This window comes from Nicotiana tabacum, chromosome 22 (assembly GCF_000715075.1).
Source record: "Nicotiana tabacum cultivar K326 chromosome 22, ASM71507v2, whole genome shotgun sequence".
In the NCBI taxonomy this organism is placed as follows: Eukaryota; Viridiplantae; Streptophyta; class Magnoliopsida; order Solanales; family Solanaceae; genus Nicotiana; species Nicotiana tabacum.
The window spans coordinates 138,505,658-138,577,746 of NC_134101.1; the positions used below are offsets into that span (position 1 = coordinate 138,505,658).

General features: G+C 36.8%; 2 protein-coding genes across 2 annotated transcripts; both read right to left on the bottom strand.

The window, feature by feature from the left end:
* Positions 1-31,189: 31,189 nt before the first annotated feature.
* Positions 31,190-36,519, bottom strand: LOC107807764 (rho GDP-dissociation inhibitor 1). The gene is made up of 5 exons (XM_016632204.2): positions 36,157-36,519; positions 33,661-33,724; positions 33,335-33,556; positions 32,114-32,238; positions 31,190-31,492 (listed from the first exon to the last, which is right to left on the bottom strand). Exons 1-5 carry the CDS (start codon positions 36,355-36,357, stop codon positions 31,424-31,426), a joined length of 681 nt encoding a protein of 226 aa, XP_016487690.1. The 5' UTR covers positions 36,358-36,519; the 3' UTR covers positions 31,190-31,423.
* A 14,978-nt stretch (positions 36,520-51,497) lies between these two features.
* On the bottom strand, positions 51,498-51,952 carry LOC142176075 (uncharacterized). The gene is made up of 2 exons (XM_075243140.1): positions 51,776-51,952; positions 51,498-51,728 (listed from the first exon to the last, which is right to left on the bottom strand). The coding sequence occupies exons 1-2, from the start codon at positions 51,950-51,952 to the stop codon at positions 51,498-51,500; spliced, it is 408 nt and encodes a 135-aa protein (XP_075099241.1).
* Between the last annotated feature and the right edge of the window lie 20,137 nt (positions 51,953-72,089).

Below are 72,089 nucleotides of genomic sequence, written 5' to 3' on the forward strand. Positions count from 1 at the left end.
GCGGCTCATGACTAGTGACTCCGAGATCGGGCAGTGTTTGATGTTTTGCATATTTTTCCACTTGTTTTGAAATGTTTAAATGGAAGATTTATGATAATATCTGATTAGTAAATGAATAAAGAAAAAGACCTTTTATGTTATAAATGTCGAATAGGCTAACCTAGTACTGCGGTAAGCGCCATCACGGCCCGGGTGGTTTGGGATCGTGACACTAATTGTATAAGGCTAAGCACTGCCTTTTCCTTGCATAAGATTGAAATCTGTCTCTACTACGCCATCTAAGACCTAGCCTATCCTCTATTCACCTAGGGTTAAGTACTGTCCTAATTTACACAAGACTAAGCCTTGTCTTGTCTCATTTCGCATATGATCAAGCATCATATCTTTACATTTCATGGGCTGAAACATCGCCAGTTTGTCCAAAGGCGTCATAGTTCGAAGGCATCATCCTCATAGCCGGGAGACACCATTCCATGGCCTGAGGATCTCTCAAAAGTGCACATCATTATTCAAAGGCGCCATAGTCCATATGCACCATCCTCATGGCCCGAGGACATCATTTCATGGCCCGCAAATCCCTTATCACATAATTCATGGCCCAGGACGGCATGGTCTAAGGACATCATCCTCACCATCCAAAGACAACCTTCATGGTCCAAAGGGAATTTGCATCATGTCTAAATTCTCACAATAACCCGCAAATATTCGTATGCGCCGCATTTTAAGTTTTGCAGGTAATCCAGGAGGTAACCATTTTACCAACGGGAGCAATCTTCGCTCTAGTTTCCGTTCATAATGTTCACATCCTGCAATTTTTTTAAACATAACTGACCACCATCGATTACCTGTCTTTCACTCTATGAACGTTCAGATATTTGTTCAGCGATATATCCACAATATTTCAAATTCACATTCATGACTTCGCATAAATTTATCCAACACTATCCTACCCAGAAGAACCCTTTCCGAAACATATGACCATTCTTATAACTCCATTGGTTTCGCTCACCGTTGGATCCAGAACTACACACGGCCTGATTCCCGTAACACCAGGGATATGTAGGCAATTCAGGAACCAGGGTTCGGCCCCCAGTTTTTCCAAATCACATCATCCCTCATTCAATCCGGCCAAAATTGGTCATCATTTTTCTTTACCCAACAACTCTTTCATCATTCCCGGGTAAAGAGGGGTAGCTGTTGATACCCAATTTTGCCCTCATATTTTTCAAATAAGTATAAATACTTTCAAACATCATTTTGCATCATTATTTAGTTTACAAATCTATAAAAAGCATTTGCTATAGTTTTTTTAGAGCTTTAAAATTGATTTTCTTGTATTTAAATTGCATAAATATTTAGTAATTATTCTTTTAAATTATTTGTGATGACTTAATCATCCAAAATTACTATTTTGTATCCTCATATATGTCTCATAATATTTTCACTTCATTTCTATATAATTACATTAGTATTTTTAAAGCTATTTGCACAATTTTGCAATAATAGCCTATATTCATATACAAATGCTCCTTATTTATGTTATTTGTGCCAAAATAGCATTTTATATTTTTTATAATGCTAAAGAATTATTTTAAATTATTTTACTACATAAAAAATATTTTTATTCGTTTGCTAAGTATTTTTATAAATTATTTTAATAAATTATGTGTGTTTAAAAGGCTGGCCCAATTTTAAACCAATTTTTTTGGGACCAAATTTTAGCCTAATAACCCCAGAGTCCAAAACTAAACAACCCTTCTACCCAACCCGGTTGATACTCGTTTCAGACCCGCCCTGCCTTCTTTTAAAATCATGGTCGTTGGTCTTAAGAGATCAACAACCCACGATTAACCCCCACCCTCACTTTTAGTTAGTCCCCCACCTAAACCCTAGAGACTCACTCTTCTCTTTACAACCGCCTCTACACTCTCTTGAACCTTCCCCCTTCTTTTCCAAACCCTAGTATCCGTTGCATGATTCTCAACCTCTCCAAATCCGGCTCTAAAATGGAATCAATCGTTGATTCACTTACCTTGTTGGTCTACTATCACTACTGGTCATGCATTCGTGATGTTACTTAGGTGCTTGCCTAAGTTTGGCAAGTGAGATCTTCTGAGATCGGACTTAAGTGGCTTGAACTTTTGATTTTGAGCACTATTTCGTCTATATACACTCAGTACCATGCTATGTGAGTCCGATTCAGTGAGATCTTTGTCGATTTATGTTCTCCCTCTTGAACTAGGGTTTACCCTTTTTCTCTCCTAAATTTATCTAAATTGATTTTGCATGCTTTCTTTCCTTATTTTAGGTTTGATTTACTTTGTTTCCTTGTTTATTCGTCCAATTTTACTACTATATAAACCCCTCCCCATTCCCCTTTGAGATAGACCTTAATCGATACACTTTCACTAAAATTTTGAGCTTTGTTCTATGATTCCCCCATTCTCTTGTTCTGTACTTCATTTTTTGTCGACTGAAAGCCAAGGCCACTGAGATTCTATTATTCGAACTTTCTCTTGGTGTGAGCATTGCTCGTAGTCTGTTGAAGCTCTTGGGAACTTTGACGCATTGAGATACTGGCTTATTGTGGAATTTTTTTTCTTTGTTGTTGTCCGTCTAACTGGTAAGTCTCTTGACCTTTTGCAATTTCATTTTTATGTATCTCTGGTTTGCTTGTGTTCTCACTTCTAAAATCTATGGTTTAATGTGTTTCGGGGGCTACTTTTATGCACAACTTTGTTAGCTTTACACTAGTTTTAAGTCTCTTTGGCATTTAACTTCCCCTAATGTTGCTAGTTCTGAGATTGTCCATGTCTAACTTGGATAATCTGACCCTCCTAAGCTTATTTAGCCAGTGTATTGGTGTCTGAATGTCCATGAATATGCTTACCTACTTTGTCTCGAATCTCTGTAATGAAGGCCTTACATTTGTAATAAATTGTATTAAGACCTTCATTGTTAACTATGACTTGCTTCTCTGCTATTGTATCACTCAGCATGCTCACTTGATCTCATACCCCTTTAATGATGGTTTGAAATTTTAGAATAGTTATCTCAACTTGTTTTCCCTGCCATGTTTGAACTGTTTTGTTTCATGACTCCCTGGCATAACTTAGGGCTTCCCTAGTTAATTATTCTACTGGTCAATACTTGAATGCCTACGTTTGCCATTTGACATGAGTTTATTTTCACTCTGTTCTGAATCTATGCAATGATTACCTTGAATATGTAATGTGTTCTAATCTGTGACCTTGCTTCCCTGTTGATATGTCCCCCAGCATGTCTTTGGCTCACTTAATTCCCTATTCCTTCAGTGATTACTTGACTTGTCACAATGTGTGTTCCCCTATCATGTCTAAATAATGTTGTTCCCTGATGAGAGTTAACATGTCTGTCTTATGACACTAGGATGTATACTTGGAATAATTAAGACCTTCAGGCTTCAAATCTCTAAGTTAGTGCCTTACTTAAACTTGTTGGTATTATGCACCTGTGTGTTATAACTTCTGTCAATCTTGCAAACTTGTTTCTCCCCTAACTCTTTCAATATATGGCTATTTATGTGTTACTTTTCTAAGTGTTGAAATCCTGTTGAACCTCCTTCTAAGTCCTATGACCTGTTTGATTAGCTGCTCTGTATGCTCAACTTTGCTATGCCTACTTTAATCTATAATTGCATTTCCTCAACTTCTGTCCCTTAATCATTGTCCATTCTCTCCCATTTGTTACCTATGCTATTCTGAACCTATCATTCTAGGCCGGCTGAAAGTCAAGGCCACCAAGATTCTTGCTACTGACCTCCCTAGTGTGAGCACTGCTCGGGGTCCATTTGAGACTCTTGTGAACTCTGGCATACTTGGGTTTGGGGTCTTTTAGCCACTTTCTATACTACTGCGACCTGAACTAACCCACTCAATTCCTTCTTCCTATTGTCTAATGAACATGTAAGCTGGTAGGTACAAGTGATGTGATACCTAGGTAATGTGGTTAATTTATGGTTGTATGAGCTCTTCTAGGGATTCTGGTTTGTGCTTGATGAATAGGATTCCTTGTTTGAAATTTGGGTATGCTATGTTGAAGGCCCATACAGTGGTGGGTATTTCTTTTAGGCTTGTTGTAGGCCTATTGTCATTATTTGTATAATATTTGCAATCATTATTGGGCATGTAATAACTTTGTAATGAACAATTGGGGTGTTAGTAAAACCAGGGAATGGGTAAATTCAGATATTTGTGTGCAATGGTAGAAAACATACCTATAGGATTCAATGATTTACTTATTATATATGCCGTTTAATTTATATATACACTATAGAAATCATGTCATTAAGAGAAGCACACACTCACACTACTTGTCTACTAGCAAAGCATGATCTCAAATGCTTCAGTTATCCCTGTTGCTACATGTTATTAGAAAACATGTCCATAGGAAATAAATATCATTGAAATTCCCTTCAATTTTCATCGTTGGAGCATATCCCCTAGAAATCATGTCTATAGGATTTTAATCATCTCATTTGCTACTGTACCACATTATTCACCTAGAAAACATGCCTATAAGGTTAAAGTATAACAATAAAATCGGTTCCAAGTGCTAATCATTAGAGATCCTGTCTATAGGATGACACTATTCGCCTTAATAATTGTTAATGTTGCACCTCTCAATACTGTTTATAGTTCACTTAGGCCACTATCAAAAGCATGAGTAATTCTGGGTTTCTCCCAATGGATTTCACCATCTTTACTGCGTAAGTCACTTAGACTCAACATCTATAGGATTAATAATCAGAGATCTGCAATTTCAATAATCAATATGCGACAACTGTACAATCCTGTCTATGAGCAGCACTTTGCATCTAAAACTGCTTGTATGTGTTAACTCAAAGTCACATAGAAATCGTGTATATAGGGTGTAAGGTTCTTAATTCTGAAATAGCCTAACTTGAAACTTGTTTCGCGTGCATTTGTTGCTTAAGTGTGGAGGCCAACTTGAGCTCTTAATTGCCCATATTTGAAGTCCAATAAGTGCTTTGTATGTCGCCTAGTTTTAACATTTTTGAGCAATCTAAGTAAAGTCTAGAACCACCCAAATAGAGGTCCAAAAACTCCTGGACCATAGGCATGGGACGAGTAGTGCAAATATAGGGTACGATTTATAATTAAATTAGATCGCTTTTAGGTAAACAACTTTAACATAGTAATTGGGTAGCAGGAGATGATAGTCTGTGCCCGCTGAATAATATGAGTAACTCCCTACCTTAAGGGAGTTGCGAAGTATTACTTATATTGCACGGGGTGATCCTTTAGGCTAAAAAACTTATGACCCCCTTTTCTTTATATACTTACAATTTACTATTAGAATTAAATAGTTGTATCCCTATATTAGTACTAAGATCTGTACTAATCATGTTGTAATAAAATTCACTGAGCTTTAAACTCCCTTTGTTTATTTGATCACTTAGCTTAATTATAATCCATATAATTTTAAGTTCAGCCGGAACCCACAGTTGTGGACCTCGAAGAGTGCCTAACACCTTCTCTTTGAGGTAATTTGAGCCTTTACCCGATCTTTGGTGGCGTTGACTAGTCAAACAGAGTTATCTGCATAATAGGTGCCCTAACGAACCTCAAAAATCGTTAGGTGGAAACTCTTCTTCTTTTAGCACTCTATCTCCCATTCTAAAAGGAGTTATCACGATGTCGAAACCTGCTTTCGCGAGAAAACGGGTCGCGACATCAATCTCCAAAATGGTGGTGAGGGGCATTTCATTTTTCTTTGAGATTCCATCGGCCCTTTGGCATTTATCACATCTTTTCACAAGATCACTTGCATCCTTGTAAAGAGTGGGCCAATAGAAACCATAACTAATCACTTTGGTTGTCGTTCTCACTCTACCATGATGACCGCCATAAGGCGAAAAGTGACAAGCCCCAGGAATTTTACCTTGCTCTTCTTCCGGTACACATCTTCTAATCACCCCATCCGTACAAATCTAGAAAAGGTATGGTTCATCCCAATTATAATCTTGACAATCCCATTTGAGCTTCTTCCTTTAGTTTGAAGAGAACTCACACGAGATGATGCCACACACAAGGAAATTTGCTAGATCCGCGAACTATGGCACCTCTTTCATTGAAATGGCCAAGAGTTGCTCATCGGGGAAGCAGTCATTGATTTCAAGGCCATCATCTGACCTCCCCTCCTCCTCCAAATGAGACAAGTGGTCCGCCACTTGATTTTCACTCCCGTTTCGATCTTGGATGTCAATATCAAACTCTTGCAACAAAAGCACTCATCTCATCAACCGAGCTTTGGAATCTTTCTTGCTCATAAGATAATGAAGTGCAACATGATCTGTGTTGACAATCACTTTTGCACCCATTAAGTATGGGCGAGACTTCTCAATGGAAAACACAATGGCAAGGAGCTCTTTCTCCGTAACAATATAGTTAACTTGGGCACTATTCATGGTCTTACTAGCATAGTAGACCAGATGAAAAATCTTGTTGATGTGTTGCCCCAAAGGAGCCCTCACTGCTACATCACTAACATCGCATATGAGTTTAAAAGGGATACTCCAATTTAGAGTAGTGATGATGGGAGTAGTAGTCAACTTGAACTTTAGCAATTCAAAATTCTTATGCAATCCTCATCGAAGTTAAACTTAGCATCCTTCTCGAGAAGCTTGCACAACAGGTTCACCACTTTAGAAAAATCTTGGATGTAGCGACGGTAAACCCCGCGTGACCTAAGAAACTCCACACGCCCTTTACCAAAGTTGGAGGTGGAAGTTTAGAAATCACCTCAATATTTGCCTTGTAAACTTCAATTCCATTCTTTGAGATCTTGTGGCCAAGGACAATGCTTTCCTCGACCATGAAATGACATTTCTCCCAATTTAGCATCAAATTTTTTTCTTCACATCTTGCCAATACTTTATCCAAGTTTGCGAGACAATTATCAAAATAATTCCCGACCACCGAGAATTCATCCATGAAAACTTCAAGTTAATCCTACACCATGTCCGTGAAAATAGCCATCATACACCTCTGAAATGTCATCGGTGCATTGCACAAACCAAATGGCATCCGCTTGAAGGCAAAAGTACCATAGAGACATGTAAATGTTGTTTTCTTTTGATCCTCTAGAGCAATACGAATTTGGTTGTAGCCGGAATACCCATCAAGGAAGCAAAAGAAAGCACGATCGGCTAATCTATCAAGCATTTGATCTAGGAAGGAAAGTAGAAAATGATTCTTCCTTGTGACTTTGTTGAGCTTACGATAGTCCATATACACTTTCCAACTGGTCACTGTTCTTGTAGGAATCAACTCATTCTTGTCATTGGTGACCACCGTCATGCCCCCCTTCTTGGGACACATTGAATCGGAGAAGTCCACGAACTATCGGAGATGAGGTAGACAACCCTGACATCCAACCACTTGATGATTTTCTTTTTGACAACCTCTTGTATAACCTCATTGAGTCTCCTTTGATGTTCAATATATGGTTGGTCACCTTCCTCCATGTTAATCTTGTGCATGCAAAATGCGGGGCTTATCCCCCGAATATTCGCTAATGTCCATCCAATAGCCTTTTTCCTCTTTTGTAGCACCGCTAATATAGAATCTACTTGCATGTTAGTCAAACAAGAGGAAAGAATAACTGGTAAAGTAGAAGAAGGGACAAGAAATTCATACCAAAGATGTGGAGGCAATGGCTTCAACTCCATGGTAGGAGGCTCTTCAATTGATTGCTTTGTTGGAGGAGTTGTCCTATTTTCAATATCCAAGGACAATTTTCGGGGTTCATAGGTGTACGACCCCATTCCTTTCAAAGAGTTCACACATTCCGCGAAGCCATCCATCTCGTCATCATCAAAGTTGAGCAAGACGGCCTCCAACATATCACCATCATTAATCACCGCACTTGTTTCATCCACAATAACATCGGTCACCAAGTCCACAAAAAAGCACACCTCATTACTATTGGGTTGCCTCATGGACTTACACATATAGAAAACTACTTTCTCATCACCAACCCGGAAAGTAAGTTCTCTGGCCTCAACATCACAAAGAGCCTTCCCCGTAGACATGAAAGGCCTTCCAAGAATAATCGGCACCTCATAATCAACCTTATAATCTAGAATGACAAAATCCGCTGGAAAAATGAATTTATCAACACGAACCAAAATATCCTCAATCACTCCCAAAGGTCCCTTCATAGTACGATCGGCCAGTTTCAATCTCATAGAGGTGGGTCATGGTTGCCCAATTCCCAATGTCTTGAAAATCGAATAGGGCATCAAATTGATACTTTCCCCAAGATCACAAAGAGCTTTAGCAAACTCAGTACTTCCAATTGTATAAGGGATCATGAAAGCATTGGTATCCTCCAACTTGAGAGCCATTTAATGAACAATTGCACTCACTTGATGAGTGACTTTGATAATTTCAAAATTCATAGACCATTTTTTTGTCACAGAATCCTTCATGAACTTTGCATAATCGGGCATTTTCTCTAAGGTGTCAACTAATGGCACATTGATTGAGAGATTCTTCATCATTTGAATAAATTCTTGAATTGGTTTTCACCATTTTGCTTTGTAAGTATTTGAGGGTATGGAGGTGGAGGCTTCGTCAATAGTGCCTTAGCCTTTTGCGCTACTAGTTTCGGCATGTCAATAATGTGATCCCTAGATGTGTTCACCTCCTCTTGAGTCTTTTCCACACTATTATCAATATCAATCCGAACCTCATCATTAGATTGCTCTACATTGTTTGGGATCTTCTCTTCTTGTACCACTTGCTCTTCATCCACAATTTGCCTTTGACTTGAGGTAGGTGCATTCCCACCTTTTCCACTTCTTGTAGTAATGTCCATGGCGTGCCAAGTGTTGTTACCACCCTTTGGGTTTACCACCGTGTCACTTGGTAGTGTCCCCTTAGGACGAGTATTTAGAGCTTGAGAGATTTGCCCCATTTGAACTACTAAGTTGCGGATTGAAGTGTTGTGTGAGGTAAGTTGGGCATCCGAATTAGCATCCTTTTCCATCATTTGTTTGAACATATTCTCAATACGCCCTGTTTATTGTTGGAAGAACTTGGACCATGGGAAGGATAAGGAGGCGGGTTGCTTGGTTGTTGATACATTGGGGGCCTTTGAAAACCCAATCCCCAGTTGCCTTGATTATTGCTCCATCCGTCTGGATTGTTACCTCCCCATGTTCCTTGATTATTACCCCTCCAATTACCTTGATTATTTCCACCACTCCAATTACCTTGATTATTGCCACCACTCCAATTTCCTTAATTGTTGTTGTTATGCCAATTCCCTTGATTGTTTCCACCACTCCAATTAACTTGATTGCTTTGGGGTCGCCATTATTGTTGATTCGGGCCTTTGGAGTTGTTTCTTTTCCCTTGAAAGTTGTTCACATATTGCACCTCCTCCTCTTTTTCATTTTAAGATTCATCTTGGTCAAACCTACTATCCTCTTGCACATAATTCTCAACTTGATTTTGCACTTGCGGACCCTTGATCCTTCTTTTGTTCACCATCATGTTCACTCCCTCCATGGCATTGACTTGCTTAGGATTTTGCACTTGTTGAAGTTGAGCCTTTACTAATTGATTCATGTTAGTGGTCAATTCGTCAATGGCTTGTCCATGGTCATGCAACTATTTATGGAGGTGAATCACATTCGGATCACCTTGTGGAACATTAGTCCAGGATTGCCATACCGATGATGTGTCCGCCATTTCATCCAAAATCTCGCAAGCCTCCGCATAAGGCATGGTCATAAAATTTCCACCGGCAAGTTGATTCACCACACATTAGTTGGTCATGTTAATCCCATGATAAAAAGTTTGAATCATATTCTCCATCATATCGTTGTTGGGACATTCTTTGATCGTTGTTCTATACTGCTCCCATATCTCATGTAGCGGTTTATTGGGCTCTTGTTTGAATGCTAGAATCTCATCTCTAACTGTAGCCATATACCTGGGAGAGAATAACTTAGCAATAAATTTCTCCGCCAACTCATCCCAAGTACGAATGGAATGGTTCGACAATCATTCCAACCAATCTAAGGCTTTCCCTCGTAGAGAGAAGGGAAAAATCCTTAGCCTTAATGCCTCATCGGAGACATTTGTTTGTTTTCTCCCCCAACAAGTGTCCACAAACCCTTTCAAGTGTTTATACGCATTTTGACTTGGAGCCCCAGTGAAGAAACCTCGTTGCTCTAAAGTGAGCATCACATTGGTGATTTGGAAGTTACCCGTCCTAATACGGGGAGGGACTATTGCACTTGCATACCCTTCATTGGGCAACACTTGTTGTGGAGCTTCTCGTGGTGGAGGTAGGGGTGGAACTGGAACATTGTCATGAGGCATCCAGCCTCTTCTATTGACTTGAGGTTCAAGAGGAACCTCTTCAACTTGGTCATACTCAACGTCCATATCCCCCAAAGGCTTGTTTTCGAGTTCATTGTTGTCCGCCACCATAATTGTACCTAAAATTGATTCACACAAATTAGTAACATGGAAGGAAAAGAAGATAATCCAATAGTCGTATGCAATAATAAAACCCAACTAAGAGTCGGGGTCGAATCTGCAGGGAGCTAAGATGGGAGTTAGGAGTTTATATTAAGAATGAGCAAGTGAAGTATCTAAATTGCACTTCCACAATGAGGTTTTTGGTGTCTATATCTAATATTAATCTAATGATTGCAAATTAAAGACAGGAGACTAGAGACAGTTGTTTTTGAGAGTTTTCCAAATATGTAAAAGGCCTAGGGTTGTGACCATGACGTAGGTGTTTGCCTAATGGGATACAGACTTTTATCCTTGTTTTTTTGACTGGGTGTATTATAACTCACAACTCTACGTTACACACTCAATACCTCTCAGTCAGAGAGTGGTTTTGCCCAATTTGGCTTTCTCAAGACCAAATGGGTATTAACCAAAACAGTTGATAAGAGCTCAAGTCGGGTTGCTACTATCTCTAGGTTGAACCCTTTAATTGGGTTAATCAATCTCTCAATTGACCCAATTCCTTGTTAGCTAAGTTATCCTAGACTAGGTCCCTCTTTCTCAAGTAGAGACTAAGTTAAATTGGCATGAATCAATGTTTACAACCATTCATTCTATAAATAAAACATGAACTCAGCTAAATAATAAACACCCAACCATAAACAAGCATAAAATTAATCATCGATAAGGTATACACTCTACGGTTGGGTCACAACCCTAGTAAAAATCTAGCTACTCATAGTGGGTGCTGAAGCAAATAATGAAGAAAAGATAATAAAACTCATATTGGAAGATTAAATAGAGAAATCTAATGTTACATCACCAAAATAAGCTAAAAGTTCCTAATGAGGCAAAGAAAAATGGCTACAGTACTTTGGATATTAAAAAACTTGACCTAATTTTGTGAAACTCGTCTATTTATACAAAGCTAGAAATTTCAGGCAAAAATGCCCCTCGGGAGGTTCTGCGGCCGCACAATTCTGTGTGCGGTCCGTAGATTTCTTCATCTGTCAGGAACTGGAGGTCTGTGGCCGCACATTTTTGAACTGCGACCATGAGGCAACTCTTCTGCAGTCCGTAGAATTTGGACTGCAGCCGCAAGGCATTCTTATGCAGCCATACAATTCTTGTGCGGTCCGCAATTCATAAAGGCTCTGGACCTGATCTTTTTGCACACTCTCTGATCTTCGACTCTTAGCTTATCTTTGCGATAGCACAATTCATGTGCAATTTGCAATTCGCGCATATGTCTGATAGATTTCCCTTCTTTGTTTGCGGCCGCAGATGGAAATCCACGAACTGCAATTTCTTCTGCGGACCGCACACTCATGAGCCTTTCATTGCCTTGTGCCTCGCACTACTCATTTTTTATTCGGATTTCATCTCGGGAGATCAATTTCCATCAGTCCTACAATTTTACACAATTTTATTAGTTTCGAGAACACAATTCAATGCTTTTAGACTAAAACAAAAGCTAAAAGGCACTAATAAGCAGTCAAAATACCCACTTATTAATCTCCTTCAGGCTAGGGAGGTTGATGAGGAGGATGGGGCTGAGACATCCCAGGATGTCAGCAGTGCCCCGAAGGAGGCACCTAGTGTGATAGATATTACCGAGCTGCCTTCGTTCATCAACTCTATGTTCGATGAAGCCCGAACGGTGAAAGCGTGGTCCAATGGTGGGGCCCATGGAGTGGACGATATCCTCCGCTCTTTTTTCGAGGGTGTGGACTCGACCACTCTGGAAGACTCCTCCGGGTTGGGTGACTTGGAGGTGCCGAGGAAAGACCCTCCTTCAGAAGCTGGCGGGCTAACTTCGAGCCCAAAACTGATCAATAGGTTCCCCGCCCCGAGTGCGGATCTCGGCCTCAAGAGGTCGATAACTATCACCGTCCCGAAGGATGCTCAAGTTCTTTCTGGCCCCGTTAGAGTGGAGATCTATCTCCGATACCTGGTAACCGAAGAAGACCAGGCGAGAATGAAGGAGGTGGATGTGCCATGCTTGTTCAACGAAGCACAGCAGGTGCTGAGCCGGTTAAGGTGTCATTACGCTTTTTCATTTTCTGACTAAGTTTGTAATATCCCTCATGTCTTCTATCTCTTATCTTTTTGTAGGCTTTGGTTCTTCACCATGAAATTTTTCTCAAGGTATCAGGCTGAGGTTAACCAGCTCGAGGCCGAGGTTATAGAGCTCACTGAGAAGAGGTACTCATATAAGCTTCTCAACAAGCAACACAAGAAGCTCTCAAGAGCCATTAAGCCTAGTTGGATGTGGCTCAGAAGGAGCATGCTATCCTGGTAGAACAGGTAAAGAAATTTGAAGTTAGTGATGACGAGTTAGACATGGAGACTAACGGCCAAACCTCGCAGGTTCAGCAAAAGATCGACAAGATTGACCAACTTCGAGCCAAGATGAACGAGGTCAAGGCCATGGCTGAAGGGTGGAAAGAAAAAATGGACCGATTGGTTTCAGAGAATGAGACTGCCTGGGAGCAGCTGGCATCGTCAGAGGTCCAAATCTGAGTGGCAAAAGAGAAAGACGAAACTCGAGCTCAACAAATCAAAAACATCCAGTCTCAATTGGGCTCGACCATTGCTGAACGGTATGCTCTTGGAAGGAGCTTAAATCAGCAGGGTCTATGTCAGAAATAATTAGAGCCGATGATGAAGAGATGGTATCCCAGTACAGGTCCAATGCCGAGGTAGCCCAAGACCGTCTGAAAGCTACTATTGAGTCTCACGAGGAGGTCCATGCCCGGGGTAGGTTTCGATTTGTCTGTCGAGATTGAAGATACTAAATGGCTCGAAACCAAGGCCAAAAATTTGGCAAACCCTGAGGATAAGGAAGGCTCTGAAGGCTATGGTGATCCCGAGGATGGAGAAGACCTCGATGGCCCTGGTGACGAGGTAGGCTCCGGTGGAGATCAGGCTTAGGTGCCTTATAGATTTTTCTTCTGTTTTTGTATTTTTGTTCATTCTGTTGAGGGCGTTTGGCCTTTGTAAAGATCTCTAATGGAATATATATCAGGATTTTTCCCTTTGGCAATTTTCGAGTTTGTTTCTTTTGGTTTCTTCTTTATGTTGCAAAGATTTCAAATGCCCTAGCACGAAATAAAGCACGGTAACAAGGTTTTGTTTGGAGATTTGAACAAGGCTCGTTCTCGATATAACTTTTTTTGAAACTCGTGAGGGCTTGGTATGACCAAAAGCTTTCCCCAAGTGCTTTCTTAAATGTTTTTAAATTATAGTTTTACCGAGGGTAGCCTTTAAAGCGGTTTGAATATTTGAAGGCCTTATGTTTTGATAACGGGCTTCGGACGTCTCCGAGCTATTTTTAGGGTGGTCGTAGCCTTTCAAATTTGGGCACTGCCTAATAGGCTTTTGTGCATCCGGGATTCGATAACCTAAGCCATCCATGTTTATTTTGGACGATAGTCCCCGAATGGAGGTGATCTCTTGGATCCGGATAGAGACAGCCATTGGGCTCAATATACTTAAGGAACAAAATGTAATACTCTTAAGGGACAAAATATGTACCTGCAAGGCAGAAACTTTCTTTCATTCCTGTGCGCAATATACAAGATTGTGAGTGTGTACAAGCTTCGTGTTATGGCTTAAGTGGTCTATGCGGTCACGATTCATTTAACTGTTTGACCCTTACAATAAATCCTATCCATCAAACCCAGAATGTTCAGGCACAGAGTTTCCTTTCTTGCTAAAATCATTACCCGAGGGTAATGGCCCGAGTAATTGAGGTTGATCGTTAAGAGGGCTCGAATACTGTTAATGTGGCCCTCGATTCTGGTTCATAACCGGTCTTTGATTCTAAGTTAGTTAGCACGATCCATTTTTGCCTCGTTAAAAACCTTGCTGGAAAACCCAATTGGGACACAATCGGTTCAAGGGAAAAAGAGTGCAACGCGTGCTTTCAGGCCTAATAGCTGCATCATTCTTTGGCTGTTTCCTGCAAGTGTTAGTCCAATTCGTAATATATATAAAGAAAATAATGAATGGGGTCGTATCTTAGCAGTAGTATCGTTTTAAGTGGGTTACGTTCCAGTTGTTCGGTAGTCACTCCCCGCTTCCTGCCTCGTACTTGTATGAACCTTTGCCGGTAATCTTGATAACTCGATATGGACCTTTCTAATTTGGTCCCACCTTCCCTTCATTTGGGTTTCGAGTATTCAACGTCACCTTTCTTAACACCAAGTCCCTGACATTGAAGTGTCGGAGGTTGGCTCTCTAGTTGTGATATCTTTCGATCTGATGCTTCTGGGCGGCCATCCGTAAGAGGGAGGCTTCGTGCCTTTCATCCAACAGTTCCAAGCCTGTGTTCATGGCCTCACCATTTGAATTATTGTCCAATTCTCCTACTTCGACCAGTATTAGCACTTCGGCACCATAGACCAACGAGAAGGGGGTGGTCCCGTTACTGGATTTTGAGGTCGTACGATATGCCCATAGTATTTCGGGCAAAATTTCATTCCATTTTCCTTTGGTGTCGGTCAATATCTTCTTGAGGTTTTGGAGTATGTCTTGTTAGTATACTCTGGTTGCCCTTTCCCACTAGGGTGATAGGGTCTTGATAGGATCCTTTTGATATTATGGTCCTCGAAATATTTGCTTAACTTACTGCAGATAAATTTCTTCCCGTTGTCGCATACAATCTCAACCGGCATTCCGAACCTGCATATTATGTGGTCCCAAATAAAATTAATAACTTCTTTCTCCCTGACTTTCTCAAATGCCAGGGCTTTAACTCATTTAGAAAAATAGTCAGTCATAAATAATATAAATTGAGCCTTGCCCATAGCAGGAGGCCGACAATGTCCATTCCCTATTTCATGAATTGCCAAGGTGACAAGACTGAATGTAGTAACTCCCCGGGCTGGTGGATCATCAGTGCGTGCCTCTGACATTCATCGCACTTTCGTACGAACTCCTTCACATATTTCTCCATGTTGATCTAGTAGTAGCCGGCTCTGATTGTCTTAAGAACCAGCAATTTGGCACCTGAATGATTCCCGTAGGTGCCCTTGTGAACTTCCATCAACACATATTCGGTATCTCCCGGTCCTAGACATATGTCAAGTGGTCCATCAAACGTTCTCCTGAATAAGGTGTTATCTTCAGATAGGCTGAAGCTTGCCGCCTTCGTGCGTAGAGCTCTTGATTCTTCAGGGTCCGAGGGCAACTTCCCGGTCTTCAGGTAATCTATATTCTTGTTTCTCCAATCCCAGGTTAAGCTTGTCGAGTTTATCTCGGTATGGACCTCTTCTACTACCAATTTCATGAGTTGTACGACCATTCCCAAGCTGAATTCAACGTCATCAACTGACAATCCCAAGTTAGCTAGAGCATCAGTGTCGTTGTTTTGATCTCGGGGTATATGTTGCAGGGTCCACTCCTTGAATAGATGCAGTGTTACCTACAGTTTATCCATGTATCTTCGGATTCATTCCTATTTTACTTCGAACACCCCATTGACCTTATTCACCACCAGGAGGAAATCACACTTAGCTTCGATCACTTCGAGCCCCAGGCTTTTAGCCAGTTCGAGACCTGCAATCATGGCCTTATACTTGGCCTCATTGTTAGTCAATTTTATAGGTCTAATAGATTGCCTAACTACATTAGCCGTTGGTAGCTTAAACACAATGCCAAGTCCGGACCCTTTTGTGTTCGAGGTACCGTCCGTAAAGAGGGTCTAGATCCTTGAGAAAGTCCCCGAGTTCAACAACAATTCCCTTTCGACTTCCAGTACTAGGGCGTGCTTGAAGTCGGCCACGAATTCTACCAAAATTTAGGATTTGATGGCAGCTCGGGATCGATATTCGATATCGCACCCGCTGATTTCCACGGCCCATTTGGCCAATCGTCCCGAGAGCTCAGGTTTATGCATTATTTTTCTCAAGGGGTAGGTAGTTACTACACATATGGGGGACACTGAAAATATGGCTTTAACTTTCTAGAGGCGCTTAACAAAGCGAGCGCCAAATTTTCTAGGTAAGGATACATAGTTTTGGCCTTGCCTAGAGTCCTGCTAACATAGTAGATAGGAAATTGCGTACCTTCCTCCTCCCGGACCAGGACTCCATTTACCACTATTTAGGATACCACTAAGTATAGGTACAACTGCTCGTCTGCCTTCGGAGTATGAAGCAAAGGCGGGCACGAAAGGTATCGCTTGAGTTCTTCCAAGGCTTGTTGGCACTCTAGGGTCCATGAGAAGTTATTCGTCTTCAATAATGAGAAGAACTGATGGCTCTTGTTAGAGGACCTTGAAATGAATCGTCCCAAGGCGGCTATACCCCCAGATAGCCTTTGGACGGCTTTGACATTGTCCACTACGGTGACGTCCTCAATGACCTTGATCTTGTCGGGACTGATCTCGATTCCCCGATTGGACACCATGAATCCGAGGAACTTTTCGGACCCGACTCTGAATGAGCATTTCTACAGGTTCAGCTTTATATTATATTTCTTCAATATGCTAAAGGTTTCCTGCAAATGTTTCAAATGGTCCTCTGCTCGCAGGGACCTAACTAACATGTTGTTAATGTAACCCTCCATTGATTTTCCTATTTGTTCTTCGAACATCCGATTTACTAGGCATTGCTAAGTGCCACCAGCATTTTTTAGTCCGAATGGCATTGCGTTATAACAGTAGGATGTCGTATTTAGTGATGAAGGAAGTTTTTTCTTGGTCGTCCGGGCCCATCCAGGTTTGGTTGTACCCGGAGTAGGCGTCGAGAAAGCTGAGTATCTCGTGGCCGGTCGTTGCATCGATCATGCGATCAATGTTAGGCAAAAGGAAAGAGTCTTTGGGGCATGCCTTGTTTAAGTCTTTATAGTCTACGCACATTCTCAATTTATTTCCCTTTTTAGGCACTACCAATACGTTTACTAACCAATCCGGGTACTTAACTTCCCGAATGGAGCCTATTTTAAGAAGGTTGGATACCTTATATTTGATGAAATCATGCTTGACTTCAGAATGTGGCATCCTCTTCTATGTAACTAAGTGAAACTTCGGATCCAAGCTCAGCTTGTGAGTAGTTACTTCTAGTAGGATCCCTGTCATGTCAAGATAAGACCAAGAGAAGCAATCTATGTTAGTTATAAGGAATTCAATGAGTTTATTCCTGATCCCGGGAATTAGTCTCGTGCCAAGGTATACCTTTCGATCGGGCAAATACTCGATCAACTTGACTTGCTCCAGCTCCTCAAATGTTGACTTGGTCGCATCGGAATCATCGAGGGCTATGAAAGACCTAGGGACTCCGCAGTCATTTTCTTCGTCTGTCTTCCCCTTCTCTGATTTGGTTGGGGACAGTGTCGATGATTGCTATTTGGTTTCTCCCATGGTGATTGAACCTGAACCCTTTGATGTTGAAAGCGCGGATATCGGGACCACCTCATCAACTACGAACATTTCTTTTGCAACCGGTTGTTCTCCATAAATTGTTTTGATCCCGTTCGGTGTAGAAAATTTCAACGCTTGATGTAGCGTCGAGGGTACTGCCCTCATGTTGTGAATCCATGGCCTTTAAAATAAAGCATTGTACCTCATATCTTCTTCAATCACGTAGAATTTTATGTCGCGAACGGTCCCAGCAGTGTTTACCAGTAAGGTTATCTCCCCTTTAGTGGTCTCGCAAGCCATGTTGAACCCGTTTAAGACTCGACTGCAGGAACGATTGGTCTTGTAGGCCGAGCTACTCCACGACCCTCGATCTGATGATATTGGTCGAGCTACCTGGATCAATTAATACACGCTTAATTCGAGATTTATTTATGAGTATAGATATTACCAATGCATCATTGTGTGGTTGCACGATGCCTTCAGCATCCTCGTCATTGAAAAATATGGTTCCTTCTTGCATGTAATCTTGAGTCCATTTTTTCCTTGTGATGGACACTTTGGTGTGCTTTAACATCGGCCCATAGGGGACATCGACTCCACCGATGATCATTTTAATGACGTGCTGAGGTTCCTCCTGATCGACCTGCTTATTGGAGTCCCTATTCTTGAAATGTTTTTTGGCTTGATTGCTTAGGAACTCTCGGAGGTGTCCTTGTTGAATAACCGGGCCACTTCCACTCTCAGGTTGTCGACAATCTTCAGTTCTATGGCCATGAGTGCCATGATATTTACACATTAGGTTGGGGTCCCTTTGGGCAGGATTGGATGGTAAAGGTCGAGGCCACTTGGTGTCTTTGATGCGTCCGATGGTAGATATGATGGCAAAAACATCAAAGAAGTTGTACTCCGATAACCTTGGCGCTTCTTTAGGCCCAATGGGTATGTCAAAACCGCTTTTGCTCATGAGTCGCCGATTATTTTGACCTCGATCGTTTCTCCTTTCACTTCTCACAAGGTTTCGTCCAAACCCATTACCTCTTCGGTCTCTATTGTATGGTTGATACCGGTCTCTAGTTGATCTTGGTTCACTATCAATGTCTCTTTTGGATCTGTCACTAGATTTGACAAGATAAACAGACCCGGAAGGGGCCCCAAGCTGATCATCTTCAAACCTGATTTTTTATTGGTACCGCTTATGGACGTCGGCCCAAGTTACCGCTGGATATTCTTTTAGATTTTGCTTCAACTGCTATGAAGCCAACGAGCTTTGAGTATTGAGTCATTGGGCGAAGGCTTGAACGGCCCAATCGTCCGCAACTGGGGGCAGGTCCACTTGTTCCATTTGAAATCGGGATACGAATTCCTTGAGTATCTCATTATCTTTTTGCTTCACTTTGCAAAGATCTGACTTTCTGGTTTTGACCTTGATGGCTCCAACGTGCGCTTTTACAAAGCATCTACAGGCACAGCAAATGAGTAAATAGAATTAGAGGGTAAGTTGTGATACCATATCATGGCTCCTTTTGACAAGGTCTCTCCGAATTTCTTCAGCAGTACAGATTCGATTTCATTATCCTCTAAGTCATTCCCTTTGATGGCGCATGTGTACGAGGTCACATGTTTATTTGTCGTTCCATTATACTTCAGAATTTTGGGCATACAGAACTTATTATGGATCGGCTTTGGAGCTGCGCTTGGGGGGAAAGGCTTTTGGACAAACTTCTTGGAATCTAGTCCCTTCAGTATCGGTGGTGCACCTGGGATTTAGTCGACCCTAGAGTTGTAGGTCTCCACCTTTTTGTCGTTAGCTTCGATTTTCTTTTCTCCCAATTCTACTCATTTCGTTAATTCCTTGAGCATCTTTATTATCTCGGGGTTGGTCCTGGATTCGGCTTCACTCGACCTTTCTGTGACTGGTTCATTTCTGCGGATATTTTCCCAGGATGGTTTGAGCTCAACTCTACTAGGAGCGCGGCTTTGGTTCTGCAACTGGGCTATCGCTGTCTGTTGAGCCTATAGCATTTCGAAGATCACCAGCAAGTTGATCCCATCGCCTTCACCACCGTGCATATCCCTGGCTATCGACCTGCATCCCCCGTGAATGATGTTCTCCGGGTCGGTGGGCAAGTTACGTCGATGGCCACATGGGAGTTAGCATCGATTGGATCTATGATCGGGACCCAATTGGGTTTAACAGGGTGAACCTCGTTGATGTGCACTATATTATTGTTCTAGCCGTGGTGGCTGGATTCAGCATCAACGTTTAGGTGAACAGACTAAGAGTTTGACATCTTTAAGCCTTCCTGAAATTAAGACCTCAAAGAACAAGAGTAAAGCAGAGTTTGTTGTGGAAATTTGTATCAAATATCCACTATTATCCTTAGCCCCACGGTAGGCGCCACTGTTTATCCTAAAAAACGGACAATAATTAAATTTGTATGTGGTTTTAAGGATACGCGGATTAATTCAATACAAATGATAAATTGCGTAAGATTAAACAGATAAAAGATGTAGTAAATTATCAAACCGCTTGAGGAGGAGGATTCCGGACATTGCAACAGCCTCAATGAAATATCCACCCTCGATCCGGACTCACAATGACCAAGCACTAATGAACAGGAATAATAACTTTGAATAATAGAGAAAATAATAGTGTATTGTCTTGGTATGTGTGTGTACAATATCATCAATGAATAATCGGCCTCTCCTTTATATAGTAGGGGAATTTTAGTCTAAGTACAATTCTATAAAAGGTAAAAATCTTCTGCTTAACTAATCAGCGGTTCTCTATCGATACGTGTTGAGATTCACGCCTTGATATCCGGTCGGTCGCGGATATCACAGCCTTCTATTGGTCGTGCCCGATCGTCAGGTAATGTTCTTCGAGGCCTTCGGGGTTCGAACTGAACCTGGGGGCCATAGCCCCGATATTCCCGAGGGCATTCATTTCACCCTTGTCTCGATTTCGGTTCCTTGCCTCGATTTTGGTTCCTTGCCTTTACGTTCCTTGCTTCGTTTACTTCATCGGAAATCGAGACGTATCATGAGCTCGGTTTTACTCGTATATAAATACATTGATGCAAAGAAAAAATAACATCTATTTGGAATATATATATATATATATATATATATATATATATATATATATATAAACAGAATTACAAGTCCTAAACTACCATGAACACAATGGTTGATTGCAACCGGAATGTTGGTATACCTCTAGGTCTGGCAAAAATGGTCCAAACATATTTAACCCGCTCAACCCATTCAGCATTTAATGGGTTGGGCATAAGAATTTTCCTGATGGGCTGGTTTGGGCAGAACCCATCCTAACCCATTAAATAAATCAGCCCAAAGCTGACTCGTCAAATGGCCCAAAGCTGACCTGTCAAACTGCCCGTACTGAGTGAGAATATGTACTTTTTTTAAAAGTGGACAGCTACTAGCCAATAAATTGATTTTTCTCTCTTTTCTTCCTAATCTTACACTAGGCCCTTTTTTTTTAGTTCCACAAATTTTATATATTTGAACTTTTTCATTACATAACTTTTATGGAAATAAGTCATTATTTTATAACATACTAGTAGTTTCTTAGCAAATTCTAAAAGTTTTGCCTAAAATAAGTTTTTGCTTCCTGTGTATAAAATTCTATTTGTAATTAAACTTCACTAACCAACCAATTAAATACATCGAGTTTTATTTGTAATTACATTCAATATCCTTAACTTCTAAATAAAAAAATTAAAGTACACTTCTAACTGTGATATATAAAGAAGCAAACAAATCTATTTATACCAATTGATGAAGGAAATAGAAAAAGAATTACAAATGTAGTAAATTTATGAGAAAATGCTTACCGTGAATATCTTTATTACTTTGAATCACCTTTGATTTTTCCTTTTATATCCAGAAAGTACAATAAATTAACTCTATTTGGAAAAGCATGAGTGAAAACATTTGCAATTAAAGAAAAGCATCTTGATATTTTAAGTTTCTCAAAAATATGCAAAAGATGGTTCAAATTGAGTGGGTTGGGTTATGACTCATTGTTTAGTCCATCTTGACCCAACCCATCTTAACGCAAATAAATTTTCGGCAGGGCTGGGCAATGACCCATTTATTGCTTCAGACCGTCTTGACCCGCCCAAATTCAACTCAACCACCCATTTGCCGCCCCTAGTATCTCCAATGCTAGCTCTCAGCTTTCGTAACAGTTCAGTTCCAAAATTTGGACGCAAGGTGCAAAAGTGTAGTATAAGTACAACCGACCACATATACTCAGTAAATATCAAGACTAACCACAATAAAATAGTGGCGAATTTTAATCAAAGATACTCACTTTATATAACATGTGCAACTCATAAGTATGTACAGTAACAGAGATATAACCAAGAAAAACCAAGGAAATAGCAGATATCATTAATAAAGGTGCGAAATCTAAAAAAAAGGTAATAAGGATGTTTTTCTAAATAACCATAACAAAGCATACACAATTACACCAAATTCGAATACAAAGGAGATTTGCACCAAGCAGTATTAACTCGAATATTTTTACATGAATGTAAAGTGCCAATGCATGTTATTGACCCAGTTTCACATCAATTTCCAAATAACATTTATACAAATGTTCCTATATGAGTATAAAATGTCTATGCATGATGAAGACTCAACATATATACATCAATCTAACACCCTTGTAGTGTCCAAGAATCCACTAATAAGTGTCATGCATATATAAAATGCAATATGCATATGCATATGCATATGTAAAATGCAATATGCATATGTCGTATGCATGTAACAGAAGCATCAACTATCATATTTAGAAGATATACACAGAAAGCAAAGTTAAAAAAAATAAAATAAAGAAATGGGTTATTAAGGACATGTATGATGGAACTAAGACTCAGATGAGGACAGTGGGAGAGGACTCAGAGTATTTTCTAGTTATGATGGGGTTGCACCAAGGGTCAGCCCTCAACCCTTTTTTATTTGCCCTGGTGATCGACGCACTGACACGCCATATTCAAGGGGAGGTGTTGTAGTGCATAATATTTGCAGATGACATTGTACTGATTAACGAGATTGAGATGTAAGGCGGTGTTAACGAGAGGTTAGAAGTTTGGAGGCAGACCCTGGAGTCTAAAGGTTTCAAGTTGAGGAGTACCAGAACAGAATATTTGGAGTGCAAGTTTAGTGGTATAACTCAGGTAGTGGACGAAGAAGTGAGGCTTGATTCACATCCCTATGAGAGAAATTTTCAAGCACCTTGGGTCAACTATACAAGGGAACTGGGAGATTGATGAGAATGTCATACATCGTAATAGAACGGGATGGATGAAATAGAGGCTCACTTCCGATATTTTGTGCGATAAGAATGTGCCACCAAAACTTAAAATTATGTTCTATAGAATGGTGGTCAGACCGACTATGTTTTATGAGACTGAGTGTCGGTTAGTCAAGAACTCACATGTCCAAAAGATGAAGGTGGCTGAAATGAGATGTTGAGATGGATGTGTGTGCATACCAAGTTAGATGAATTAGAAATGAGGCTATTCGGGACAAGCTGGGTGTGGCCCCGATTGAGGCCAAGATGCGGAAAGTGAGACTTTGATGGTTCGGGCATGTGAATAGAATAAGCACAGATGTCCCAGTGAGGAGGTGAGAGATTGGTCTTGGAGGGCGCAATAAAAGGTAAGGTAGACCGAAGAAGTATTGAAAAGAGGTGATTAGGCAAGACATGGCGATGCTCTATCTTACTGAAGACATAATCTAAGATAGAAAAGTGTGGAGGTTAAGAATTAAGGTAGAGGGTTAGGTAGTCGAGCATTGTCCGTGCGTGTTCTAGTAGCTTTAATGCATTACTTAGTGTTATTCTTGTGTTTTCTTATTCTTTAGATTTCTATTATTACTTGTTAGTTTCTTTCACTTCCATAATCACGTTGCAAACACCTATTTTAAAACTTTGTCCTTGAGGAGATGGTACAATACCCCGAAAAACTCACAATTCGAAACACTTATAATTCGAATTTAGTGGCTTCAATGGAGAGACCTTTATGGTCCATTACAAATGTTTTTTTAGTTATATCTCTTTACAAAAAATTAAGAAAATATACGAAATTTTTGTAGGATCATTTTCCTTCATCATAACTTTTAGAGTATTATTATTCAACTAAATTTTTTTTTACTGTTAACCACGTAAGAAGCAAAAACCTTATCGAAGTTTTGGAGTTCCTCAGAAAATAGCATCAAGATATCATTTTTGATATGACAATATTAGTAATAGTGTTTTATTAAAGATAAAAAATTGGAAAAAATAAAGAGAAACTTTCAAAAACTACTATGTTTTAGTGGTTATTAGCTAGTTGTAGCTATCATTTACTGTATTACTTCCTATAGTTATATTTTTTAGAGTGTATTCGATGTATTTAAGCTAAAGTATTCATGAATACAATAGCATTTCTAAGCATGAATAAGGGGATTACAGCTAGACAGATTTTTGTATTCGAGTATATTCGACTGTATTCATGGCGTGAAACATGGGATTACAGTTGGACAGATTATTGTATTCGACTGTATTCACGGTGTGAAACAAGGGATTACACTGTTTTTAAAACGGAAAGTGAATCAATTAACATAATAGACTCCTAATATAACTCAACAAACTCAATTATATTACACAAATTTTGTATTTCCAGTTATAAAAAAGATTCTCAACTGAAAAACACCCCAAAAACATAGCAATCTTCAGAGAAATTATATAATACATCTGAATACATAAATTATACCTATTAATTAAGAAAAACTTATGAATACATTCATGGAACATAGCTAGACAGTGAATACAATGAAATACATAGAATACAGCGGGATACATTGAAATACAATTAAAAAAAAGACAATGAATACAATGAAATACATAGAATATAGCGAGATATATTGAAATACAATTTTAAAAAAAATAATGAATACAATGAAATATAGCGAGATACATTGAAATATATTAACAGAAAATTCAAGCTGCTCATCCCCAACTTCAAGAACAACCCTAATGTCGTCTCGTTGAAGCAGCATCAGTATCCAGTCCTCGCTCGCCGTCACTGTTGCCTCCGGTTGCCAACAATTAGCACGTAACTACCGGATTGAAGACAAACCATGTGATGAAGGGGAGAAGAAAAAACTTAGAAGCCGCTCTAATAGACTGCCTCCATCGACGGATTCTTCTCCATCTTCGGAGGAGAAGTCGTGTTCTGCGCCACTTATCAAAAGTAGAAGCAACAGAAGCCGAAGTCCATTGCCTTCATCTTTAGCCTTGATCTGGCGGAGGAGAATACATCGAAAGTAGAGAAAGAGAGAGGGAGAATAGATATGGGTTAGGGGATAGGAGAAATTTGAGGGGATATGAGAGAGAAAAATAATACAAAGCTTATTTTATGGCTTAAGGGTAGGAGGTGACCATAAATAGATATTTGGCTATAAAAAATCAAAAGGTAGCTATGAAATATAATTTTTTAAAAGGGAATTTATTTAAAATAAATAAGGTATCAACCTTTGCTATAGGAGGTAACTTCTAGTCAAGATTCGTGAAACATCTATATCTATATTATATTAAAAGGAGGATAGTTTGGCTTAATATTAAGCCAAGTGGAATATTGAGAACAAGCCACTTGGCACTTTTAGAGAATCTATTTGTTGGATTCTATTAGAGAATCTATTTCTACAAAAAAAAATTCAAAAAATTATTAATTGACATTCTTTTAATAATGTCCAATACGATTTCTCACATAATTAATCATGGTAAGATATCAAAGATAAATCTAGGGATGAAACGATTAAAAAGGGGGAAAAGGGAGAACTTAAATGTAGTATTAGAATAATAATGAGTTTTGGAGTTTTATGAATACAAGCAATATCTTGATTTATAATCTTAGTACTGTAGGCACAATCGTGTTTTTTTAACTTTTTAAATTAAATATTCAGATTAGAACTGTATATTATAATGCGTTAGTTAAAGTATTTGCAGTTCAAATATTACCATATAAGGAATAAAATTATATGACAAAGAATATGCATAATTCCCTTTAAAGGGGGGAAATCAAGGATGCATGACAGGGCTGATCAAGAAATATAGTTGGAAAGTGAATAATCATGCAATAATCACGTGGCATATTTGGAAAAGAATATTGTGACCAAGAGTCATTCCAAAATAAAAAACAATCAAGCTTTGAATTTATTCAAAAGTTCTCTGCCAAAGGAAAGGTCATTAATGATTGAAGACACCCTTAACGATAGACTCTAAACCCTAATAAAATGTCTGCTACTTTATAAATACTACCAAGAATATACATTATTTTTGGAATATAACCCATTAGAACTTCAACCTTTAAAGCATACATCATATAGAAAAAAAACTAGGTTGAAGCCATTACTTCTTCAAAAAATGTATACGAAAACTGACCTTATCAATGATATATCCGGTACAAAGATGTGTTATGGATGGTTCCAGATCGCGAAAAGAGAGATAATCCATTTTAAATGGAGATGTTAACTACTGCAGGATAAGAAGGTATTTATATTATACTGCTCGATTCATTTATGGAGTTTATGTGGGAAGAAGCCTGTTATAATCTACTTTCAATATAAATGCATATTCTGCTTCATGACAATTTTTCGATAATCAGGTCGAGGAAGTCAAGTGGCAAAGTAACTCAAGATACTAACATTGCTAAACCTAGACCAAAGGCTGATTCAGGCCTTTGCTATTTAATTTAATGAGGTAGTCAATCTGTATTTACAACAGTATCATATAAAATATTGGATAGTATTTTCTCTTAAAGTAGTATTTAGATGTAGAGAAAATTAGTTCAAGTATGAAAAGTAAATATAATTGTGAAAGATGAAAGTCAGCCACTCAATTATTGTAGTAAAAAATAACATCTAAATGAGATTTTTGCACAGGCTGAGAAAATTATGAAAGCATTCAAGAAAATAGCAAAGGTAGTTGTACATAAGAGTCACTGTACAAGAATGCTTGGGGATTTTTAAAATATCTCTATGCTAGAGGTTAACTTTTTTGGTTTATAAAAATATACAAGTTCATTGCTTGCACTATGCAAAATTTTCACAATTTATTCAGATGCTTTACTTGATAAAATTAATATTTAAGTTTTTCTTTTAAATCTTTTTTGCTTTATACTGGTAGAGTCAAGAAAGGACAACATCATACAAGTAAAATTACAACAAGATCAATACTATCAAAGAGAAGGAGATGATCTCTGCTTATTCCATTGATTCTGCAAACATATGCTCAAGGATAGTACTACTTAATTTTGTTGCTTTTTGCATTGTATGTATTTAGTTCAAGTACGAAGATAGTGGCACAGCCAGCTTAAAGTATATGCTCGACATTGTATGTATTTATATATCTTCTATATGTATATTTTGTTAAATCAAATCAACTCAAAACTTATCCAAACTTTTGAATTATAAAAATAAATAGATCAAATCTGATTCAAGTTTTTAAATTGAAAACGAAAACTCCAAAGACGAAAAAAACATCTTGATATTTCGGTGTAGTATAAAGTATGAGCATATGTATATCTTTTTTATACCTACTATTGGATTAAATATTAGATGAAATAATTATATAAAAATTTATAATAGGGGAAATAACATAGAAAGAGGGGGGTGGATATAGTGGGAGAGAATTTATACGTTGAATTGCTTTAAAAAATAAAATAAAAATAAATAAATAAATTTAAAGAATGAAATAATTTTGAGAAATAGTCATACAAGATAAAGTTAAGTTAAATTTTATTAGTAATAGAAAAATATATTCATTATATTATATTAAACTGGTAAGTTACTAAAAATTCATATTACAATTTAATAATACTAAGTAACGAATACTGTAATTAGATAATTAAAGAACAAAAAAAGAATAAAATATAAATTTCATGGGTAATATTAAAATATAAGACTAATTAACATTATGATGAGAAAAATCATATATATACTGTGATATAAACATAACTGAAATCTTAATAAATAAAAAGCCATAAAGGAATAATCCTAAAAACAATTCTAAGTGATAGAGTAAAATTAAATATATTGATTAAATTGCTCAAATAGAAAATTTTAGTTAGTAAATATAACTCATAGTTTATTATATATATATATATATATATATATATATATATATATATATTATACACAAAATAATAATAATTAAAAATATTGGTAGATTTTTTATAAAGTTAAAGGCTTATCTCTTTATACTTTTGATGATTCAAAATTACAATTAAAATAAATATTATATTATGAACATACGAAAAGAGGGGATAAAGTTAATGTTAGGATATTTATACTCTAAACTAATTTAAAAAATAAAAGATAAGTAAATAACCCTCAAAAATAGATAATTTTTTTAAATTATCTGCGCATCGCGCGGGTTCTAAGACTAGTTATATTAAAAAGAGAGTAGTATGCATTGTGGTTAAGCCATGTGGCAATCTAAAATAAAGCCACTTGGCAATTTTAGGATAACATTAATTATTAGAAATTATAAATGGAAACATAATTAAGGGAAGTAGTTTAATAATCTTATACATAATCTAAATATATCTTAGACAAATCTAATCTCTCTCTCTCTCTCACTCTCAATAGATACCATATTATATATATATATATATATGTGTGTGTGTGTGTGTGTGTGTGTGTGTGTGTGTGTGTCTCTATGTATATCTATATTTGTATCTGTATTTATATCTATATCTATATCTATATCTGTATTTATATTTATATATTGATCCACTCATAGATTTTCTTCTAAATTAGTTAGAAATATGGAGGTAAAAAATTAATTAAAAAACTATAATAGAAAAAAAAATAGAGAAAAACGTAAATTGAGATAACCTATGACTATTTATACTTTGGAGTGTGTGTGTGAGTGTGTGTCTATATATATATTGATCCACTCATAGATTTTCTTCTAAATCAGTTAGAAATATGGAGGTAAAAAATTAATTAAAAACTATAATAGAAAAAATAAAAAATATAGAAAGACATAAATTGAGATAACCTATGACTATTTATACTTTGGAGTAATTTAAAATATGAAATAAAATTAAAATTTACTTAAGGTATTAAAGATTTATTGACTTCAAAAATTAAAAAAAATTCAGGCGGTAAAATAAGATCTTACATAAAGTATACAATTACTTATAAGATAAGAAAAAAATTAAATATTTATATCTTCTATCTATATTATATTATATTAAAAGGAGAGTAGTGATGCATGATATTAAGCCAAGTGGCGTATTGAGAAAATGTCACTTAGCATTTTTAAGACATAATCTAAATAGATTTTTTAATTTAATAAGGATTAAAACAACTTAGATTTGCTCAAATTTAATTTATGATAGAAATCAATTAAAATTGACACACATTCTTATAGTAAATAAATTTTGATAGCTTTCCAAATATAATTATTCACTAACCACTTGATCCGTTTTCTTTCATTTCATAATTTGATTATTTTTAAAAATAGTACATAAAGAAATAAAATGATAGTGAAATATTATCATTAAATATAATGTGTTCCAACAAATAAGAAATTAATTTTTAGATTAATATCTAAATTGAGTGCAATTATCGAATGCATAAGATAATTTTTAAAAATGCAGTCCAATTAAAAATTAGAAGGATATAACTTTTTAGAAGATAAAAAAATTCTTCTTAAAATATATAAAGAAAATATTAAGAACAAATCAGAAATAGTGTGAGAATATTTATGCTAAGAATTAGTTTATAAAATAAAATAAAGTGAAAAAAATACTTAAAAATACTATTGATAAATTTAAATAACTCAAGAATTCAAGCAATGTTTTTAAAATAAAATAGATACTTATTTTAAGATTAAAAAAATTTAGATTTATCTATATTATATTAAACGATAGTAATGGATAATTATATTAAATAAAGTGGCAACTTAATTAAAAGCTATATGAAACTGTAATAATACCATATATCTGATAACATAATAGCAAAAGTAAAGAAAATAATTAAAAATTTAATATTAGAAATGAAAGGAAAAGACTATTTTACTTAATGTTAGAAAGTTCTTAACATTATGATGAGAATGCTCAAACTATGGATAAGACCACCAAAAATTATAGTCTTGCTAGATATAGAATTAAATTTTAAAAAATATAAAATAAATATCTAATATAAGTAATTTTTTAACGAAAACAAAAAAATCAAATTTTGTATCTTGAAACTAAAAGGAAAGAAAATTTATTGCATGTAATACAAAAAATAAATATAAGAAAAACTCAATAGATTTGGAATATAATAATCAAAGAACTTGTATATTAATATTTTAGACCAATCAAAGTTATAATTTAAAGTAAAATATGATATTATTTTGATTACAGGTAAAATATTAATATAAAAATTAATTAAAAATTTCTTAGTAGGGAATAGACTGTATAAAGAAAAAAATAGAGATAGTGTGAGGATATTTATACTTTAAATTATTTTAAAATAAAACAAAGTAAATAATTGAATAATATTCAAAAATAATAATGATAAATTTAAATAGTAAAATATTTTCGAATAAGAGGATAAAAGCGTAAAATATATTAAATTTCAAGAATAAAAAAATAATATTTATCTATAATTATTAAAAGGATAATAAGTAAGATAGTAAGTCAATTAGTAACCCGAAAAAAGTCATATGAAAGTATAATAATATTAAATAATAAATAATATAATAATTATAAGCAAAGAACAAAAAAAATGTGTAAATTTTAAAAGAATAAGACTTATTGGAGCTTGAGATAAAAAAATAAAATGATACTAAGAATTATTAAAATAATATGATCTAATATGTTCAAACGAGGCAAATCACCACATGACATATTTAGGATTTTTTTTTTAAAATATTGATAACGAAACGAAATTCAAGTACTAAAATTAACCGATTGGATTATATAAATATAAAAAAAAGAAAACAAGTTATCAACTAAGAGATTTGCAAAATGGTTTCATGTCTTACTTCTTAATTAATATCTAATGATTATCTATAAATTTTATCTGGAAGGTTTATACTTTAAAGTTATTTCATAATTCAAATAATCCAAATCACAATCCGACATGGACTGTATCCGCGCATCCGTACAGGTACTAATACTAGTTGGAATTAAAACAAAGCAAATTCATACTGTAAACTTCACAAAGACACGAGTAAGTAATCCAAGCCTATATTGACAAATATACTCGAGCAAGATTTATAATTAAAAGCCCTTTGCAATATCCGTAAATCATAATAAAAGGACTGTAAGTAGCAAGTAACATAAGAAGCAGCCAAATCTCATACAAGGCAGCAACAGATCAACTGTAAAAGTAAATCATATTCCATTTGCTAAGCTATTGCTATGTAGTAGTAGTAGTAGTAAACAAAGGTACATTTCAACAGAATATCCAGAGTCCAAGAAGGCCAGAAAGAGCTGAGACATCTTGGCTACCTACCCTTGCTTATTTCAAACGAATAGTTGAGCTCCAAATAACATCTTTTATCATCATCCACAAACTGCAGAAAAAAACAAATTCATCAACTTACTTGCTCGCCAATATGAATTATAGATTGAAACAAAAACTTGAAAATTTGATAAAGAGGCCAGAGAAATACACAGCCACAAAGTTGTGGAACACCCACATAATTCCTTGTACAGGCAATGGTGCCAAAAGGACGGACACAAAAGCAAAAACGTCTTCTTTTACACTACTCGATATATTTTAACGGGCAATAGCTGGTTATTTTACTTCATGTTCTAGGTTACCGAGTTAGGCTTCTAGTAGGCACTTACATGTTATTGTAGGTCACCATGATTTGATAGTGTAAAAACACCATGCACTATCATGACCAGCACACGCTCAACAAGAAGGCGATGTAAATTCTACTTGTTCAATACATGAATACGAGTCTCACCTATATCATCTAGAGCCGACTCAAAAACAATGGGAAAATTAAAGGTTAAAATCAGTACTATCATGAGGACACACTAAAATCTATATCAGTGGGATGTTAAACGTTAAAACTGTACTACATTTATTCTTGTGGACAAAATCGACTTACAGCATGCTTCATTTGACTAATGAAATGAAAAATACTGACTGATATTGGATCAAGTAGGAATGTAAATGCTCACACCTTAAGTTTAGCTGTATATGTTCCTCTTGCAAGTGCACCTGATGGAGTGGTCTCCTCTTCTAACATATGTATATAAGGTTCTCGCTGAGGAGCAAAGGTGCCCAGCATTCCCTTACTTTGATCAACTGACATCGAAATGAACAAACAATGATATGTAACGAAAGAAAATAACAGAAGTGAAGACTGAAAGTAGAGGTAACGCTTGTTTAATTTTAAGTTAGACTTCCATGCCTAATGTTGGGAAAATAACCTTAAGCCGTTGTGCAGCCCTTTTAGTGAAGGGTGAATCAAGTTGAAACAAATGCGTGGAATTGATTAAAACTAAAATCAAAACTAAAGATAATAGAATCAGAAAGGCACAAGAATTGAATGTGTTCGGCAACTATAATGTCTACATCCATGGGGAGATGGATTGTTCTTTCACTATGAGAATATTAATAAATTTCACACTTGGATTTATAGTCTCTAATCAATCACTATGAGAATAATAATAAATTTCACACATGGATTTATAGTCTCTAACCAACCCAACTGAAGTCCCTTGCACTCTTTCTAACTGATGAAGAACCAGTGACCAAACCTCTTCCTTCATACTCTCTCTAGTTTTATTCCACAATTGGCACACCTTACTTTATCAAAAAGGAATATAAGGCACAACTTGCCTCAAATTGTCCGCAGTTTTATAGACACAAATATATCTATACCTCCTGGTAAAGGGAAACCAAGATAAAGAAAAACTACTATGCGAAACTATTCATACATAAATGAATCTCTTTCAACCAAGGGAATTCCATCATCTTAGAAAAAGAAATCAGGCAACATTTGTTTAGATTCCAGCCAAAGAATGGTAAGAAAGAGTCCGCAAACTTGGAGACCAAGTCGTTTGGTCTCTACCCCAGGCCAAACTAGGATATCGGTCTTTGCGGAACACCTAGTGCAAAACCATATTCCATTTTAACTGCTTCACCAAAATCACACACAATCTACATGACTAATAATTCTAAAGTAATGATTCAATTCACACACTATAACGTGGTTTTTTCAGTTGATAAATGCACAACTCGAAGAACTCCTCTGCTCAAACAAATAAAGGTAATTATTTTGTCTGAAAACTACACAATGAAAATGCTAGTATTAAATCCCTTTGGTGCTTGACTGGCCAATTGTATTCATAAACAAGGGGAGCAAAAGAAATAGGAAATGAGACTATAGAAATCAAACCTTGAAGACCGGCCTTCCATACTGTATTTGTGTAAGCCAAGCCAGAAACTATATTGTGCAGAACACTAAATGTTAGCTTAAGCCGGTACTCTGAGCCCTCCTTGAGGGTAAAGAGAACAGATTTTCTCTGGCCTTCTTTAATAGGCAATGGAGTATTTATCTCCTCAAAGTCAGAGGAAAGAATTCCAACTGAGTGGAACTTAACTTCAGGTTCCATTTGCCCTAACAAATTGATCCAAATAGTCATTAAATAAGATTTAAAGGCTAATTTCAGAGTAAATGGTATGCTATGATTAGGAACAAAGCTCGTCAAAAGACAGACAAACCATTTAAGTCACTTTCCAGGCAACCAAGCAGCTTCTCTTTCCACCTCCTCAAGCTCTCATCCTCCTGCGCAAACAAGAATAACCATATGGAAATTCAAAATATCAGGGGCGGATCAATATATTAATTTTGGGTGCTCAAGCACCCATTAACCTCAACTTAGAGTAGGTATAGTTCTATAGAAAATTTAATAAATGGTATAAAGATCAGAAAGCACCTAGGAAACAAAAACTCTAATGGGTGCTTTGGTTAAGGAAGGATGCTGGAGACTTAATGTTGATAGCGGCAGTGTTATCAAAGGCGAAAAGCGCAAAAAAGCTCTAAGGTCCGTTGGGGTTTTAAGCGCAAAGCGCAAATAAAGCGTGGGCTTTAATGAAAAAAGGCGCAACTGGAGAAAAAGTAAAAATATGTAAATGCAGTCCAACACTAATAATTATAAGCATGAATAACAAATATACGGACAAAGAAATTGGAAAAAAATTACGAAAAAAGTAAAATATCAATTGTTTAATGTCGCTTTTACAGGATTACACTCGTTGGCGAGGAAAGTATGCCTTAGAGCCTTGATGAAATAATAAAGCGCACACAAAGCAAGGCGAAGCGCTCAACATGTTTTGAGCCTCGCTTCAGGGCTTAAGCGCGCCTTTGACAACACTGGTTAGCGGGCACAGGGACGTATGCAAGATTTTTGGTGCTGATGTTTAAAGAAGTAATGAATGAATAAATCACTCTAACAAAGTTATATTTACAAAAAACACAATTCAAATATACTGTTACAAATCTCCATCGACGTGTTTTCAGTTTTTGAAAATTTATCCATAATAGACTCATCAAAAATATGACTAAATACTTCTTTTTTTAATTCATAATACTCATTAGGTAATGAGTTGGACTTAAAAAAAAGGTAAGGAACCAGAGGTTCCAGATGCTTAAATTTTTATTGGCAGCAATGGATGCAGGTTGAATTGGTTTAGTAATTTTCCATTTTTATATTAGGAGTCGCAGGATCAAGCCTTGCTGGCTTCTACATTTTTCCAACAAAAAGGCTCAAAATTTTAAAAAAATACACTGACTAAGCAGGAATCGAACCTTCCACCTCCAAAGGAATACTACAGCACATTACCAGCACGCCATGAAGCTCTAGCGTTAAGAAGTGTCATTCTTTACTATTTAGCCTATTTGTTTTGCATATTATTCACATATGTAAATTAAAAATTTGTCAACAAAGCAGTGTCGGATGACACCGATAAACGTGCGTCCTCCCCTGAGCGGGCAAGCGTTCGAAACTCAATCCTAGCATAAGTCCTTTTTAACCAGCCGGTAAACTATCCCTTTTTTCTTATATTCAAGCTACTTTCTTTCTTCTTTTTTTCTTGAAAGAAAAATGTTTCCCTCAATTAGGTCTTTTTTTAATTATTTCAAGTACACTTTCTTAACCCAATACTACTTTTTCATATATTTCACTGACTTTTGTTTACCTTTTTTTTTTTGGTTTACCTAATTCTCTATAGCAAAGGAAAAGAAAATCTGCAAAAGATTCCAATGTTCGACCCCTTCTAAAGACGAATAGTTCCTCCAGAGCGGCAAAATTCACTTTCTTTTTTCTTGCCAGTTGTTCTCATCACAGATTCACAGCGTCCATAATATTAATATGAGTTTTCTCCTTTACTTTTTTGTCATCGTCGTGTTCAAATAGTTATACATGTACTACGCGATTAGTAGTAACTTTATGTCAAAAAATATTAAGACCCACGAAAGTAAAATCCTAGATACGCTACTGCAAAATATGGAAACAGATTTACTGAAGCTTCCAATGCAAGGGATGATCTCAATTTAAAATAATGTAAGGCAAAAAAAATCCGACGGAGTGAGAAAGAATCAAGGTAGATTGAGAAGGAATGCCCTTTATGGTACAGCATAGAAATTTCCTCAAATGAATTTTCTGATGCAACTAAGAGATTATTTCAATTTCAAGAATGAAAGGAGAGAAAAAATCCCACTGGAGTAAGCAAAAATCAAGGCGACTCCAAGCCAAACTTGACGCCAAAGCAGAATAAGGAATACTTTAAATGTCACACATAAAAATTCTCTAGATTAAATATTGTCAGTACATGAATCCCACACAAAAATCACTTACTGTATTCAGGGAAAAGCTCAAAAATGGTGGTCCTTTTTTGTTTTTTCTTCTTTTCCATTTATTTCTTTTGGGGGGTGGGTAGATACAAATTCAAAAAATCACTGCCTGAAGAAACAACCTACATCACCAAAAGCAATGATCTTTGAAAAAGAAGTATGCAAGACAACAAATAAAATAACAAATGCATATATAGATGCCAAAACCAGATAAGCAGAACCCTAAAACAGTATAAGGAATTGAGACGCCCATGATACATCAAAAATACATAAAGATAACAGACACAAGAGAGACCCACTTCTATTTTCAAGCTGTAAGCCAAATAAAGTTCAAAGCTTTTTGAGTTTCAAGAGAAAGAGAGAACCTTGTCCTTTTCAATTTGATCTTTGAGAGAAAGGAGAGGACCAGGTACATAACTTGTTGTAATAATATCAGCAGCAGGATCTTGATTATGCTCTTCTTCCTCACTATCTCCCTCTTCTAATTCCTCCTTTCTCTTGTCTTCATTAAGGTTAAGGCCACGTGATGGACCTGCTTCCTCTTTGTTGTTGCCACCCTCCATCATTCTTGATTATCTCCGTGTGTTTTAGTGAGTGTGTGTGTTGGGGTTATGAGCAGGGGGCAAAGTGTATTCTAGCAACAAAGGATATAGCAGTAGGGACAGTGAAGATTTTGTTTTGACAATTATTGAACAAGAAAGAAAAGGGGGGTGCAGAAAATAAGTCCAAATTTTCAATTCTTGGAGACAAACATAAAACCCTCGTCTGTCTGACAATTGTTTTCTTGTCTGTTGTCTTTTCCTTTTCTTTTCGTGGGGGGCGCGCTTTTCTTTTTTCTTCTTTTAGTTATAACGTTGAAGAAATTTTTTTTCCTCCTTCACATACTTATAGATAGGGGGTGTCAATGGTTCGGTTCGGCCGGTTATTTTATAAAATTTGTATCATACTAATTTTTTGATTATTTTATTATGTATAACCAAAATTAGACTTTTCGAAACCGTCTCAATCATGTCGGTTTCTCTTCGGTATCGGTACGGTTCGATTAATTTTCGATATTTTTTTAAATACCATGTAAAATTCATCGGTAGAAATAGAATGCAATAACATATGTTCTTTTATAGAACTTAGCAAAACTCTCTAGACATTTTTACTGTTTAAACTGATAAATTAAAAAAAATAAAAGATGGCTAGAGTATAGATTCATCAATTATTCTACAACAACGTAGAAGGCAAAAAATATAAATCACACGAGTAAAAATATATTAAACAAGCTGGGACTCAACAATAAAGTCGATATTTAATACATTGTAGCTTGCTATAAATCCAAATTATATGAAAGGAAACATATTCAATACATTGTAGTTTGCTACTCATAATCGCTAGAATATTGTGTCTTGCTAATGAAGTTTAAGTAGAAGTAGCATAATAGGTTTTAGGAATTAGTATTTTGTGTTTCATTACTTGTTGGCTTGTAACAGTTTTCATAATTTCAAGCCCCAAAAAAATTCTATTATCTTTAAACTTACTATATAAATATATTTTTTATATGTAAAATTTATTCGATACGGTTCGGTATTTTTTTGGTTTATTTTCAAAAAATAAAAAATCCTACCCTAATTATCGGTGTGGTGATAGATTTATATAAAAACCTACAGTTTCTTTAAAAGAAATCTAAAAATCGGTTCAATATGATACGGTTCGGTAGATTTAGTCGGTTTTCGAATATCCATTGACACCCCTACTTATAACCTAGGAGTCCGGAACCGAAATGTGGTTCTTTTGGACTCAAAATACTTTTTTGAGTGAAAAAAAAATATTACTATTATATATAAAATACGGTTATGAATCGCATTTTATCTTAACAGCCGTTTGGGACGTTAAAATAAAGCGTTGTTCATAACCGCATTTTATATAAAACACGGTAACAAACCGCGATTTACCTGGCAGCTGATAAGACAAGTATATTAAGCGCGGCTCATTACCGCATTTTACCTATTTTGTGGGCCCACCAATTACTCTTCTGCACTTAACTGACATAACAATAATTCAAATATATAAAACGTCTTTTTAAACTGCATTTTACTTCCAAAAATTTGACCCCCCTCCCCCTCGGATTGGGCATTGCCTATTTAAAGGCATTAAGAGTTTTGAGAAAAATCATTCAGAAATACTCCAACTTCGTGATAAATTTTTCTTGTTGTTAAATTCTCAAGCTTTTTTCATAATGTTTGAAGAGCGAAAAGTAAGAGTTTCATTATATTGGGGGGTGAGGTTGTGGTGGTGAATAACTCATTGAGCTATGGTTTATCTCCACAGAATCATGTTAAGTTGCCACTCACAATGGAGTACGATAGACTGATATCGTTATGCAATAAAATGAGGTTGAACAAACTTTTTCGGTGAATCTTAAAATAACCGGAAGATATCCGTATTATGTGACTCCGCAAGGGGTTGCTTGTTACGCTGAGTTTAACATTGAGAATGATTAAATTCTGAGAGATTTTTTGGGGACTCCGGATGAATACCGGGAACTTATTTTGATAAAAATATTGGAAATGTACGTGAAAGTTGAAGACGTTCGCAATAATGATGTTGCGCAAAGCAGGGATAACCCTCAATCATCGGGTGGTTATTCTGGAGCAGTTTTAGCCCAACAAGTTCCGGCTAAAAGAGTTTGGCCGAATCTAAACTTATCTCCACGGGCAAACGAGGAGCGAGGAAATAATTTCTCTCCTACTTTACATAATCCACAGGACGACTAGTAAACTTCAATTTTCCTTTGTGTTACGATGTTTATTTTTGTTGTATTGAATTTGTATTAACACTCATATATTCCATAGGGGGTACCGTCCAGATATGAATTTTACAAGTTATGACCCCACGTCCAGTTGGAATATGCGTAGTTTTGGTGTGTTGGATCACGGTGGTCCATTCGGGAGTCATGACCAACAGGATAATGTCCATCATGGAATGTCAACACATTACGACTTTAAGTGAAGTGATATAGCTATATGTAAAGTATTTATCAATTGAAGTAGCTTATCATTTTATTGTTTGTGTAGTGAAAACGAGCAACTTGATGATCCTGACCTCAATGAGTTGCCCGTAGACGACGTATTTACTCTGGATTTGGCAGATGCGCAAAGTCGAGAAGATAATGGTGATTATGACAATAATGCCGATGAGTCTGGAGATGACACACCCTTCCCTGACGAGGATGATGATAAGGAAGAAGTGAATGTCGAACCTGAGCTGACGAGGGAGCATGCTCCACCTCCCATTAGACCAAGAGTGTACGAGTCCCACACGCCGTCTCATTCAAGGTATATTGCCTACCTTGATAATTTGTCAAGTATGCCGGATGTGCATGCCCTCACAAGGGATCTTGACGAAATTCGATCAGCAATGTGGGATGAGCCTAGACCAACGGTGCTGGCAAAGGGCATATTTTTTTCCGATAAAGCTCGCCTAACCAGGGCTTGAAAATGTACAGTGTAAGAGAGGTCGTGAGATGATGGTATGGGAGTCAAGTAATCAAAAATAATATTGGATTAAAAAACAAAAAAAAATTACGTTCACATTGGAGTTTCACTCTAAAATTATTAAAAAACTACACTGTCATAGGAGGAAGATGTTTGATAAATAACTGAATATATATAGCGCAGTTAAATACTATATTTTGTGTGTTGTTTTGTCGATCTGAAAAGCTGCCCGACTGCGAAAAAGCTGTTTTGTATCAGAAAGAATTTTTAACACGCCAAGCATAACAGGTTAAATACTACATTTTGTGTGAATATATTAAATACTATATTTTGTGTGTTGTCTTGTCGATCTGAAAAGCTGCCTGACTGCGAAAAACTATTTTGTATCAGAAAGAATCTTTAACACGCCAAGCATAGCGCGGTTAAATACTACGTTTTGTGTGAACATATATAGCACAGTTAAATACTACGTTATGTGTGTTGTCTTGTTAGTCTGAAAAGCTGCCCGACTGCAAAAAACTTGTTTTGTATCAGAAAGAATCTTTAACACGCCAAGCATAGCGCGATTAAATACTACAATTTGTGTGTTGTCTTGCCTATAAATAACGGGCGCATTCTAGTTGTTTTTTGCGCTTAACCATAACAAATAGCAAAACTTTCCATAAAAGCAGGATTTTTGTTAGCTTTAACAAATATCTGACCGCATGTATGTACCAATGTGCCAATGTGGCAAACATTGTATGATGGCGGACTGTTGGGATGACGGTCAAGTTGGGCACAGATACTGGATGTGTGTGAACAGGTTTGGAGGCAACAACGAAAATTTTGCAACTTTGACATATGGCTTGATGAACCCTGTGAGCAAGAATGCTACAAAAAATTTTGCAGTATCTTCATGATTTGACACAAAACCGTAGGAATATGAACGAGAGTATAAACGAGAAATTGAGGAGTTGAAGGAGAAACTCAAAGAGGTGGAAGAAGAAAAAAATAAGCTGGAAGAGAAATTTAAGTGGTTGGAGCAGAGAATACTAGGCGGTGGTGACTAAACAATGACAGGTATGTGTTGAGTGTAGTACTTTATCTTTATATTTCTCGTGTCATGTGTTTTCATTAGTTGTACTGCATTTAAATTATGTTTGTGTTGTAGTGTTAAAATAAAAAAAACGGGGAAATAAAAACATAATGCGCATATTATGTAAGCATAAAAAATTATTGTTATTATTTATATAAAATAATATTTACATAGCGTACATAAAATACAAAAAAAAAATCAATATGTCCCACAGCCTGTGTGCTTCAATGCAGCCGCTGGCCTGAGGCACATCCCTTCCCGCCCGGATACGCTATCAGGATCATCCTCATCACGTCGCCTCTTTATATGAGAATGCACTGCAGCATGATCGTCAGTAGTGCTGGCAAGATCGGTATAAGGGGTCGTCGGTCCATCAGCAACCTATAAAAGAATAAGTCAGCTCATTATATGAAAATATATAGTAATGTACGTATTAAGTCAAAAAAAATTTCTTACCATGGTCTCGTCGGGCTCCTGAGTATAAGCATCCGTCACATCTTGCTTAGCATCGCACGGAGTGGCCTCCGTGACGGGATGGGATGAAGCCTTAATAAGAAAATTATAAAGTTATTTATTGTGAATCAATGAGATAAAAACGTATTTAAATTTAATAGTAATACAAACATACCTGCTCCTGTGAAAAATCCACACCACCCGTCGACGATGAGCCATAACTCATCCGGCGCCCACCATCCACATCTCGGGTCGACCGATCCTCACCAGCGGTTGATGGGCCTAAAAACGACTGCTCCCAATCATGTCCGATAATGCTCGTGCTAGTGATCAACAATGGATCTGACGGGATCATCTACGATGCGGCTGGAGTGAACGCTAGCTGAATGTTGTACGACGGCATGCTGCTGGGATACTCGTCTGGCTGATGGAGGTCACCCGGCAGATCAGCTCTAACATCCTCATCAGGTGCCTGAACAGGTGCCTCAATCCCCCCTTGCTGGGGACTACCTCCTCGCCGGCCCCCACAACCCCATAAGGCACCCCTGCCTCGTGGGACAACCTTGCCTTGCCATCCCCTTGCTCGTGGGACAGACCTACCTCGATGGTAGTGCTCTAGCGCCACATAAGCAGGAACGTGCTCTAAGCGCTCGTCTTGTCTGGCTCGATGCAATGTTCGGGCCGCCAGCTTAGTAACCTGCCAACCATACTCCTGCAAAGCGACCGCAGGATCGCCGGCATGCTGCTGCATCTGCATTCCCAACTGGTAGACTAAATGTAGACCAATAGCCTGTACATCATGTAAAATATAAATTACAGAATGTTATATCATAGTTATAATTAAGAATACCAAATAACATACCAGTGCCCTGTGCCTCTCGGCGTATGGAATGTACCGACCGCCATCTCGATGAATGGGTCTCCCGACAAAAGTCAGGTAACGCTGCGGTACCAGGGCATATAATCATGCTTAGTATCCTGCCGACTCGGTGAAAGGGGGAGGAATCAGGTGAAATCGCTTGTCCCAAGTAAATATCTGATCTTGTAGCCATGTCAAATATGTGTCGTCCACTCTGGTACGATTATCCCCCTGGTAATGTGTGGTCTCCCAGGTGGGCGTTGTCGGTACGAGCTGCGGCCTGCCAAATTAGAGAAGTACTCGCTCGGTGGCATGATGCTCCACAATATCAAGGCAGAACAACGGGACGGAAGAGCCCAACATATCACGGCCGGCCGAGCAACAATCAGGCTAGCCAGCTATCAGCGCGTCGCTGTATGGCGTCCAGATGAACTATTAAGGAAGAACAGAAAACATCAGTATACACAACTTGTGTTTGAAGAAATGACAAGTAAACTTAGATATACATTTACCTGTGCGCCATCCAGCAAATCCAATATATCCCTGCACAAGGAGAGATTATGCCGAGCCTCATACTCGCGCGTATGTCCCCGCCGGAGAACCCACCTCCTAGCTAGAGGGATCAACTCCGGTGGTACATCCGGATCTAATGGTGGTAGAGGTGCCTGCAACTGTAGGAATCGCTCCCCGGCCCAAACCTAACATAAAAAGTTGACGTAAAATGTAAGATATATTTTACTAGGTATGTTAAACTGAATAGAGTATTCGAATATGTTGTCACTTGTAGTAGCGGCAAAACTCCATCAACCTCACGTTGGGTGCCCATGCTCGCCCAACACATATGCCTGTACAAGTAGGCAAGAACAGTAGAGCCCCAACTGTACTGGGGTAAATCATCTAACCGCTCAAAATGATGAAGAAATCTCAAGCTGACTAGGTTCCCCAAATTGTTCGGGAACAAGACCCCTCCAAACAACAGGAGTAGCAGCAACCTCGTATACCGGTCAACATGATGATCCGGTATATCGCCATCGATCTGAGGATGCAATGCCTCCAACCACAGTCGAATAGTCGTCAACGGAAAACGACTGGTCCCATGCAATACATTCTCATCCTCTGGCCGAAAATCAGTGAGCCACTACAGCATGTCCAGGTACTGCACACGTGTCATCTCTCTCATGCCAGGCGATAGAGCAACGGGCAGACCATCAACGGGCAGCCCATATAAAACCTACACGTCCTGCAGTGTGACAGTGGCCTCGCCAATGGGCAGGTGGAATGTGTGTGTCTCCTATTTCCACCGCTCTATCAGGGCCATGACTAAAGACCAATCGAGCTGCAGCCGCTTGATCTCCAAAATCCTGTAGAAACCCGTCTCCCGTGGGCGTGTGACTACACGAGCATGGAGAACTCTGTCATAAAGAAAGTCCCACATGTCATCCACTCTCCTGATGCGGAGAGTCTGGGCCAGTAAGTCACCCTACCATATATGGGCGGACCTATGATCGCCCTATAACGAGAGTAGTGCATCGCTGGAAGGTCCAAGATGAATAGGCGGCACCTCCATGTCATCTACTGTAAATTAAACAACATTAATTACATGTTAGTTTTATAATTTTATATGTTTGTGTTGTAAATTAAATAATTAATTTTTATAATTATACAATATTTAATTATGATGTATTCACATAAGGGTTCCAGGCTCGATATTTGAGGCCCTGTAGCACCAAGATATCCTAAATTCTTCTATGAGTTAGTTTTATTATAATTTTATATGTTAGTTTGTAAATTAAATAATTAATTTTTATAAATAAATATTCATATAAGGGTTCCAGGCTCGATATTTGAGGCCTAGTAGCACCAAGATATCCTAAATTCTTCTATGTATTAGTTTTATTATAATTTTATATGTTAGTTTGTAAATTAAATAATAAATTTTATAAATAAACATTGACATATGGGTTCCAGGCTTAGTTTTATTATAATTGTATATGTTAGTTTGTAAATTAAATAATTAATTTTCTAATTAAATATTCACATATGGGTTCTAGGCTCGATAATTGGAGCCCAGTAGCACCAATTTATTCTGAATTATTCTGTGTGTTAGTTTTATTATTTTACATGTTAGTTTTATAATTTTATATGTTTGTTTATAAATTAAATAATTAATTTTTATAATTATATAATATTTAATTATTAAATATTCATATATGGGTTCCAGGCTCGATATTTGAGGCCCAGTAGCACCAAGATATCCTGAATTCTTGTATGTGTTAGTTTTATTATTTTACATGTTAGTTTTATAATTTTATATATTTGTTTGTAAATTAAATAATTAATTTTTATAATTATACAATATTTAATTATTAAATATTCATATATGAGTTCCACGCTCGATTTTTTTGGCCCAGTAGCACCAAATATATGTTGACTATAATTGGACAAAGTTTGTGTTTGATATATCAGTTATTTTTGACGTATTTTTGAGTATAGGAGATACTTATACTACATGGAAACTACGCTAAAAGGCACTACATTTTACTACGCTAAAAGGCACTACATTTTACTACGCTAAAAGGCATTACATTTTACTACCCTAAAAAGCACTATATTACTAGTCTTTAAGCAAATAAATAATTTAAACCAGATAAAATACAACAAATATATTGTAATCACAAAATAACATATAAAACAATAAGAGTAATTTATTAACATTTTTATTAACAAATAATAACGATTTCACAATTTTTACATATTTTTTTACAACATTAATATCTTAGTCCGGATAAAAATAACATACCAATTTAATCGAAAAAAAAGACACATTCAAAACAACTAATATGCATTATTTATACGAGTTTGGACAAAAACTAAATCGAAATACCTCAAGTTATGTTTTTTGAAAAGTTGAAGATTTAAAAATTTGACTCCGAAACAAGCAACTCATAACAATAGAAGGCTTGGCTAAGATGTGGGACCAATAATATCTACTTTTTACGGGACGGGTGGGGTCTACACGAGCTTTTTGGGTCGTTAATGGAGGGGAGGGGACCGCTGTAATTTTTTTAAGAGAAGGGGGAAGTGGGCAGAATGTGGGGGAAAGGGAAGGGGATCTGTTATTTATGTATATAAAATGCGGTTTATTATCGCGTTTTATATAAAACGCAGTTATAAATTGCGTTTTACCTTAACGTCCCAAACGGTCGTTAAGATAAAACGTGATTCATAACTGTGTTTTATATAGAATGGTAACTTTTTTTCCCACTCAAAAAAGTATTTTGAGTCCATAAGAACCGTGTTATTTATGTATATAAAATGCGGTTTATTATCGCGTTTTATATAAAACGCAGTTATAAATCGCATTTTACCTTAACGTCCCAAACGGTCGTTAAGATAAAACGTGATTCATAACTGTGTTTTATATAGAATGGTAACTTTTTTCCCACTCAAAAAAGTATTTTGAGTCCATAAGAACCACATTTTGGTTCCGGGCTCTATAACCTAGGGGTGGGCATCGGTCGATTCGGTTCGATTGTGAATATTATTGATTCTTCATATCGGTTATCGATTTATAAATATACTAAACTGATAACCGAACCGATAAGATATTGGGTATTGAGTATCAGTTAGTCGGTTATCAATCCTTATCGATTCGATTATCGGTTTACCTGATAAGAATAAAAACTATCCAAAAAAAAATGCATGTTCTTATTATAGAAATCATGACCATACTATTAAGAGAAAGGAGTTGAATTTTTGCTTTTAAGAGAAGAGGGATTAAATTTCAACTTAGAAAATAAAACTTTCTTTGCATTTGAAAATCCCGATGAATGATCTCAATTTTCAAAGCTATAAGATAATAGGAGTAAGGGATAAAACACTCAACAATCTGATTTTACTAACTATCTCATTGTGGGCGGGCATAATTCATAGGAAAATAATAAAATCCTAATCTTGTAAATACTAAAGAATTAGTGCAACAAAAGAAACAAATAAAAAAACTAAAAATTTGAACAATTAATTCTCTAAAGTTTAAAACTAAAAATCTTAATTGAAAAATTAAAATGAGAAATTCAGAAAAGTTTAAAACTTACTCTAAGGATTAAGGTCAGAAGATGAAGAGTAACTACCGAGAGAATTAAGAGAATGAAGCCACAAGGCAATTTTATATATTTAGTGGGTTAAATTATAATTTTGATAAAACTTATTGGGCTATCGGTTAAACCGTTAATAAAATTGGGCAAACCGAGACCCGAACCGATAATTCATTAGTCAAATAACATTAAATCATAATCGAACTATTTACCCAATAACCCGATACCAATAACCCAATAGCATTTTATCGGTTCGGTTGATCGGTTATACCCGATATATGGCTAGCCCTATTATAACCTGCTTTGCCAAGCTATAAAACTCAATTTATTTTGAAATTTTTTTTTTTCAAAAATGTTTTTCTCAAAAGTACTTTTGGTGAAAAGCAATTTGTGCTTGACTAATTAATTTGAAAAGCACTTCTGAGCAGCAATTAATATTTGACCAAACTTTTAAAAACTGCTTCTAAGTGTATTTTTCTCAAAAGTGCTTTTCAAAAAAGTATTTTTGGAAATAAGGTACTTTTTTCTGCTTCTTCTCAAAATTATTTTTTTCTTCCAAAAGTTTGGTCAAACACTCCAACTTTGAAAAAAAGTAGTACTTTTTTTGGAAAAAAATACTTTTAGGATTGAAGAAGCTTGGCCAAACATGCTACTATATTAATAAGGAAAATTTTCTTAACGAGTATGAGTACTTAATAAGGGAGTCCAGAATCAAAAGGTTGCCTTTTTGGACTCAATAGACAAAAATAGGTAGAAAAATATTTTGAATACAATACTATGAATAGCGTATGTTTTAAATACCATATACCTTAACGGCCAGTTACTCCGTTAAGGTATAACGCATGTAATACATGCACTATATTCTTGTTTGCAGCACATAATAATTTAGTGTATAATGCATGTATTATATGCGCTATGTACATCGCATATACTATATGCGTTATACATGTGTTATACTTAACACTTGTCATCCCCTCGCATTGGATAGTTGCTTACTTAAGGCCAAACATTCATTCTTCAAAAAATCATTCTGAAAAAAGTATTCTTCAACATCCTTTGTATCACTTCATATTTATCAATATATACCTTTTTATTTTTGAACTTTGCTACAATGTCTGATGAGCGAAAAATTAGGGTTGCATTATATTGAGTTGGTGAGGTTGTGGTGGAGAATAACTCGGTATATTATAGTTGTTCTCCATAAAGTATTATTAAGGTTCCACTCACATGGGAGTACGACATATTGATATCTCTAATTTGTAAAAGAATGAGTGTGAGTAAACATTTGGTTAATCTTAAGGTAACTGAAAGATATCTATATTCACTTGCTCCGCAAGGGGTTGCTTGTTATGCCGAGTTTAACATCAATGACAATGGAAATCTATAAGATTTTTTGAGGACTCCGGATGAACACTGGGATGATTTTGTGTTAACTATGCTGGAAATGTATGTCAAGTCTGAAGACGTCACCAATATTAATGTTCCGTAATTGCTAACACTCAACCATCTGGTGGTATTTTCGAAGCTATTTTATCCAAACAGGTTCCATATGAAAGTGTCTTGCCAGATCTAAACTTATCTCCACGGGCTTATGAGGAGCGAGGACATATAAATTTTAATTTTCCTTGTTGTAGTATAATTATTTTTTTTTATGTATCGTAATTGTACTAACTCTTACATCTTTCATAGTGGTTACAGCCAGATATGAATTTTAAAAGTTATGAACCAACCAACAGTTGGAATATACCTAATTTTGGAGGTGTGGATCATGTTGGTCCATCGATTCATCAATAACTCGATAATGTGCATCATGTGCTATCTACAAATTATTAATTGTATGTTAAAAGATGAAGTTAATATATTATGTTGGGATGACTCTGAAATACTCATTATTTTATTAGTAGTGCAGTGAAAACGAGCAACATGACGGTCCTGTCCTAACTCAGTTGGGCGATGATGATATATTGAATCAGGATATGGCATATGCATAGAGTGAGGAAGATGACAATGATTATGACAACAATGCTGTAATGACTCGGCCGGTCATTTTGAGCTCTAGCATGTCGTTCAGTAGTTTGAGGCCATAAACCGCTTCGCTCTAGGTATTATGACTTGTACGCGTGGTCGGAATTAAATTTCGGGAAGTTTAGAGTCGATTTGGAAAGAGAATTCTCATTTCGGAAGCTTTACGTTGAAAGAATTGACTAATATTGGATTTTTGAGTAAACGACCTCAGAATCGGGATTCGAAGGTTCCAGCAGGTTCGTGTGATGATTTCGGACTTAGGCATATGTCTGGATTGGGTTTTGGAAGACTCGGGAGCGTTTCGGCACCTATTGTAGAAGTTAGCATTTTTGGAAGAATTTCATAAGTTTGGGTTGAAGTGCATTTCAGTGTTATCGATGTCCGATTGGGATTCCGAGTCTGGGAGTAACTCCGTATGGTGATTCTGGTGTTGGGAGCGCGATCGGAAGTGAATTCAGAGGTCCTTGGGTCATTTTGGAGTCATTTGGCTAAAGATAGAAATTTGAAAGTTTTTTAGAAGCTTGACCGGAGGTGAACTTTTTGATATCGGGGTCGGATTCCGATTCCAGAAGTTGGAGTAGGTCCGTAATGTCAAATACAACTTGTGTGCGAAATTTGAGGTCAATCGGACGTGATTTGATAGGTTTCGACATTGAATGTAGAAGTTTGAAATTCTAAAGTTCCTTAAGCTTGGATTGGAGGTCGATTCATGATTTTAGCGTTGTTTGATATGATTTGAGGCCTCAAGCAAGTCCGTAATGTGTTTTGGGACTGGTTGGTATGATTGGTTGGGGTCCCGGGGGCCTCGGGTGAATTTCGAATGGTTAACGGATCAATTTTTGGAATTTGAAGAAGAAGAGATCAGCTGCCTTCTAGTGTAACCGCACCTACGAGGCTTGGGCTGCAGGTGCAGAGCCGCAGAAGCGGCCCTTGGGTCGCAGAAGCGAAAATGGGATGGCCAGGCTGGGATGCGGTCGATTTGTCGCAGATGAGTGACCGCACCTGCGGAAGGAGAAGCGCATATGTAGAAGCTGAGTCTAGGAGGAGGACCGCAGAAGTGGATGGTAGCTCGCACCTGCGGAACCGCAGAAGCGGTCAGGTGACCGCAGGTGCGGAAATGCTGGAATAAGTAAGGTTGTTTAAAACGGGGGATTAGCTCATTTCAACCCCATTTTCTCCATGGGAGCCGATCTTTGGGCGATTTTGGAGCTCCATCTTCATCATCCATGTCAAGGTAAGTGGTTTCTACTAGTCTTGAGTTAAATACTTGGATTATATACGGATTTGAGCGTGAAAATGGGTAGAACTTGGGATTTGAGGAAAACCCTAGAAAATAGGTATTCTTGGATTTTGACCATGATTTTGGGCATGAAATTAAGAGTAAATTACATATTTGGGTTCGTAAGGTTATGGGTAAAACTTATCTTCGAAATTTTTTGAAATTCAGGCACATGGGCCCGTGGGCGTTTTTGTCAACTTTTCGATCAAGGTTAGAAATTGCTATAAATTGGATTGTAATGAGTAATTGAACATATATTAATGGATTTGCATAATTATTGGCTAGTTTTGGAGCATTGTGCATCGATTCGAGTCTTCGGAAGGGCGTGGAATGCCGGTTATGGATCTTTAGAGCGAGGTGAGTCTCCTTTCTAACCTTGTAAGAGGGAATTGTCCCCATAGGTGAGTTAATTGGTTATGTGCTCCTATTTGTGGGGGCTACGTACGCACGAGGTGAAGAGAGTCCGTGCGTAGCTACTATTATGCTTAAGTCCGGGTAGTTTAGGGCCCAAAAGCATGCTTACTTGTAATACTTGCAACCTTGTTGACAAACTTAAAATTGCTTAAAACATATCGAACGTGTAAATGAATTTCTGAAAGTCTAGATATCATTTCTTGACTTTTTAAAGAGAAACTTGTCTTTTCCTGAATATTTGCTCCTTGATGAATTATTGATTTGACTGTTTGAATGTGTTTATCTATTGTGAAACGGGCCAAACGCCTCAGTAGATTAAATAGATGCATCTATAGTTCGCGCCATTCGACCCTCTGGCAGTGCACAATTTAAATATTGTTGGATCGGGTCGTACGTCCTCGGCATGATTTGCGCATGATTGTATTGCATGCCTTGAGATTTAGTGATATTGATATTTGCTCTCCCCAGCTTGAGATAATTTAAAATTTATAAATTATGAATCCGGAGACTTTTAATATAAAGAGGAACTTTTACATGTTCGTGATTTATTTGAAATTACTGTCGTTCTTAATAAATCCATGATTATTTGCATTAATAATATATTACTAATGGACCACTAGTAAGTGTCAAAGTCGACCTCTCATCTCTACTTCTTCGAGATTAGACGGGATACTCACTGGGTACACGTTGTTTTCGTACTCATACTACACTTGTTGTGCATTTTTGTTGCACAGGTTTATGTGTGGCTAGTGGCTTAGTGGCATGGTTGATACGGAGACTTAGGTGAGCTGCATTATCGAGACGCCTCGCAGTCAGCAGAGTCTCCTTCAGAGTATTGTATTGTATTTTCATTTCTGTCCACTTGTATTCCGGACAGTCACTGTATTTTATTTCATTCACTAGTAAATGCTCATGCACTTGTGACACCGGGTTCTGGGATGATCACGGAATTTTTCAGTAGCTAAATTTTGTAAAGACATCCTCATTTATTCAGTGGAGTTTATTATTTATTTGTTTATAGGAAATGATTTCAAAATAAATAAAATGAGAAATTGCTAGTAAATTATTGTTGGCGTGCCTGACAGTGGTGTTCGGCGCCATCACGCCCCTTAGTGGATTTTGGGTCGTGACAAATGCTAATGAGTCCGGAGATGATACACCCTTCCCTAATGAGAGCGACGATGAGGAATCACACTCCATAGATGAGAGTGAGAATGAGCAACCTAATTTGACTATGGAGCATGATGCCACAATTGAGGACTCCGTATATGCAAACTCCACCTACCGTTAGACCAACGGTGTGTGTGTCGTGTGTGCCCTTTCATTCAAGGGAGATTCCCTACCTTGATCACTTCCAAGTATGCCATATGTGGATGCCCTCACAAGGGATTTTTGTGACATTTGTACAGCAATGTGGGATGAAACTAAACCAACAGAGCTCTGTAACAAAATGTTTTTCAATGACAAGGCGCACCTCAGCAGAGTGATGTGAATTTATAGCATAAAAATTATCGTGAGATCGAGGTTATTGAGTCATCTAAGAAAATATATAAGGTGGTTCGTCATATATGAGACCAAGGTTGTAAGTGTATGTTGCGTGCAAGAAAGTTGAAAACTAATATCATATGAGGTTTCGAGTCAATGATATCCCTGCTAAGGGTCGTCATTTGCCACGAATTTTTGTGGCAATATTGGCCACACTTGTTGTTGCTAATGTTGTTTCGACAGATCCTTATGTATATTCTTCTCCTTTATTGCCTTCACTTTCACTATCATATGCCTATAAATCACCACCATTTCTATGAACCATCTTTTGAAATATTCGATGAGATACGTCATGTAGTATTCAACACTACTTGAGTCGTTGTTGGTAGCCTTGAGAACCAGGTTCTTCTCCGTCTTGTGCTCTCTTCTTTCAATATCTTTCTTTATCTTCGTCTCATACATTTTTATATTTCCAATGAGTTCATCAATGGCCATCTTCTGCAGATCCTTGGCTTCAGTGATAGCATTTACTTTATTTTCCTAGAAACCTGGTAACACACTGAGTATTTTACGGATCAGCTTGTTTCTTGGAATGACTTCTCCAAGGGAGTGAAGCTCATTAATAATATAGGTAAAGCATGTCCTGATAGACTCATCCTCCTTCATCTTGAAAAGCTCATACTCAGTAGTAAGCATATCAATATTTGACTGCTTAACCTGAGTAGTTTCCTCATGGGCAGTTTGGAGAGCTTTCCAGATCTTCTTAGCATACTAACAGGCTGAGATGTGGTTTATTCATCTGGTCCAATGCCACAAACAAGAATCTTTTTGGCCTTAAAATTATTCTCAATAGCCTTTCTATCAGCATCGTTGTACTCTTTTCTTGTTTTTGGGACTGTAACTGTTCCCTCACCAATAGTTTTCATGGTAACAAAAGGTCCATCATAGATTACATACCACAACTCTGAGTCCTCAGCCATGATGAAGTCATGCATTCTTGTATTCTACCAACCACAGTATTGGTCGTCGAATCTTGGTGGTCTGTAGGTTGATTGTCCTTCCTCGAAGTTTGGTAAAGCAGACATGAGGATCTTTTATAGGTGTTTTCATTTTAGAAAGAACCTGCTATGATACCAATTGATAGAAACTAGGAGTCCACCAAACAATACAGAGAACTAGGTTTTCTATTTGTTCCTAGAGTAAATAATCGGAAAGTAAAACCAAACAGTATAGGGAACCAGGTTCTCTATATGTTCCCACAGTAAATATGCAGTCAATAAAAAAACACATGATATTTACGTGAAAAACTCCTTGCTCAAGGGATTAAAAACCATGACCTACCTTAGTAGGATTTCAACTCCACTAAGCCGAGCAAACTTCAGATTACAACCTAATGCAATCTTGGAATTAAACTTTTAATCCCTCACCCCTTACAATAAACTCTATTGTAAGACCTTTGCAATAACTCCATTAGAAAACAACAAATCTTGACTAACTTTAGTCAGGAAACTGAACCAAATAATTGTTGAAATCTGTCCTACACAGACACTTCTTGAAAGTAGTGTAGGATTACAAATAAAGAATAAAATAACAAAAACTCAATAAACCTAAGGACTTAAGATATCTTCAATCTCTGGATATGGTTCTTGAGGTTGCAACAACTTTGTTCTTAAGAGAGGTGGTGAATAGCACTTGAGAGAATATGATTTTTTGGATTTGCAAGTATTAGCAAATGAAATCTCTTGCCTCATGTTGATAATATGTGCGTGTAAGGTCATCAAAGATGATGCAATAGAGTGTCCAGTACACTACACGCCTCAGCAGTGCTGTTGTACTGTTGCTAGTACAGTACAACATCTTTAACATCTATAAAGTTGAATTGTACTGTGACTGGAGGAACTGATCCCTATCTGTTCACTCAGTTGTTCCCTTATCTGATTTCATTGAGAATTAAACCAGACATCTGATTAGTTGCTCTGAACGCTAAGGAACAAATTGTATTAGGCTCCCTACTTGGTTCTCTCATGAAGTTTGTCAAATCATTAAAACAAAGACGCATAACTTATCAATTTTCCCTTTTTGATGATGACAAACTTAGAATTGATATTCTTCTATGAGAACCAGATTTTACATTGTTTCCCCTATGAATCAGCCATATTCCCCTGAGAACCTGTTTCCTCCCTTTCAATTTTCATTGTACGACGGCCAAAGGGAACTAATCACATCTTATCCCTATCCGGTTCCCCGAGAACGTTTGAAAATCATCAAAATATGAAATAGCACAAGTTATCATACCATTTCCTTGAAGATCCACAAAAAAACATTTCCTCAATGACAAAATTTTAAAATGAGATCTTTACAGAAAATAGTCGTTCATATTCATTATTTATTGTTTCTAGCCATATACATAATTTTACACATATATTACATATATTATGCACATATACTACCTCCACAAGCTATTTTTAGTTTAAGTAATTGGGCGGGCGACAATTTGAGTTAATTCTTCTTTTAAAATAGGTGTGTATATGGTTACGGGCTCGAGGCATCGCCTTAAGCCCGAGTTCAGGATGAGTCGAGTTCGAGCTCGATGGCCAAGCTCGATCCTGATGACAGACTATAAGGCCCGAGGATCGAAGTACACGATGAGTATCGAGGCCAAGTATACCCAACCTCGAGATGGTGCCGTTATGCGTTTGTAATAGGATGAGCAAGATTCCTGCCACATCCTCAAAGTCATGGCGTAAATCCCGGGATAGATTTGTACGAATTAGTGTTGATGCCCAATTTTTTCCTATATATTTTCAATATGCAAAATACCTTCAAAATAGCATATATAATCATGCCCAAAGATTTTATTATCTTTTCATAATTTTAAAAGGTTTAAATTGATTTATTCTCTCCCTTTTTATCCATAAAATCCCAAATAATTATTTTCAAAATTATTGTTTTGATAATTCGTCTATTGGATTTCTATACTTATGCCAAAATATGGCTAAAGTAATTTTTACATATTTTTACAATTTTATTTAGTAGTTTTAAAGCTAAATTGCACATAATTGCAATACTAGCCTTTTTAGATTTAATTATGTTTATACGCATAAAATCGGACCCTGTATTTTTAAATTATTAATTATGTATTATATATCATTTTAGCTCTTTAAATTAGTTTTCAGAAACTATTACTATTTTTATAAATTAGGGAAAAATGGCTATTTAAAATATAGCCAAATTGGCTTTCAATTGAAGCCCAAAATCGGACCCCAATTTCCCTGCCCAATTTCTATTAAAACCCGACCCATATGCCCAAACCCGGAACCCCACCTACCATTCTAATCCTGGCCGTTGATCTCTAAGATCAACAACCCTTATTCCCTCTTACCTTTTTTAACCTGAACAACCCCCTAACCTAATTCATTTCTTACCAAACCGCCGCCCTAGAATCCCCTTTCCTATCCAATTTTCTCTGAGAACTAAATCTAACCCTAGTCGTCGCCACCCAAACCCGCCCTAATCCCCTTCGATCCTTACTCAATCCATGGATTCCCATGAATGTTTTAGACATATACTTGTCTCCTACGTCTCCTGGTTGCCCATTTTTGTGATTTCGTGGAAAGATCTCGAAGAGATCTAGTCCAGATCTTGTTCAACTTCTGTCCATGGTCTTTATGCTACTTTTCAGCCATTCATGGTTGTTCGAGTAAGATCCATGGCCTTTCCGGCTAAAACCAATAACGATCTAACGCTTTCTCATCATTTTTGGGTTCTCTAAAACCCTAACCCTTGAGATTTTTCACTTTTCATTAGATCTGTCTTAGATATAAGTATATCCATGAGTTTTTAACCGATCTTTCTCTATCTTTACTATTTTACGAAACCCTAAAGTCTCTATTGTTCGATTCCTCTCAGATCTTTCTAGATCTGAGGTTGTCACACCTCCTTTTTCCGCACCCGCGAGGGTGCAAGGGAGTTTTTCCAATTAAAGGACAATCGAGACGGGATTGGTTTATTTATTTCAGAGTCGCCACTTGGGAGATTTAGGGTGTCCCAAGTCACCAATTTTAATCCCGAATCGAGGAAAAGAATGACTCCATATTACAGTCTGCGTACCAGAAATCCGGATAAGGAATTCTGTTAACCCGGGAGAAGGTGTTAGGCATTCCCGAGTTCCGTGGTTCTAGCACGGTCGCTCAACTGTTATATTCGGCTTGATTGTCTGATTTTATACAAATATGAACTTATGTGCAAATTTTATCTTTTAACCGCTTTATTATTATTGTTTTTAAAAGAAATATGAACATCGCTTAAAACACGTCTTTGGACTGCGTTACATGAAATGCACCCACAATTCGGAACACGTTTTATTTGATGTTTTGGGATTTGGATTCGGGTCGCATGAAATACACACCCAGGCTTAAGAAAGTAAAATATTAAACACGCACCTAAAGAGACTATCGCGTTATTATTTTGGGGAAGACCGTGAAATTCGCTAAACGGTCCTTCCGAATTCTAATTAAACCATACATTTTGTGAGGGCCCCGCAATCTATACGTTTTATTTGGCGAGGCTCGTCTTATTTTTATTTTTACAGGATAAACCTACAATGACTATATTTTCTATTAAGTTCGTCTCTAAACTAAAAGAAAATCTCTTAATTATTTACATGCTGAAAAACGTAACTTATTAGTTATTAGTTTACGGCTAATGCGAATGGAAAATTGCGATCGAGTTTGTACAAAGAAAAACTGCTTTCATTTTATATTCTGTTATTCAATAATACTAGAACATGAGATTGACCATAATATCAAAAACAGATTAATTATTCTCCGTAATTTAAAATAACATTATTAGATGAAGAAAGTATACATATGCAACCTCATTATTCATTAATCATTCAACTACATCTTTATACGAAGAAAGAAAAATTATATTCAACCACAAATCTAAACAGGAGGAATTCAACAGGAACAAAGCCTGATTAATATTTCATTTTTTGCTTCAAGCCGAGATTGTACAAATGTGTACCTGGAAACAGCAGTACAAGAACAAAAGAAGGAGAAGTCAGCAGCAGTAATAACACAGCAACAGCAGATTCAGCAACATCGCAAACCAATACAGTAGGAATAGCAGAAAACCCAGGAGACTATAAACGACTCCAAGTATAGTGAAGAAGTAAAAGGCAGGAAGGTTCTGACTATTTCAGATCTTAAGCGAGGCAATAAAGCAGTAACTATTTTTTTTCAACTTCAAAACTCTCCAAAATGAATTCTGCCCCTGTATATTCAGTGTATACAGAATGTATATCGGGTGTATACTTCTCACTCCGCCCCCTTTTTTTTCTTCTCTCTATCTAGTTTTTCCTCTCTTTTTTTCCACCCTTCTTCCTAAATTTTCTCTTCTATTTATAGCAAAATTTTCGAAATTTTCAGATTTGTTTTTTATTATTTTATTATTTTTTTAATTAAAAGAAATCTCACTTACAAATTGCTTTTATTTTTTTAGAAAAAGAAATCCCACCTTTATTTACTTTTATTTTTAAAATTCCAACTTTAATTACTTTATCTTATTTAAAATCCCACTTTTTATTTTTTTTAAAAGAGAATCTCACTTTATTTAACTTTTCTTTAAAAAATAAACCACTATCTTTTCTTTTTCTTTTAAAAATGCTACTTTCAATTACTTTAAATTTTTTAAATTTTCAGATATCTTTATATTTATTTTTTAATTCCAACCTTCTTTTACTTTTAAATTTTTTTAAACTTTTTACTTTTTTTTTTTTAATTTTCTACATTCTTTTACATTTTTTTATTTTTTTATTTTTTATTTTTTTAAAATCATTTCCGAAATTACTATATATATATATATATATATATATATATATATATATATATATTTTTTTTAAATAAAAATAATAAATAAAATAAAATATTTTCGGATTTTTTTTTATATATATAAAAAAACAAAAAATAAAACTATTAATAGTGATAATTCACTTTTTATTTTTTTATTTTTTTTTTGGTTTTGTTTTGTGTTGGACAAAAAATGAAGAAGGGGTGTTGGGTTAATGGACTGGGTCGACCCAGTTCGAAATGGACTGGGTCGTAGGGAAGATTGGGCCATTTTTTGGGCCTATAGCTTGAAATTGAAGAAAAGGCCCAATTCCGACTTTCTTTATATTTTCGCTCTCTTTTCTTCTTTTATTTTTCTAAAACTAAATTATAAAAATACTTAAACTATTATTAAGAACTAAATTAAGTTATAAAGGCGCAAATTAACTCCCAATAACAATTAACGCACAATTAAGTATTAATTAAGCATAAAATTGTATATTTGGACATTAAATGCTAAAAATGCAAACGATGCCTATTTTTGTAATTTTTAATTTTTGTAAAACAATTTTAATTACTAATAATTGTAGAATTAAATCCTACATGCAAAATGCGACATATTTTTGTATTTTTTTATTAATTTAGCGAATAAACACGCACAGACAAATACAAATAATTCTTCAAAATATCACAAAATTGTACACCAAAGAAAAATCATTTTATTTTTGAATTTTTTGGGAGTAATTCTCATATAGGGCAAAAATCACGTGCTTACAGCTGCCCCTCTTTGCCCGGAGACACGAAGGGTTTTCGTGCAAAGATAAAGCGAGCGATTTTTGCCCATCCGAGTACTCCGTTGAAGCATTTTTTTGAAAAAGATTTGACCGAACCTTTGCTTCAAAGGTTTCCTACATATCCTGGGCTAAACAGGAATCAGGTCAATGTAGTTCGAGAAATTTTGGTAGCTGGGACTACCGTTGGACTGCAATGTTACTGTTGTTGCATGTTATTACTACTGCTTACCGATCTCCTTGTTACACCGTGCTTAAAAAAAACAAGAAGCTAGGCTAGAGTACAATTTGTTTTTGTTGCCTTGCTTCCTTGTCTGCTTGCATTTCTTTCGGTGCTTTACTTCTTTTGACACATGTACTTGAGTTTGTACTGTGACCTCTTGTTGCAACCTTCTGTTTCCCGGTGTCGGGGAATTTTATTGTTTCCTGCTGGGGATTCCTATTGTAACCCTCTGTTTTATTGTCCTCTGACTTGATTTTGAAATGTATGCCTCTGTTATCTGGGCGGGCTCCCAATTTTAATACTTGAAAATTAAAGACTTGAAATGTATGCCTTTGTTATCTGGGCGGGCTCCCAAGTTCAATGCTTGAAAATTAAAGACTGAAATGTATGCCTCTGTTCTATGGGAGGGCTCCCAACTTCAACAACAACTTTAAAAATGAATGTCATTCCTCTCTTCAACCAATACATCGCCATTCTGTTCTTCAGGGGGGCTCCTGATTTCAACAACTTTAAAAAATAAAATCCTATTCGAGGGCGGATGAACCCGAAATATCCTATTCGAGGGCGGATGAACCCAAAATATCCTATTCGAGGGCGGATGAACCCAAATATCCTATTCGAGGGCGGATGAACCCAAAATATCCTATTCGAGGGCGGATGAACCCAAATATCCTATTCGAGGGCGGATGAACCCAAAATATCCTATTCGAGGGCGGATGAACCCAAAATATCCTATTCGAGGGCGGATGAACCCATATATCCTATTCGAGGGCGGATGAACCCAAAATATCCTATTCGAGGGCGGATGAACCCAAATATCCTATTCGAGGGCGGATGAACCCAAAATATCCTATTCGAGGGCGGATGAACCCAAAATATCCTATTCGAGGGCGGATGAACCCAAATATCCTATTCGAGGGCGGATGAACCCAATATATCCTATTCGAGGGCGGATGAACCCAAAATATCCTATTCGAGGGCGGATGAACCCAGAATATCCTATTCGAGGGCGGATGAACCCAAATATCCTATTCGAGGGCGGATGAACCCAAATATCCTATTCGAGGGCGGATGAACCCAAATATCCTATTCGAGGGCGGATGAACCCAAAATATCCTATTCGAGGGCGGATGAACCCAAAATATCCTATTCGAGGGCGGATGAACCCAAATATCCTATTCGAGGGCGGATGAACCCAAAATATCCTATTCGAGGGCGGATGAACCCAAAATATCCTATTCGAGGGCGGATGAACCCATATATCCTATTCGAGGGCGGATGAACCCAAAATATCCTATTCGAGGGCGGATGAACCCAAATATCCTATTCGAGGGCGGATGAACCCAAAATATCCTATTCGAGGGCGGATGAACCCAAAATATCCTATTCGAGGGCGGATGAACCCAAATATCCTATTCGAGGGCGGATGAACCCAATATATCCTATTCGAGGGCGGATGAACCCAAAATATCCTATTCGAGGGCGGATGAACCCAGAATATCCTATTCGAGGGCGGATGAACCCAGAATATCCTATTCGAGGGCGGATGAACCCAGAATATCCTATTCGAGGGCGGATGATCCCAAAATATCCTATTCGAGGGTGGATGAACCCAAATATCTTATTCGAGGGCGGATGATCCCATTTTCAACATCTTGGAATTGTCTTACCTCCGACTGTTTTTCTCCAAATCTTGTTGTCTTGCTATCTCTTAAAACTTGAATTGATTTCCTTGTTCTTCTGAGAAAATTTTCGACCATGGCAGAAAATCTTCTGCCCCAGTTTTGATGCTTTTCCTTGTTCTCCAGGTGGACGCCTGACTTCTGATATTTCAACTGTTCTTCCTTGTTCTCCATGTGGACGCCTGACTGCTAATTCAATTCTTCATCCTTGTTCTCCAGATGATTGCTATTTCTTTTCTTCATCCTTGTTCTCCAGGTGGACGCCTGATTGTTGTTTCTTTCATTGCTCTTCCTTGTTCTCCAGGTGGACGCCTGATTTCTGATATTTCATTGCTCTTCCTTGTTCTCCAGGTGGATGCCTGATTACTAATACTTCAACTACTCATCCTTGTTCTCCAAATGATTGCTATTTCTTTTCTTCATCCTTGTTCTCCAGGTGGACGCCTGATTGTTGTTTCTTTTATTGCTCTTCCTTGTTCTCCAGGTGGACGCCTGATTTCTGATATTTCATTGCTCTTCCTTGTTCTCCAGGTGGATGCCTAATTACTAATACTTCAACTACTCATCCTTGTTCTCCAGGTGGATGCCTGATTGCTGGGGATAATACCACTGGGGGAGTCTCCTTTCTTTCCTTCCTTTAAATTCAATTTTTTTTCTTTTTTCTTTTTTTTTTCTTTCTTAACACTGCTGGGGATAAAAGTGTTATCTTCTTGGGATAACGTTGTTGAGGATAACGCTGCTGGGGAATTTTATCCCTTCAAATCGATGCTTCATTCTTCTGGAAGCTGCTGGGGAGGATAATGGCTCTTTGCTTTTCTGAGCACAAATGTCATCTCTTTGTTTTGTCTGCTGGGGATCAACTTCCTCCATTGGAAGCTTATTATGTTGGGGGAAACCCTGGTTCAAAGACCACTTCCTTGGTGTTATCTTTATTCTTCCCCAAATGGGTACCTGATTTCCAGAAAATTTTCTAACTGAAAAGAAAATTTTCTGCCCCAGTTTGCATTTTCCCTTATGGTCTTCACTGCCATTCCATTTACCTGTTTCAAACCAAACAAAATTTGTTAGTTTAAAAACCCGGTGGTTGGTTATGATACTCCTACTGGGATGGTTTTTTCCCTTTCTCCCTTCCCCACTCTATGTTGTCCGACCCTCTTGGAACTTGGTCGAAAATCTGTTGGGGATGCTCCTACATCTCGATGATCTGTCGGGGGCCCTCTTGGAATTAGGTCCACAATTTTCTCAACTGTTGTTTTCCTGTTTTTCTCCAACTTCCCCTGGAAATTTGGTCCTATTGGGATCTAGGTCCCTTTCATCATTTGGTCTTGCGACCAACTTCTTTTCTCTTTATCGCCTTATATTTGGCGTGTCCTATTCGCATTTTGCTTTGCATCATTTTGGCAACTGGTAGTAAGCTCTGAAAATCCTTTTCAAAAACAAACTGCTGGGAAGGTAAGTCTTTTAAACCAAGAAATAAAAAAGTGAAGAATTTCAAAAAATAGAAAAAGAAGAAGTCTTTCTGAACAAATGCTAGGGAAAAGGAAAGAAAAGAACTTATCTGAATGATATAACCGATTCCAACGATCATGTCGCGCATTCCGGATTAATCAACCCAGTCTATTTGTATCAATCAACCTTCCAGACGGCCTCATGTTGCTGGGGATAAACAGGCACTCAACTCTTTGCGGATCCTTCCCGCCAATCTTGTTTTGTCGCCTCATAGTGCCCTTCGAGGGGTTTTCACTAATAAGACTCTCTCATTTCTCTCAACTCCTGTCGCCTTATGGTGCCTGTGAAGGTTTTCACCGATAAGACTCTCTCATTTTATTTTATTTTTCAGCTGGGAATTGGAGTGTTGCCGATATGACTCTCTCTGTTGGGGATTCTTTCGGCTATCAATTCAGTTCCAGCTTATGATCTTCTTCTTTGCTGGGGATCAGAGTGTTATTCCCGACTTCCATTTGCATTGACTTAGCACTTCTCAGATACTGATCGGGAGGTCTTTTTTGGACATCAATAGGGATTTTTATGTATGGCTGAAAGGAGAAGGGGGTATCAAAAGTTCAAAAATAATTTTTAGGGGTAAAATAGTACAACTCTTGGAATCAAACTTTCTTGCCAAAATTACAAGCGCCAACTTCTGCCCCAGTTTTTCTTGCTTGGGGATTTTTATTTTGTCACAATATGTTACCTTATGCACACTATGTTACACTATGACCGAGCCGTGAGGCGCCTACGTATCCTTCTTTGAGGAATCAGGTCAAACGTAGTTCCCATTCCTTTGTTTTTTTTTCTTGACTTTTCTTTTGTTCTTATTATCATTACTTTTTTCGTTTTCATTACAGATTCCAAAAGAGGGGTATGAAAGAGTAAATAAGGCTCAAAAGGGGAAGCAAAGGTCAAAGTGTTTGGATAGAAGAAAGAATTGCCTCCGTCATTTCATTCTCTGATAAATGCTAAGTACAAACAAACAACAATTACAATTACCAGAAATCATAATATCTCTTAACTGCGTCAGAATTGATAGCCATGTCGACGCATTTCCCTTCGATATCTGTGGATCATAAAGCGTCGGGCTTGCTCTGTTTAGATTGCGATGATCAACACATACCTCGGATTTTCCTTTTTTTTTTTTTTGGCACCACATTAGCCCACCAATCAGGATATCGAGCGGCCCGAATAACCTTAGTATTCAGCTGTTTGGTCACTTCTTCCTTAATCTTCCCACTCACGTTGGTTTTGATCTTCCTGAATTTTGCTGGACGGGGGGTAATGCCGGGTCAGTGGGCAATTTTTGAACCACTAGATTGGTGCTTAAGCCCGGCATGTCGTCGTATGACCATGCAAAATGTTTTGAATTCAGTAAGTGCTTTGATTAGTTCTTCCCTGATGTTTGGTTCCATGTGGATGCTTATCTTAGCTTCCCTGATGTCATCCGCATCCCCTAGATTGACGACTTTCGTGTCATTTGAATTGGGCCTCTTTTTTTTCTTTTTCTTTTTTAAATTGGCTCAACTCTTTGTTAATTTCTTCGAAGGCTTCATCCTTATCGTATTCCGACTTATCATCACAATTTTGTACTATAAGTTCGAAATCAGATTGATTTTTTTTAGACTAGGCTGAAGATCCGTCGTGCATGCCATGTCATTAGAACCAGTAGAAAGAGAACTGTTCAGAAGAGAAAAATAAGAAGAAAAATTAAAACAATATAAGGAATGAGGAAAAAAACTTTTACTATATTAAAATACGGGATAGCAAGGTTTCACACTTTGGCGAGCACAAGAAAGATTTGGATTACAACCCTGAATAATCCAGACAACAAAAAAGAAAATCAGAGCCCACTACCAAGACTCCCTTCGTATAGGAAGAGGAGTAGCCATTCAATTGTGGATTTTTGCTTTCAACCCCACAAACTGTACATCTGCCTCATTGGACCCTTTTCCCACCACCATAACTGGCTTGTCATCCACCTTTTCCAACTATACCACCGTTTTCCCACTGGTTAACATTTCTTTTGAACCGACACGGATCATCATCACTGTTTGTGAGGGTTTCTTTAGCTTCCCTCCTTCGTGCATTAGCTCAATCATGTGGGTTTCAAGGTGTGCTGGCAACGGGTTCTGATTGATGTTGGGTGCCTCTGGTGTCTGAACCTCAATCTTGTTGGTGTCAATAAGATTTTGTACTGCATGTTTCAACTTCCAACATTTCTCGGTATCATGTCCGGGAGCCCCCGAACAATACTCACAGCTTACCGAGTGGTCCATATTTTTGGGAAAGGGATTTGGCAATCTGGGCTCAACAGGACTTAACAAGCCTAACTGCCTTAATTTGTGGAACACAGCAGTATAGGTTTCCCCCAAATCAATGAATGTTCTTTGTATTTTTTCATTTCTGAAAGCCTGATTTCCTCGGAAACCTGCCCCTGGAGGGTTCTTGTAGGCTCTTGGTGGTGAATAGGTGTTTTGCAGTGGTGTATGTGTGTTCTGGGGAGCCGGTGCGTGCCATTGTGAGCGAACCGGAGGCTGAGTGTATGTTTGGGCTTGGTTAATAGAAGAATGGGGCTCTGAAGGGTGATAGTAGTGTTGGGATGAATTGTGGTGGTAAGTTGATTGGCGAGGTCGTTGTTGATTATAGTAAGGCGGTGAACCTCTGGGTCCCGACCAAATTCCTGAATCAACTACCGCTGCTTCCTCTCTCTTTTTTCTTCCGATTTCTCCTACCCCGCTTTGAATAGCTTGAGTAGCTGCCTTAATTGCTGAATAGCTCATAATTTTATTTGTCTTGAGGCCTTCTTCCACCATACCCCCCATCTTCACTACCTCGTTGAATGATTTCCCAACCGCTGAAACCAAATGGGCATAGTAAGTTGGTTCCAAGGCTTGGAGGAAGTAGTCTACCATTTCACTCTCCTTCATAGGAGGATCCACTCTTGCTGCCTGTTCTCTCCACCGAAAACCATACTCTCTGAAACTTTCATTATGTTTCTTCTCAAATTTTGTCAAAGATAATCTATCTGGGATGATTTCCAGATTGTATTGGAAATGGTATGTGAATGCCTGTGCCAGGTCATCCCAGGTGTACCATCTCCCATGGTCCTGGCGTGTATACCACTCCAAAGCTGATCCGCTTAGACTTTGACTGAAGTAAGCCATCAATAATTCATCCTTTCCCCCAGCTCCTCGCATCTTGCTACAGAAACCCCTTAAGTGGGCTACTGGGTCGCCGTGCCCATCGTATAGGTCAAATTTAGGCATCTTGTAACCAACTGGCAATTGTACATTAGGGAATAAGCATAAATCTTTATATGCTACACTGACTTGCCCACCTAATCCCCGCATGTCTCGGAACGATTGTTCTAGACTTTTGACCTTCCTGAACATCTCTTCTTGTTCAGCATTTTTGGCTGGCTTGTCAATTTCGGTTGGGAGATCAAACCGAGGAGCAGTTGAATTGATTTCGGAGGCTTTGAAGGTGGGCTCCGGGGGGTAATATTGGTTATCCTGGGCCTGGAATGTAGGCTCACTAGGAGATTTGTGGAATGTAGCCGGGGAAGGTGCTACGAAAACAGGAGTCACAGGTGGAGGAAAGTATGAAACTGGTTTCGGAGGTGGAGACTGCGGTGTCTGAGAGGTGGTTCCTCGGTAGTGTTGGTAAATGGGGAAATTTGGGGATAATTCAGTTGTAATATTATCCTGAGTTTGGGTCATTGATGGAGCAGGGTTAGTTGGGTAAGATGGGGGTAACTGTCCTGTAGACCAGGCTTGGTACATCTCAGCCATTTGCTGCTTGAGTTTAAACATCTCTTCTTTCATTTTCCCGACATCCATCTCCTCTAGCTCAATACCTGTGTCAACCTCTGGGATAGACATACTTTCGGGTATTGGTCCTTTTGATCTCGTGTGATAATGATAATATGCCAGTATACTCTTTAGAGAAACTAACTGCTTGAATTCTGAAAATGAACAAACTTGTTAGTTTTTTGAGAATTTAACACATATATAATTACACGTTGAGATGCAATGCTCCTAGACAAATATCCCCTTTCTATTATGCATTTGCTCGACTGCTTGTGTCGTCCCAACTTTCTTGAAAATTTTATTCACTTTTATTTTATTTTATTTTATTATATTTTTTCTTTTTCAGTGGTGGTCGAATCTTATAGAGATTGCCTACGTATCATGACCCCGCATGAATCAGACCTTGCGTAGTTCGGACCAATAAAAGATAAGCAATACTAATCATTTTTTTTTCAATTTTCATATTGGGTTTCAAAGGTTTAAAATGACCTACAAACTAGAAAATCAAACGACCCACATATTATAATCAAAAGTTTTACAAACTCCAAAACAAACGGCCAGCTTCCTTTCTCCGTTTGACAAATGCAACCAAACGGTTATTTTTGCAAATGTGGCCCCGTCCAAATTTTGAGGCCGGAGAGGATTATTTTATGACACTTTACACACTTGTCCGTTCTTTTACGAAAATAGCCTTTCGACAACTGAAAGATACTCTGAGGCTATTTCGGCAAGAACGGTTTAAGACGCGGCCGAAACTGGCTCGGCTTATTATGACAAAATTCAAACGGTATTCACCTGACCGCCGACTATTTATTTTTATTTTTTTTTAAATTACAATAAAAACCTGGTGTTGCAAACACGGCCTTTCAGCGCCTCGGGGACGAAGATTTTTAAGGCTGTGTGGGTCAACTAGACCAAAATCCTAAACATGACCCAAAAGGTGGTTGTTTATGCAAAGTCGGCCTTCTGGCGTCCCATTCGGAAACATTCGGCTATGTCTTGATAAAACAACGTCACCCGACTTCTTTATGACTCTTAAAATTTGACATATTTTTTTTTTGGCTATTTTGTTTTAGCAAAAAGTGGAGGCTGGACACTGCCCGACTTATTTATGAAAAAAAATTAAAATTTTAACATGTTTTTTATTTATTTATTGGTTTTTGGCTATTTTAGCAAAAATGGGGGTTGGACCCGATGAGGGTTGCCTACGTATCTCACATCCGGTGAGAATCAAACCCGCGTAGTTCGGGCCGGTCATGAATAAAGTAAATAAACTGATTTTAAATTATGATTTTTTTTTGTAAAAGAACTGCTTTAAAAGAAGAAAGGAAGTATTTTTATATTTTTTTTGGATTTTTGATTGATTTTCTTTTTGAAAGAAAGATTTCTAAGAATTCCTTTTCTTTTGATTTGAACTTTGAGAATTTCAAAAGTAAAAGGAAGATATTTTTTTTTCTTATTCTAAGAAGAAAGAAAATATTTTTTTTTTGGAATTTTACCTTTAATAAAAGAAACGCTTTCTAAAAAAAATATTTTTTGAATTTTGAATTTTCTTTTCAATTTTTAAAGAAGAAGGAAAATATTTTCGAATTTATTTTATTTTATTATATATATATATATATATATATATTTATTTTAATAATTAAAAAGACTTTCTAAAGAAGTCAATAACGGAAATTTTTTTTTTGGATTTTTTTTTTGTTTGAAAATTGAGAGTCTAAAAAAAACTTTTCTAGACTTTTGGCACGACAAATATTTTTGCAACAAATAAAGATATATATACATTTTTTGGAAATAAAGAACAACTTTTTTGGATTTTTATATATATACATATTTGCAACAAATAATAAAACCACTTTCGACGCGACTCTTTTTATTTTATTAGTTATTTTTATTTTGGTATCTAAACAAATAAATAAATAAAAACTCATTTTAAAACAAGATTTTTTTTTCATTTTTATTTTTTTTATGGCAAGACAAACTATTTTTTTTTTCTAATTTGTTTTTTAAAAACAAGACAGAACAACGACTCTTTTTTTTCTTTCTATTTTTCCTTTGCTTTTAATAAAACAAACTAATAAAATATTTTTTTTTTTCATTTTCTCAAAATTTCGGCAGAGTTTTGACAGTTATTTGGGCATTGTTTTTTTTTTCCAAAAATAAACAATCAATTCCCTAACCGCTATTTTTTTTCAATTTCAAAATATTATTCCTGATATTCAAAAGTCAGTCAACACAAAAGTCCGAATCAAATAAATGCGCAAATAGCAGCAAGTAAGATGCATCAGGATGGTCATTTTCATTTTTTGGTACACCTGTCCTAGACAGACCCAACCCCTGTGTTGAGCCTCCAAAGTCAAATGCACGTGATGCAAACAAACGTTCCTACTAGGGATCCGGCATGAAGCTGAGTTATTCTATGTGGAAAAAAACCTGAGGCATATTGTTCTAGCCCTGGCTTACCCAAGTGGACAGCTTGAGCCGAAATGGGGGCAACGTACCGGGAGCACGAAAGTCTGCCCGGCCTAGTTACTTATCCCAACTTCGTCTTATTTGGTATGACTTCTAACAGAAAGGTGGGTCACGCGCACGTGTACACCATAAATTTAGAAGACTCAGAAAGAAGAAGAGTTTCGTAGCAGTTTTATACACAATTCAGATAATATTAAAGCGATAAAAGCATCATTTAGCATATTAAGCATAAATATGTAAAAATCAGATAATAAATAAAGCCAACTATAACAGTTATTTTAAGCTCGAATTTCTAACCCTGAACCAGTGGTTCTGGGCCAATTTCCCCAGCAGAGTCGCCAGAGCTGTCACACCTCCTTTTTCCGCACCCGCGAGGGTGCAAGGGAGTTTTTCCAATTAAAGGACAATCGAGACGGGATTGGTTTATTTATTTCAGAGTCGCCACTTGGGAGATTTAGGGTGTCCCAAGTCACCAATTTTAATCCCGAATCGAGGAAAAGAATGACTCCATATTACAGTCTGCGTACCAGAAATCCGGATAAGGAATTCTGTTAACCCGGGAGAAGGTGTTAGGCATTCCCGAGTTCCGTGGTTCTAGCACGGTCGCTCAACTGTTATATTCGGCTTGATTGTCTGATTTTATACAAATATGAACTTATGTGCAAATTTTATCTTTTAACCGCTTTATTATTATTGTTTTTAAAAGAAATATGAACATCGCTTAAAACACGTCTTTGGACTGCGTTACATGAAATGCACCCACAATTCGGAACACATTTTATTTGATGTTTTGGGATTTGGATTCGGGTCGCATGAAATACACACCCAGGCTTAAGAAAGTAAAATATTAAACACGCACCTAAAGAGACTATCGCGTTATTATTTTGGGGAAGACCGTGAAATTCGCTAAACGGTCCTTCCGAATTCTAATTAAACCATACATTTTGTGAGGGCCCCGCAATCTATACGTTTTATTTGGCGAGGCTCGTCTTATTTTTATTTTTACAGGATAAACCTACAATGACTATATTTTCTATTAAGTTCGTCTCTAAACTAAAAGAAAATCTCTTAATTATTTACATGCTGAAAAACGTAACTTATTAGTTATTAGTTTACGGCTAATGCGAATGGAAAATTGCGATCGAGTTTGTACAAAGAAAAACTGCTTTCATTTTATATTCTGTTATTCAATAATACTAGAACATGAGATTGACCATAATATCAAAAACAGATTAATTATTCTCCGTAATTTAAAATAACATTATTAGATGAAGAAAGTATACATATGCAACCTCATTATTCATTAATCATTCAACTACATCTTTATACGAAGAAAGAAAAATTATATTCAACCACAAATCTAAACAGGAGGAATTCAACAGGAACAAAGCCTGATTAATATTTCATTTTTTGCTTCAAGCCGAGATTGTACAAATGTGTACCTGGAAACAGCAGTACAAGAACAAAAGAAGGAGAAGTCAGCAGCAGTAATAACACAGCAACAGCAGATTCAGCAACATCGCAAACCAGTACAGTAGGAATAGCAGAAAACCCAGGAGACTATAAACGACTCCAAGTATAGTGAAGAAGTAAAAGGCAGGAAGGTTCTGACTATTTCAGATCTTAAGCGAGACAATAAAGCAGTAACTATTTTTTTTCAACTTCAAAACTCTTCAAAATGAATTCTGCCCCTGTATATTCAGTGTATACAGAATGTATATCGGGTGTATACTTCTCACTCCGCCCCCTTTTTTTTTCTTCTCTCTATCTAGTTTTTCCTCTCTTTTTTTCCACCCTTCTTCCTAAATTTTCTCTTCTATTTATAGCAAAATTTTCGAAATTTTCAGATTTGTTTTTTATTATTTTATTATTTTTTTAATTAAAAGAAATCTCACTTACAAATTGCTTTTATTTTTTTAGAAAAAGAAATCCCACCTTTATTTACTTTTATTTTTAAAATTCCAACTTTAATTACTTTATCTTATTTAAAATCCCACTTTTTATTTTTTTTAAAAGAGAATCTCACTTTATTTAACTTTTCTTTAAAAAATAAACCACTATCTTTTCTTTTTCTTTTAAAAATGCTACTTTCAATTACTTTAAATTTTTTAAATTTTCAGATATCTTTATATTTATTTTTTAATTCCAACCTTCTTTTACTTTTAAATTTTTTTAAACTTTTTACTTTTTTTTTTTAATTTTCTACATTCTTTTACATTTTTTTATTTTTTATTTTTTTAAAATCATTTCCGAAATTACTATATATATATATATATATATATATATATATATATATATATATATATATATATATATATATATATTTTAAATAAAAATAATAAATAAAATAAAATATTTTCGGATTTTTTTATATATATAAAAAAACAAAAATAAAACTATTAATAGTGATAATTCACTTTTTATTTTTTTATTTTTTTTTGGTTTTGTTTTGTGTTGGACAAAAAATGAAGAAGGGGTGTTGGGTTAATGGACTGGGTCGACCCAGTTCGAAATGGACTGGGTCGTAGGGAAGATTGGGCCATTTTTTGGGCCTATAGCTTGAAATTGAAGAAAAGGCCCAATTCCGACTTTCTTTATATTTTCGCTCTCTTTTCTTCTTTTATTTTTCTAAAACTAAATTATAAAAATACTTAAACTATTATTAAGAACTAAATTAAGTTATAAAGGCGCAAATTAACTCCCAATAACAATTAACGCACAATTAAGTATTAATTAAGCATAAAATTGTATATTTGGACATTAAATGCTAAAAATGCAAACGATGCCTATTTTTGTAATTTTTAATTTTTGTAAAACAATTTTAATTACTAATAATTGTAGAATTAAATCCTACATGCAAAATGCGACATATTTTTGTATTTTTTATTAATTTAGCGAATAAACACGCACAGACAAATACAAATAATTCTTCAAAATATCACAAAATTGTACACCAAAGAAAAATCATTTTATTTTTGAATTTTTTGGGAGTAATTCTCATATAGGGCAAAAATCACGTGCTTACAGCTGCCCCTCTTTGCCCGGAGACACGAAGGGTTTTCGTGCAAAGATAAAACGAGTGATTTTTGCCCATCCGAGTACTCCGTTGAAGCATTTTTTTGAAACTGACTTTTAAGTACTTAATCGAATCTCCTTTTTATCTTCGTGACTAACTTTTACCAGAGTGTTCAAACCTTAGTTGGTAGTTTAATTTTTTCTAACCTTTGCCTTGATTCTGGGTACCTTCTATGTTAGCAGTCATATTACTTTGCCCTATTTCTAGGACTTAAATGTTTTATTTGTCAAATCCCTTATTCTACGATTTTTTGCCTTAATTAATCTCTATTAGGGTTCGCCTCTGTTTTCCAGCTAATTTCTGTATTTTTGTGAAGTTTGCTTAGCCTATTTCCTATTTATGGGAGTTGATATTTCTTTCCAGAAATCAGTATTATGTTTTGAAATTTTGGTTGCCTGGTTTGTTCTGTTAAAGATTTGTATGCATGAACTTTATTTGTTTCCTTATTTGTAATTTTAATTGATCACACTTGCCTTAACTATCTGTCAGCATGATTTTGTGATTTTACTGATCCTTTACTTAGTATGATTTGGATTCTTGCCTTAATTAAACTCTCTTGTTATTACTGTTAATCAATTACCCTTAATTAAGGGGTCTATTCCCAACTCCCTTATGTTAATTGATTCTATGATAGGTTGATTGATCCTTAATTGATTGAACTCTGATTCTCTTTACCTTATTAGTTCTACTCCTAAAGTTCTATATATACACTCTTATTTTACATTTCAACACACAAACACAGTTCAGAATACACACATACACACTTAAACTCTCTCTTTTTTCTCTACTACTTGTGCTACTGCTTGTCTAGCCGGCTGAAAGCCAAGGCTGAACTGTGGAACTCTATTTGCTTCATCTTTCTGCACTTTGTTTTCCTTAACTGGTATGTTCCTAGTTCAATTCTGAAACTCAACTTCATGTGTTCCATGCCTATACACCCTTTCTTGTTACTATACTAGTTTTTCAATTGGTTCATATATTTTGCTGTTACTAAGCATGTCTAAATTCTGGCCTTATGTGTAATCATCATATCAGACTTTACTTAGTTTTTGATACTTGTCCAGCATGTTCACTTAGTTCCCTTACCCATTCCCTTAACTGGTATAACCATGTAGTCACTTAGTTTTCTGGTGCATTCTATTGGCCCTAATAGTATGTCAAATTTTGTTCAACAAAATCCTTGTCTTCAACATGATCCTGCTGCATTCTTCCCCATGTTTTAAGTATCTGTTATTAAGACTAATTTGCTTAGTAGACTCAAAGTTGTTCTGTATGCTTGTTGTGTCAAATGTTTTCCCTATCTATGTGGTTTCAAACCTATATGTCCCCAACCCCCTTACTTATATGCTTGTGAATGTTGAAATGATCCCATTTTTTGAATTTGACTTGTGTGTGTTGGTTTGTCCTAAGTTGTTGTTATTCTTATTCCCTCCTACTTTCAAAACTGGTTTTCACTAAGGCAAACTTTTCAGTTGTTTTGCAAACTTATTTCAAACATGGTGTTCAAAACTGTTTTCCAACTCAACTCTTTTAAATCTATGTCAAGCACTCTCACATATACTCTTAGACTACTAGGTTCTGCCCCTTTTGTGTGAGCCTCGCCTTGGGACCCTAGAGCTCCCTCTGAACTTGGACACATAAGAGATGACCTTTCCACACTGCACCTACTCTATCTTGACTATGAAAATTTGGGTGTGAGCACTGCCCGGGATCCCTTGAGGTCCTTAAGGAACTCTGACACACCCATGTATGAGAAAGGC

Coding starts and splice junctions, on each gene's coding strand:
- LOC107807764 (XM_016632204.2), bottom strand. CDS start 36,357: ATGATGGAGGGTGGCAACAACAAAGAGGAAGCAGGTCCATCACGTGGC. Junction 33,725..36,156: donor ATCAAATTGAAAAGGACAAG/GTTCTCTCTTTC, acceptor TTGTTTGCGCAG/GAGGATGAGAGCTTGAGGAG. Junction 33,557..33,660: donor CCTGGAAAGTGACTTAAATG/GTTTGTCTGTCT, acceptor TCAATTTGTTAG/GGCAAATGGAACCTGAAGTT.
- LOC142176075 (XM_075243140.1), bottom strand. CDS start 51,952: ATGCATGACTTCATCATGGCTGAGGACTCAGAGTTGTGGTATGTAATC. Junction 51,729..51,775: donor TTAAGGCCAAAAAGATTCTT/GTTTGTGGCATT, acceptor TCAGCCTGTTAG/TATGCTAAGAAGATCTGGAA.